This window comes from Larimichthys crocea, chromosome XXIV (assembly GCF_000972845.2).
Source record: "Larimichthys crocea isolate SSNF chromosome XXIV, L_crocea_2.0, whole genome shotgun sequence".
NCBI classification, from domain to species: Eukaryota; Metazoa; Chordata; class Actinopteri; family Sciaenidae; genus Larimichthys; species Larimichthys crocea.
This window is the reverse complement of record NC_040034.1, coordinates 16,368,416-16,423,060: the sequence shown is the minus strand read 5'-3', so window position 1 is coordinate 16,423,060 and position 54,645 is coordinate 16,368,416. Positions and strand designations below refer to the sequence as shown.

General features: G+C 39.7%; 1 protein-coding gene across 3 annotated transcripts; it reads left to right on the top strand.

The window, feature by feature from the left end:
- Positions 1-3,084: 3,084 nt before the first annotated feature.
- lingo2b (leucine rich repeat and Ig domain containing 2b) lies at positions 3,085-38,389 on the top strand. 3 transcript variants are annotated; one of them, XM_010744160.3, is made up of 2 exons: positions 3,085-3,434; positions 35,018-38,389. In XM_010744160.3, exon 2 carries the CDS (start codon positions 35,091-35,093, stop codon positions 36,927-36,929), a length of 1,839 nt encoding a protein of 612 aa, XP_010742462.1. In that variant the 5' UTR covers positions 3,085-3,434; positions 35,018-35,090; the 3' UTR covers positions 36,930-38,389. The 3 variants fall into 3 exon arrangements, with proteins under 3 accessions (XP_010742462.1, XP_027130496.1, XP_019118241.1); XM_027274695.1 differs by lacking the exon at positions 3,085-3,434 and adding an exon at positions 32,932-33,164; XM_019262696.2 differs by lacking the exon at positions 3,085-3,434 and adding an exon at positions 32,932-33,207.
- Positions 38,390-54,645: the final 16,256 nt, after the last annotated feature.

Sequence of the window (54,645 nt, the reverse complement as noted above, 5' to 3'; positions counted from 1 at the left end):
CAAGGCTGAATTTTTATATAGCTTACTTGCTCAAAATATATTAATGTTCAAAGTTATGCATAATTAAGAGTGTGGCTGCTTTGATTGACAGGTGAGCAGGCTTCATTCAGCCCACCTTTGCTCCACCCATGCTCTACGAATTTGCCTATTTTGGATTATGTGGGAGGTGGCAGAGGCAGAGCGCTTTGGGCTTCACAACAGCTCTTCAGAAACATATGAATGACATCCTGGGTACTACGCCCATTTTTAAATCCCATCTATGGTTATCTTGTGTCATAAAAGCACCATGTACTGTTTTTCTTTCGTCTGTTTTTGTACAGTTTAAACAAACCAATACTTAACATCTTGTGGCTGCATTGGATTCTGGTCCGTTGAGAATACTATCAGTGAATAAATTTGTAACTCTGTCTTTGTTGTTATTGATTTCACCTCGTTTGATTGCTGAATATTGGAACAAATTTTAACTAGTAGTAGATCCTGCTCTTGTTCTGAAGACAAACCGACTTACCGTTACCCAAGTTAACCTAAGTCTTGTTTTGGATATCAAATAAACAAATAAAATAAGAAAAAAGAAAAATATCACACCGGTTTTGCTGGCATTTAGCCAGAAAGCAACACAAATTTCCAATTTTTTGTGCAAATTGGACCATTGATTTTTTTTCTCTTTTTTTTGTGTAGTCTGTGAACTTGCCGCAAAAAGCAAATAACAACTTTAGTTGAAACGTCTACTTTGCCTCACCCTCACCCTTCTAGCCTTAAAGGACCTCAAAGGTGTGTAGGCTTTTGTGGCATCCAGTGATTTAATTGCTGATTACAACTTGGCTCTTTCCGAGCATAAAGGAGAAGCTACAGTAGATGCACATCAAGTAAAAAAAACAAACACAAAAGTCCCTACCGAGAGCCAGTGTTTAGTCCGTTCATTCTGGGCTACTGTAGACAACACGGCAGTTCAACATGGCAGACTCTTTTTGTAAGAGGCATCTGTAGATATAAAAGGCTCATTCTTAGGTAACAAAATCTTCTTATTTTCAGGCATTTTCACGAATGAAAATATCGGTATATTGATAATATTGTATTTTACTCTGTATATATAGCCCCCTAAATGTGACACACTTGACCTTTAACCTAATCTTAACCTAATTTTAAATGAAATATTCAATCACATTCTAAAACCCTTTTCTCACTCTTTGCTGTCTTTGTGAGAACATTCGGTCCTCATAAGAATAGAATGTAAGAGCCTGACATGCATCTTCATTATGCCACATGTGAGTCGGGGGGGTCTCATGTGACTTAGTTACAGGGGAGAGTATGTCACAGAAGATTAAAATGAGGAAAAGATAAGGGGAGGTGTGGTGTGGTGTAGTGTGTATGAGGAGGACAGGGTAAGAATGGATGAAAGCTGATCCCAGATTGAAAATTGCACAGAAAGACGGTAAGAAATAAAGAAAGCAGAGGTTGAAACAAAATAGACCCCACAGCTGCTCCTCTTTTTTCACCCCACACTGTGAGCTGCTGCTTGCTGGTAATAGCAGACTGATTAACTTGGAACACTGGATTCCCACCATCCCAGTGACAAGCCAGCCAGAATATTACATAGGACTTCCAGCGAAAAACTTTCAAAATAAAACATTAACTGCAAGTGCATTTTACAAAAAACATTCCAGACTTGAATGGGTAAAAAAAAAAAAATTGATCACAGTTATAAAAAAAGCTTCTTTTTTTTGTTGTTGTACGTGTTTTCCCTGGACACTCACTGTAAATAGTTGCTGCTCTCTATATCGATGTGTGAAATCAAATCCTGCTTCTAGTAGGAAAGATTTGATCAGGGTTTGGGTGATATGAGAGCCAGATATCGATCTGTTTTTAAAACCTGGATAAGCTTATCGTGGAATCAGTGTTGTCCACCTCTGATGTAATGATGCATTTCTTTCAGCAGGAATTGATTGGAGAATTGATCAGTGCTGGTCATCTCTAAGAAGCCTTTGAGTTGACGCTAATGTGACATTTTGATCTGGTTCCACACACACAAGAATGAGCGTTCATCATTATTGTCATGTCTTTTTCTGTCTTGGGGCTGACACAAGAGGATTTAGCGTCACATGGGCGATTTTTAGCACAAAAAAGGTCATTGTAGTAAGTCTATAGTTTTAATTCTTGTTATAGAAGGGCAACGTGTTGTTCATTTGTCTCACCTTAGTCAAATGTCCAACTGTATGGAGGACCAATACTGACATAACTGAAAATAATTTGGTCAAATATACAAATAAATGGTAATAAATAACTTAACACATGGATAAAACAACTAAATCAAGAAATAGATCTCTAAAATACCCAGAGAAATAAATAAATAAATTGACATACCATGTGATCAGAGCTGATAATAAGATCCACTTGGGTTTTAGACACGATGGCAAAGTGATCCAAGACAAGCAGCAAAACAACAAGACCCGACGTGGACCCAAATTTGCCACCAAAACTAGAAAACATTAAACATTGCGACAACATTCCTTATGACTTTTGGTTTCACACAAGACACGAAAAGCAGTCTCAGACAGTGCTGTGTTTGTTTCTCATCCATCCATCCATCCCGACCATCTCCATTTGCAGACTCACCTGACTTGACTGTGTGCAATGATAGGCCGTCTCGCCAAATTAACTCAGTAGACTAGCGTGAAATTGCACACGAAAAGCAAAAAAAAAAAAGAAGCGTTGAGATAACACTTTAGCAGGCTGTTATGAGACATGTTTTCATGATATATTTGTGCATTTTACTTATCTTTGATGTTCCCATTGTATCATTTTCCTTCCGTATTACAGCAGCTGGAACTTGAATTGCCTGAAATGCAACCACAGTTAAAGATTACTGTTCAAGTTCTTTCCTGTGATCCTCCATCCTAACATTTGCAGAACATACAAGTGATGTCAGCCACCTTGTCTGTCATTAACTTATGTTTTTATTTATTGGGCTCTTATATTTTCTTTCAGGCTTTTATTCTGAAGGCAGAAACCACCTCAGCCTATCTGTAGCTGCAGCTGCTGGCTTGACTCATCTCTCTCTCTCTCTCTCTCTCTCTCTCTCTCTCTCTCTGTCTCTCCTCTCCGTCATCCAGCATCCAGCGCTGATGCCTCGTTAAACCTGGAGTCGCCGTCAGGAGGGATGAGCTGCCTGGTTACCGGAGAGAAAATCAGATTTAAAATAAATTTAAAAAAGAAAGAAAAAAAAAAGATTTTTTATTTGTTTAAATGAAGGTAGTTTTCTATGGAAGACAGATTGAAAGGAAGGAAGACCAACTCAGTGAGAGGATTGCATCCACAGTCTGTGCAAGTGTGTGAGTGTGTGTCAGTCAGAGTGTGTGCCTTCCCTCGGACTCCCTCCACTCAGTGATGTAAAAACGTGAAGGTGGATTTTTGGCATGTGGAGGAGCAGGTAAAAGGTAAGACTCGTGACACTTTATTTCAGCATTTAACACCTTTGATCAGTTTGTCCAGTTTGTTTGGAGAGCTGTCAGTGCTTCCCCTCGCACTACTCACTATTAACTGTTAACTCGCAGGGAGAAAAAAAACAACAGAAAACAGACATTGACACATGGTTTCATCAGCACAGACTATAGGCGTAGTCCCTATCTGGGGTGTGAGGATTTTTTTGGGGGGGGTGGGGGTGGTGGGGTGGGGGTGGTGAATAATGATAAATAAATAAATAAATAAACACAAGAAGAGGGAAGTGATGAGCTCCACATGACGTCTGTGCTGATGAATGGAGATAAAAGCCTCAGTTTGATAGTGATGTAGGTGTAGGTGAAAGAGAAAATGTGGTGCATTCACTGTGTGAGTTTGGGTGGATGACGACACGTCCCCCCCACCACCACCACCACCACCCCTCACCACTGAGAGAAGGGGGTGGGGGTGGGGGGGGGATCACTTGTGGATGTGACTGTAGTTTGACTAAAGATAGACGCAGCAAAGAGATTGAATCTGTACACTGGATGACACGATGACACCAACACACTTCACAAGGTGGATAAAAACCCTCCCCGGGCTTCACAGTAGGGGATGACACATGCACTGTATGAAGTTGGCGGCTGGTGCTTTGCTGTGAGTCAGCGTGGCCCTGCAGCACAGGGACACATTCCCTTTTTTTTTTTTTGTACCCCATGCACCTTTAGAGTGGACCAGGATCTCTAAAAGCCTGCCGGGTTAAGGTATAGTGTGGATATACCCTTTCATGTGGATGAATGCTTCCAACAAAAAAAGAAAGAAAGAAAGAAAGAAAAACCTTCACTTTACACACTTCTATCCTGAGCTTAAGTATGAGAAATAGGACTGAATTATAAATGAGTTATGCTCCAGCCAAGGGACTCAGCTCCAGTCTCTTGTCTGACTTCCGTGGGCATTAATTGAGTATGGCATGGCTACGGTAATTGTGGGCAAATTGAATCTTATCTTTCTAATAGAGAGCAAAGTTCAGGGGAAAATTGCCAGAAATAAATCTGCATGGCGTTCGTCTTAAAAATAAAAAGAAGAGGGCGTTCAGGAACAACAGTTTGGAGAGGTGTGTCAAATAATTTATCACTCTGACCAAATTCCTACATCTTCTGGCCGTATATATCTTGAATATAAAAGCAGTTTTTTTTTTAATACATATAAATAAGTTTTTTTTTTCTTCTGACAAATGAATTCAGGCGCATGGACTTTGCCGTACGCCCCTGCTGTCTCCAAGCAAGAGGGATGCTAATGGAGGAGAGAGAGGATACAGGCGTTACCGCTGCAAGATAGAGAGGGAGAGAGAGGGAGAGAGTGTGTGTGAGGCGTTTCCATGGCAACCTGTCAGGGGTGTGTTTGGTCCCCAGAGACGGTGAGGAACGGAGGAGAGGAGAGAGATGAGAGGCGAGGAGAAAACTATCCCTCGTTAAGGGTGAGAGGGGGATGGGAAAAGGAGATAATGGAGGGAAGAGAGTAAGGTGGGACTGAACACCCACCCACCACCACCATCACCACACACACACAGACACACACACACACACCCCACCCTCCGGATACATAAACACACACACACACCTTCCATTGTGTGTTTTCCTCCTTCCCCGTGCTGTGATCTCTTCGCAGACGTCCTTTCCTCTCTCCTCACACCACCTCCTCTGCTCATTTGGAAGTAACTGGCAGGTCTCGTCATGCCTGTGCTCCTGTCACGCGGGAGGCTTTCACGCTTATTAATGAGTGTGTGAAAGCGTTGGCGCATATGAAACTCGTTTCAGGGCATTTTCCTGTTGACTTTTGTCACCGTTATTCCTCTTTTTTAGCACTTTCCTGATGTGTCTTTAGTTAGTCATAGTCGCCGTGACCGCAGTCTTGACCTCCGCGGTCTCGCTGGTCAAGTTCAAACCCTGTGCATTTATCACTCCTCTTGATGATAAAAGTAACAAGCTGGCACTTTTGTTTCCCTCAGATGGTGCCAATAATGTGAAAAAAGGCGCTGGCAGTGTTTGGATTTTATCTGCTGAGTGCTGAGCTCTGTTTACTTCCACTGATTACCTTTATTGGTATTGTTAGGACCTCCATTCTCTCTAGTTTCGACTCAAAAGCCACCCCGGAGCTCACTTCAATACGGGATGACACACCCTTAGCAGGCTGTGAACACATCCAAGTCTTCTGCAACATCCAACGAAATCTGCTCTTCAATCCACAATGTAAAATATGTCCTCGCTGTGAAAGGACAAATGGCACATACTGCAGCAACAAGTGTGAGCCAAAGAAGATTTGACATGAATAAATGTCTCCTCCTGGCTCACCAGACTGCAGGTATTTTCTCGGCGGTGACAGCTGTTTAAAAAATGGCAGAAATAAGGGTTCAGCATATTAATACATAGTGAATTGAAGTAGTTCGGAATTTATGTTTTTCAAACGTTTCTCGTGAATTTTATGAATGACTTTTACCACTTGAAAGTTTGCATCTATTGCATCTATCTATTGTCTTTCTCATATGGTATGCATATTTGTTTATTTATGGGGGATGTCGGGGGGGGTCTCTGACACTCTTATTCTTCGGTTAATAGTGCATTCATTGAAGTCATTGTTCAGCAATCAGCTGTTCCAACAACAATAGAACAACAGCTGGCTGCTGAACAGCGCTATTATTAATGCACGGACTTGACAAATGCACTCACACACAAAACTTTAATTACTTCAATAATTATCTTCTGAGTACATTTTTTTTTTAAACTAATGAATGAAATGCTGTTCACCAGCAGTCACCTTTCATGTCCCAGATGTTTGCGGTTCCTAACAGCACCGTAAATCTGCAAAAAAAAACAAGTGTATTTCCTACATACCATGTGTGTGTGTAATGGATTACCAAGGCCATAGTGCACTGCAATAACTGCAAAACTAGTGGCCGCCTGGATGGTGGTAAAACACATTGAACTGTCTCCAACACACCCCTGTGCTTTGGAAAATGTTCTGCAGTAATGTCAGAAATATCTGATATATGGGACTGAAACAGTTTAGTTTTGAAAGAAGAACAAAAATGATTGTCAGGAGACGATAGCTGTGTTTTCCGCTCAGGCTTCAACAAACACTTGTAGACTGTCCAATCCTTGTGCTTTGTGGTGTGTTGGATTCAGTAACGTTCCTTGAGCGCGTCTCATTAATTCGGTTATTCCTGCAGGTTCCTGTGTAGATTGTGACAAATAAGTCAACTTTGGATCATGCAGCACCCTCACTGTGTGTACTTTTTATAACGAGAATAGGCTCAAAGTTCAGTTTTTGTTCTCTTTTTTAAATTAGTATTATTCTTTTTTTGAGCAGAGTTGAATCTGGGGCACCTAGACTTGGCTGTAGATCTGTAAAAGATGTTTTCACCTCCAATCCAAGAGTCAGATTTAACTCTCTTCAAAGAAAGACGACCTAGACGACTGAAAAACGACTTACAAATTACTTACTTACTGCTAGTCATCAAGAGCAGTTAAGTGTATAACCGTGGACAAGAATTGCTAAAACTGCAGAAAACAAAATTATTTTGTACCTGGCCCCTCTGGTGGCGTCTTCTAAGATATTTTCTCTGAAAGAATTGAATCATAGTAAAAAAAAAAAAAGCTATCCAGGATGCATAAATCTCACCAGGATGGATTTTGATATAGTTTGTGGCATCTCTTAAGCAAGGGAGAATGTTGCTGCAACAAGTGGAGACAAGAAAAAAGTTCTCCAAATGCTGAATAACAAATACATGATAAAGCGCTACAAGTTGCAGGGATGAAATTGCTCTTTAACCAGAACTGCTTTTTAGGGGCTGATCTCAAAATAGTCACAAGCACAGGGTGCCTCTCTCAGGTTTCTGATACTAGGTGCTCTGCCAAAACGGCTAAAAAGCTAAAAGACAACTCTCCATTAAATGTTGAATTTTAAATTTAAATTATGTAAAAGAGTGGGCAGAGAAGGGGATCCACAGATACTCACATTACACACAACAAACATCACAGAGCAGCGTAGATGTGCCAACACTCATCATGCATCACCATGGTAAAAAACATACAGTCTGTATAGCAGCAGTCAGTATGCTCACTCTCTTAATCTATGCGCTCTTATTGTAAATGCAGATTTGTCCAAACAGGACAGTGACGGCTCTCTATAGATGTAACCACGCAACCTATTAGCGATGCAGTGAGTTATGGAGCGGATGTTATTGGGGAGCAATTTTTTTGTTTGACAGGGAAGACGAGTCTAGTCTATGGGGCTCTTTGCTGGAGTGTGATTAGCATTGCAGATGCTGGTTTCTGTAGGCGTCACTTTCAACAAACTCAAGGTTCCCCCTCGGTCTCCAGTGCATGATTAAAATGGAACAGTTGTGCGTGGGAAATTTCAGGATTGCAGAATGATGCTCCGACACTTGAAAAAGCCTATTTTTTGCACAGGTATGTTGCACCTCCTCCTGCACACGCTCCCTTGCTCTTTCTCTGCCACGTAAATATACACAAAGGCTCAACCCACATGGGCTTTGTCTTTTTTTCTTTTTTTTTCCAACAGTGGAGTCGAAAAATCATCTCAAAGCTGCCAGCTGCTATTATTTTCTGCATGGTATTCGATATCAAAAATTAATGTGTGAACATGAAGAAAGACCTTGCTGAGATTGAGAGTTACGTGAATTTCCTAGAGACACAAAGGACATTTATTGTTGGGAACAAACAGCACTTTTGAAACCCCTAACCATCATAATCACAAACATCTCCATAGTCATAATTATAATAATAAACATAACAATCATAATAATAGACATACCCATTGGCATAATAATAATAAAAAAAACATAATATTCACGATTATGTAATCCAGCTATAAAAAAAATCAATTGAGGTTACATTCACTCCCACAGACACCCAGTGTAGTATTGATTCATTTTTAAAATAAATATGTGATCAATCAAACTCCATCGTATCCATTACTGTAGACAATAGTTAGAAGCTGATTCCTAATGGCAGCCTGTAGTATTGGGGCAATTCATCAGGGAATCAATACACTATTGGTTTAACCTGGACACACACACTCACATCAATCTTACACACATGCGGGAACATGAACCCAGATCAGTGTTGGAGCTGGCTGATGTACAGATGTGATGCTATTTTGCTTATCTAGAGGGAGCTACGTCATTTCTTTTTATAAATCTGCAAAGATTGATACATTTTTGTGATTTACTGAGATGTTTTCACATTCAAATAGCACTAACACTGCTTGTACACCCATTGCAGCTGTGGCATTGATAACAAATAAGGTTATTTGTTGCCTTAATGTAAGTCAATGTAGACCCTGTGCCTCTATATTTTGTTTTGTAGCACAGCGTATACTAGAGGAAACAGCTTCTGGTTGCTCTGACGACCAAAACTCAAAAACACCTTTGAGGTGCTAAAAGTCAAAATGTTTATAAGTGCCTGCCAATCTTGCTGCTATATATAAAGATGCTCAGCTCTCAGCAATGTCAAGAGCACATAATAGCGCACATCTTTCCCATTGAGAAAAGAGAAAACGAAGCAACAGGCAGGTCTCTGGAGGACACACTCTTGTAAGAGAAGCCTGTAAAATGGGAGAAAAAAAAGAAAAGGCTTTCAGCACATTGGTCGTCGTACTCGGGATAGTGTGTGTTTCCCTACCTCTGGCATTATCACATATCCAAAGGAAGGTTGACATTAGTTCTTCCTCAGAAGCCTATTTCTAGATTATTCAGGGGCACAGTCTGTAAAAACGAGCTGGGTGCCCTTTTTAAAGAAGAAGTGAGGAAGATAACGCCCCCCCAAAACCCTCTGAATTTAATTTTTTAGAGCTCTGTCAGGCAGAGTTAGCTAATGAGGAGTTTAGTGTCTTAAATTTCATAGCATATTTTAAATTTCACCTTTGACAATCTAAAGAAAATCTTTTAATTTTTTTTTTGTATCTCAACTTCACAGTAGTTGATTTCGCGTTAGCTAGAAAGCTACATTAGCAGTGGCTTTGTAACAGCCTATTAACTGTGATTGCTAATTTACCCAACCTGCTAGCTGCAAGCTAACAGCAAATTAGCAGAAATGTATAGTCGTGACATAATAAGTTATATCACTTTTCAATACAGATTAAAGGTCCAGTGTATAAAATTTAAGGGACGCTTACAGAATATGGCCACAAGGAATGTAATATGCATAACAATGTTTTCATTACTGATTATTTAATCAAGTTTTCGTTACGTTAGGGGTAGCCTTTTGTATCTACAGATGCAGCATGTTCTCCATGAGAGCCCACCATGTTGAACCACAATGTTTCTACAGTAATAATAATTAAATTCAGGGGTCAGTTCAACCAAATCACATAAAAAATAAAACATATTTTTAGAATTCTTTTTTAAATTTAAAAAATGGTATTTGGAAATGTCTCCCATGAAACAACATTGAACAATGATGAACAAACATGAACAATAATATCTGAGCTGAGACAGATATTGTTGCTGACTGCGTGCTCTTTAACATCAGAAAGTACCTGTTTCAAGAGTTGTAAGCATATATCAATTTTTTTTATATCACTAGGAAAAATGATATTCTGCATGCTATTTTTTCTTTTTTTAGCAGACAGACTATTGTGGAAAAGGAGAAGAGAGGAGAGGAACTAAATGTGACATAAACCAAGAGCCAGATTTGATATCAGAATGTCAAAATACCTGCCGACCCTCATCTCTTTCCATTTTGCTATTTATTTTCAACAGTGAGGCCCGTAACCCTGCATCTGCAGGAGTTCTGCTTGCATCTGGCCCATATTCTATGATTAGCTCCCCTCGACCTCTCTTCTGCTGCCTCTCTCCATCTTTGCTAATACAAATTTACTTTAGTCAAATATACAGTAAAAATGATAGAAACAAACAGGGGGAAATAGATTATACATTGTGCGGGTGATAGAAATGAAAGCCCAGAGGGGTTTGTGAAACTAACAGGAGACAGAAATACGCATGGAAAGGTTATAAAGACCTTACTGAATTGGATAACAGAGCAGAAATGATGCCAAAAGTCAACAGGGAGGCATTTGGGAATGTCATTTGAGTGCATGAGAGGCACGGTGTGAAATAAAATAAACCTGATACAGAAAATGAATGTGAGAGCGGTACTAGACGAGTGGGACGAGTGTGATCTAAATGAGATGTTTTGATTTAAAAGCATAATATAAAGACATATCAGATATTCTGCTGTCCTAAATTAAGAACCTCACCATCTTTCACTGCAACCTGAAAAGTAAATGTGCAGTAACTACAAGGCTAACGTTGCTTTCAAGCATGTTAAACATGTATTTGGTCTGTTGGATTCTGTTTGCAGCAGCAAGTAATCTAAATTAAACACCACTCACTTTACGCTTAAGCAATTCATTGCCTGCTGTAAAGTAAAGATAAAGCTACATACATTATTATGCAACATAACATTTTTACTAGCAAAATAAACTCCGGTATAAATAGATACGATACATGTTAGACCTCCTGTCGCGACCAGAGTGTAATAAATGACACCGGGAGACACACACAAGCACAAATCATACCGATTTCCTGACATCATATGCGCGGTAATAAAAACAACCGCTGATTGCCTGTCATATATGATAGAGGGAACGAGACTGCCTTTTGTTGCGCATTTCTCGAGCAAATATTGTTCCAATCTAAAAATGGTCAATATGGTTTTAGTCACCTCTGTGACAGGATGCGGGATGGCTTTGCAGGAGCGCTCAGCAATAGCACAAATAAAAACAGTGAGCGCAGATACAAACAGGTTATTTGTCCAGGCTGGAAATAGAGCAGCGCTCCCAGGGAACACCTTCTATACTGTAGTAAGCGCCATGTCAATACGATTGGCCCCGGCGAGCTGTAGTCTTAATGTACTCACCCCCCTCATCATTATAAAGCACTTCAAAGAACACAAAGGCCATTAAACCTGATAGTGTAGTGTCAAGCCTACGTGTTTCCAGTTGTGAAGCCTGTGGCCCCTCAGCTGTCCTGTTGTGTGGACGCCAGCGCTCTGGCTGATCCTCTGTCTGAGAGCACACTCCTTGCTGTGGGGTCCATGAGGCTGGTTGATGGCCAAAAGCCGCAGCTTCAGTGGCTGATGACAGCATCAGTGCCACATGTCCCGCAACAGCTGCATCCTTCTGTGCTGCACATCTGTAGGCTGGTGTGCAGAGCTGCCGCTCAGTCAGGGTATTTATAAGTTTAGTTTTTAATTAGTTTTGGTGGCATTCTGCATGGGGATGTATGCAACAGCTCAGATGCACTAAATGACCTTTAGTGCTGTCTGTATTGTCACTGATTGCACAATGTGGATGCACCACATGTGCAACGGACTCCAGGCGAGAGCCAGCAACAAATTATCCTCAGCATCTGGCATTGTTTTGATTCCCCGTGGAAACGAGTAAGTGACCCAAGAGTTAATTTAACTCCGTTATGTTTTATATGATTATGTAGGTAGATTGTCTGCGACTTTCTCCAGAGACAAAGTCGCATGAGAGGAGTGTTTTTGTGTCATCTTTCCTGATGTGTCTCCCATTGTGTGACCTGTAAGGACAGAAAAGTTAGCACTGATGTGGGTCGTTCGCCTGAATACATCGACGATGCTGATGACGGCCACAGATGACTTTTCATCAATACTCTTCTCTTCATGAGACTATGCAGAAAACATATAAACGGTATAAGACAAGCAGACAGGCAGGGTGACAAAGGAGTAGTAGAAGTAATTTCATTCAAATTCAATTCACCTCCATCAACACAACCAGTGTTTTTTGTTAGGTTGGAAAATTTAGGTGAACTGACCCGTAACACGAGGATGAAAAGTGTTTCACTACCCTCTTTGATTGAAAGTCTTAAGCCTGCTTCACCTCTAATCACGGCAGGAGTGATGCCATCTACAATACTGCAGCAAGGAAAAAAAGCACACAGCAGGTCGGCAAATACTGAATTGTCAACACACTGCTAGACATGCTAAATGTAAAAACCAAAGATAAATAAAAGAAATATACTAAATACAAACTTGAATTTGTCACAATGCCCAAAATGAAACTTAAATAAAGACGATCTCCAATAAACTACGTAAAAATAAAGAGCATTCATTTGAGAGTAAATAAGAAGAATCTGAGTTTTGCAAATAGGATGTTGCAGAGAAGAGTTGAGAGTTCATACATAAACATCTTGCTGAGGGCAACGTTAATGCAAGCTCTGCGAATTTTTAATAATTTGATGTTTATGCTTGTTTGCCAAAATACATGCACTTGCTGTAATGCTGCAAGACTCGTGCAATCCAGCTGGACGAAACACACTTGGAAGTGTCTGACTGTAGAAAAGTGTTTGTTGAGAGTCTTTTCTTTTTTTTGAGAGTCAGAACAAATATTTCAGAGCAATCCGACTTGTCACACTTTAGAAGTGCACGGAGAACCGCGACTGGGACAGTGACAATTTGACGAGAGAACATCCTGGATGTGTTGCATTTACCCTAATCTTGCAAAATGTGCAAGTCGTCCTCCTCACTGTTTGTCAGCTGCTTTGGGGGATTAATTAGAATAGAAGTGTTGGAAATGGATCCACTGCAGAAGAAGACTCCCTTATTTTACACTATGTTAGCAGGCCAGCATCACTCTTTTGCAGGAACAGACAGCTCGTACTTCATGAAATTCTGAGAGGTGGTAGAGGTGTTGTTTGTCTCAAAATGTCACTTGGTAATACTGCAGAAGCCTTTCTAAAAATAATCATATGACCTCTCCTTACTGCTTACATACTTGTCGGGCTGCAGTGAAACAAAGCAATGACAACTGCAATGCTTTTGTTTCTCCGTGCTTTTGTGAGGAAAAATTAAATCTTTAACGTCACATGTGAAGGTGGTCCAATCTCTTTGGTACACCTTGAAGAAATTCCTTCATATTTGGCACAACTTTGGTACACCTTGAAGAAATTCCTTCATATTTGGCACAAACATCCAAGGTTTAACTGGTCAAAGATTAACAGGCATTTTAACTTAATAATTCATGTGCTAATTCTGAAAATAATAATATGATAAAATGATGAAGCGATGACATTTTATATTCAAAAAGTCAACTTCACTGTGATCATAATCTTCATTGTGACCATATTTCACATTTGATCGGATACTGAATTGATGACTCTCTGTCTTGGGTGTCCGTGTTGAAACTGTGGTGTTTGGGTGGATCATCTGTGCTTCCAGGATGAAAATGTGCATCTGCATTTTATAATTTGTAGTTTCCTTACACCAATCAATACACCAATATTTGAAGCACTGTCGACTGTCAGGGCTACATCTTTGTGTTCTATCATAATCAACTTCATTGGCCAAGCATGTGAACACATACAAGAGATTTAACTCCAAAACCCCACCGCATTCGTCTCTGGCACGTCGTATATGTGCTGCGGTTTTGGTCCGTCCTCTACGGGACTTCAAACCCCACCGGGAACATGCTTCTACATGTGTAATATGCTACGTAGTTCATTAGTTTCGCTTTTGTCTGTTTTTACGACCGACAGTTTGCACAGGGTATTTTATTTTGAAAATATACCAGATTCTCTGTGCTTTTTCTGTGTCTGGCATCCGCACGCTCAAGGTGGTCTGTGTAAATTAACGCGGGCTGCTCGTGTCAAGCGTCAAAAATAGAACAAACGCATGTTTAACGCAGAGCCGAGCGGAGAGCTGCTTCCGAAATGGACCAACGGACGGTGGGGTTTGATACCTTGAGTAGAATGGCTGCGTATTGCTCGCACGTGCCCGTTGGGGTTTGGGTGTAACTCTGTTTTTTGCTTCTCGCAATGAACTTACACATTAATAGACAACAGCAGAACATGAATAACATCAGTTCAGTCAATGGAGAGGAAGTGCACAGGAGTTTTCTTGAAGATTGATCAAGGAGAAAGAAGAACGTTTTGGAGATTTTTAATTTTGAAGAAGCTGTCCTTTCTGAATAATAATGACGCAACTACGGTCCATAAATGGTTTTTAGTCTACAAACATTACATTTTTTTTGGTCCGATATTGTTTTCTGACTCTGTAGAGGCTTCTATGTTATGTACCTATCCGTTGTGTCGAGGGAGTGAGACAGCCCTATCCTCTGACCTCAGAATGGTTCCTGCTTTACTAAACACAAAGAGCTGCTCTGTATGTTAAGAAGAGAAGACAGATTTAACATTATCCCTTCAGTGACCGTAAAAACATATGCTTTACCCTGTGCAACCCCCATATGTGGCATGGTAGAATAAAAAATTCCCTCACACCTAATATCACAAATCAAAACATTTGTCTCAAGGGGTTTCGCAATCTGTACAGCAAATGACATTCTCTATCTTCAGTCCCTTGACTCGGATGAGGAACAATTCCCATTAATGGACAAAATAGAAGACACCTCAGGAAAGAGGGTTTCCTTTCCCAGGACAGACAGATGTACAGAATGGAACAACAGTCTGGTATACATTTGTTCACCACAAGCTAATTGGTTTTGCTGGTATTTTTACTGGACTGTTGTTGTAAAAAGTGACGAAACTCTCTGTCAGTCTTCTGTAAATAAAAATAAAATAAAAAGGAAAGAAAATAAATAAAGCAGTGTGTTTCTCCCTGGAAATTATTCACCATCAGACAGAATCTGACAAAAACAACATTTGTCCAAGGGCCAGAATTTTTAACTTTCAGACACTATCAGGGCCAGACGCTCTCGTAAAATTTAATTAATATTGTATCCTAAGTAATATATTATTATTATTTCATATATCAGTTTGTCTTTGAAATGTGTGTTTTTTTTAGCCTTTGTCAGTTAGGCTTCATAGGTTTAGGCTTCATATTCATGAGGCTGTCAACTGCTAACGTGGGGAAGGTGATGCCGCTGGACGAGGCGGCTAATCACAGTGAACTGATTGACATCCAGGCCGCTGGTGACATGAAGCCTGCTCTGCTGAACGCTTGAGCGCCTTTTGGATGGCTCGTTCCCAAAAGTATGTCACACTGAGGACATTGGCCATGTATGTGTTCACGATGTTCGGATTAACATACACCTGTGAAGTTAAAAAGTGAAAAATTAACTAGGACTGCAGGTGCATAAGGCAGGCATAACGGCCGTCAAGCCCGACGTTAAAAAGATAGTGTCGGAGGGGGAATGTCACTTCTCCCATGAATCAAACGTGAGTATTTCAGTCTTGTGATTTTCTTGGTTTTATTTTGTATTTATTTGTTGAATCACAGGCTACTTTAATTTGATGTCAAAAGTAACATTTCTCATTTCTCGGCCTGTCGCTTTTATTTGTCATTTGTATCTACTTGCTGATGTGCAAAGCTGGCACTTAACAATGTTCTTCTGTGATGTTGACGGTTGTTATTGAGACACTGCAATAGTGAAATGAAGCCCAAGAAATGACAAATTTGAAAAAAATAAAACTATTTTTTGATTGGAGGCGGGCTTTGGCACAAGCTACTTTTCTGAGGGTGTTTGTTTCATTTCACCTAAAGAAAAATGTAGAAACATACTTTGTCCTCTTTACTAGGCTATTCCCGAATCCAATAATATTCTGGGGGCCAGATGGAAAGTTCTGGCGGGCCGGATGTGGCCCGTGGGCCACCAGTTGATGTTCACTAGTCTAGGCAGACACGCAGGTAAGCTGCGTGAGGTGGTAATTTTAGTTTCTAGTTTGACACATTTTAATTAGAGCACTATAAAAGTGTTAACTGTCTCAGTTCCAGCACTAAATATGAGGTGACACAAGAGTGTTAACTGTTAATTATTTACAGGCAGTGCTGATATGCTAATCTAAAAATCTTATTGCTCGTAACTATTATTGCTTTTTACCCCTATTAATCCTCTCATATATCTTAAGATAATAAGATGCTCACGGCTGTGTGTTTCATTTTAGAATGATTTGGGGTGTTTTAGTGATTTTTTTAAGATTTCAGTTCACCTGTGGTTACTGTTGGATAGATGGAAAGAAATGATTAGGGGTGTGCATTGGCATTAGCTGCCATTCCTCCACAGTATCCGAAAGTCGCCTCGCCAAATGAGCACCAGTGTGGCTCTCATAAACTGCTCTCGTCTGCAGCACATGTGATACAATCTGCCAATCCTTGGTAATATAATGTGTAGGACTCTGTTGCGACTGAAGTCCAGGCGTCACTTGTAATGGCTACACGACTGGCTTTACACATTGATTCCATTACCTTTGCTATGGTTTCTTTGCACAATGCGGGAAGCGCAGAATCAGTGAAGGTAGAACTATAACTTTAAAAATCCCAAACCTTCAGCAGTGTATTCGTAAATAGAGCAGGTTACAGAATGTAGTAAGGCCCAAAACTTTATAAACTGAGAGGATTATAATGGATGTTGTGGGACTCTCCTCCACATTCTCTCCTCTATTTGGACACAGTTTATTCAGTAACTCACCATGGGATTCATTATAAGAAGAATGATTGCTGGAGTATTTTACTTAAATCTGTTCCTTCACTTAAATTTTTCCCGAAGTCAGAGTTTTCATGAGAGAATTGCTTTCTATTTCCACCCTCAGACATTTGCAGTGTGCCATTAATCCATTGTTAAGTGCATTACGGGAGTTCTGTCCAGACACAGCGCTGCAGTTTACCTTTTTGTTGTACCCTCTTTCCTTTAAACTGCCTCATCTAGTTCATACGTGTAACAGTTTTGTTATATGGTCATTTCACAGAATGTCCTCTGAGATTTTCATCCCAAAGATAGGATGGTAACAGGTTTTGTAGAACACAGAACACACAGCAAAATAACCCTGCATAGGAAAAAGTCAGTGTCATGTATTAAAAATATCTTGAGGCTGCATTTCATTGTGATCTATTGAGGCTACTGTTTGTGACTGAGCTATTTCCCAATGTAAAAAAAGAAATAACCTACCAAACAGGACATGGGTTGTTGAGCTACAAACGCTTGACGGAAATTAATTAGGCAATTAGTTGCTGATCGCCCTCTGAAAAGTAAGAATACTATTTCTGTGAGTGACTAAGTGGCTGTAATGTTTCCGGCCGTTTATCAGTTTTAATGGGTCATTAAATGAGAGGGAACTAGCCGGGTGCACTTCGGTTGCCAAGATATTTGCTAAGTGCACTCAGCATTTCCACATGGACAGGACCTCAATCACTAAGCTTTTGGCGCGTTTGGACAATAATTGCAAAGCCACTCATCTCTCTAAAAATCAATATCTCTTTATGTTATTTACACACTCTTCTTTCAAAAAATGGTACTTACATTTCTCTAACAATCCATAGTAACTTGAAAATCGACACAGTCTATTCTTAATTCATCTCTATCCCGCAGCTTTCTAATAATTCCTTACTGTAGTGCTGTCAAACCAGAATTAAAGTTGCATTTCAGTCAATTTAGTTTTATTTATATAGCACCAAATCATGACAGAAGTTGTCTTACTGACACTTCACATAGAGCAGGTCTAGATTGTAGTCTTCATAATATTATTTACATAGACCCAACAATTCTCACCAGCAAGCACTTGGCAATGGTGGCAAGAAAAGAACAGGCAGAAACCTTGAAGGCAATCAGTTTTCCATTAAGGCATGCCTGTGCAACAAAAAGAAGACTAATGGAGCAAAGGTTCATGGTCAGACTTTAAAGAAGAAAGGCACACAGAGAATTAATCAGCAAAGCACATCTTCATCTTGTCTATAATTACCTGTACAGTGATCTGAATTTGGCCCTGCAATAAAACATACAAGAAAAAATGAAACAATACAAGAAAAAGGTGGCATCTATTGCTTAGAAACATCTCTGGTAGCGAGAGCAGCTGCCACTATTTACTCTGCTCCTCTGTATTTCATTGATAGAAAATAGATGAGGTGCTAATGGATGCGTGCCACCAGTAGTTCTCCATCCTGTGTAAGACACGGGCTTTGCTACACAGCCTCCTTTGTCCTCAGCTTCTCTGTATTGATTTTCTGGCATATGCTTGGTTTTCATGAATGGTACAGATTCATAATGTTAGGACAGCTTAGCGACTGCACACAGACGGAGTCTGTATGGCTTCTGTTTGCCTAAAAGGAGTCGAGCTGAAATGAATTTCTGTGCTACTTTTTGTCGCAGCTGGATGGTCTTTAAACTAGCTTCCCCGGGAGATTTGATTTTTTAGGAGACCAGTTGTTTAAATGACTACATGAGAGAAACACTGTTTAAACATATATTAGAAGCTCTATCCAAACCACACTTCCAGCAGAGACAGAAACTCTAGCCTGTGTGCAAAGGTAAAAATGTTTCTTCTCATTTAGTCAAAAGGCTTTCAATTGGATATCAGACATGTGCATAATCTTTTGGAATATTTATGCATGTATGTGAATATGAGTTAACCTGGGATTTCAGTAAATTTACCTCCATTCCCACAAGGGATCACAAGTGCCAATCTCCAGCTATGTTTGCAGGCAGCCAATTATGCAGCCAGTGTTAAAAGCAAGTAATATCCTGTGAAAGCATCCAGTTTGTACACACACACAGACACACAAGTACAAACACATGCACTAATTTGAAGCCGTTACATTAAGTCTAAAGGTTCACATTCTGCCATAAACAAATTACAGCTTCTGTCTCAGTCACAGTGAGCCTCAGGTTTCTGTCACAATAGTAGTTAGAAATCCACAAAGAGTGTATTGCGGTCAGAGCTTTTGTTGCAACAGTTTCACCTAAAGAACAGATACACAACATTAGGGAATTAAGTAATTATTGACTTTACTTGTGCCCAGTACACGTTCCAAAAACACCGGTCGAAATGAATTCTAGTGAAGATTCAACTGAGGAACCTAAAAGGAGAAGTTGTGGTTTGTACTATTAGAAGTAATGCTCAAAGAATACGACAAGAAAACTCATTTATCCAGCAAAAATGTGAAACACTCACAGGTTCCAACTTCTTTTCTCTGTGTTAAATCATTATGAATGGAGTGGCTTTGGTCTTTGAACTGTCAGTTGGATAAAAGACGCCATTTTAAGATGTCACATCGGTCTTTGGAGAGCTTTTATAGATGTGACTATCAGACTATAAGACTATTACCCTAAAGGTGAGGCTATGTTCATATGATGTGTCTTCCAACGTGTCTAAAGTATAGACAGAATAAAACATGGACTGATGCTGTATTTGTGACTTCACCCCTAGGTTCTGAAGAGTTGTTGTGAACCTCAGAGAGCGGTGGCTCTGGCCGTCACCATCTTAGCCTCTAATCTAAAAATGGGGCGGCCATGCTTTTATTTCTGTACAACTATAAGCCTTATTATAATTGAATTCAGTAATATAATAATTTGTTGTCATGAACAGGGAAATTAGCTATAGAGACCAAAACTGTTTCTTTGTAACAGGCTGTGAATGTGTTTATTTCTGCTGTGAAGTTTGACATTTTAATATGAAAGCTTTTTATTTCTGCTGTGAAGTTTGACATTTTAATATGAAAGCTTACAGAGACCGACTCATTCTGTAGCCAGGCTCAAGTGGCTGTTCAAAGACAGGATAAACATAAGGATATATATAGATAAAGGTATACACTTTCAGTCACTGTATGAAGCTATTTATGGTTTTGCACTTGTTTGTACTCGCAATAAATGACTCTCACTTCTGCACAGATGGACAACTGCTGGGAAATTTGAACAACGTCAAAAAGGTTTTGAATTAAAAACTTAAGCAAACAGGTGTCTGAGTAAAGTGAGGAAACAAAATATATTTATTTATCTTAAAAAAAGATATCCGGAGATCGCATCGAAAAAAGAAAATGACAAGACACTCACAAACTCCCACACTTCTACAGCCTGTGTTAGAAATATCCAGTTCTTTTATTAGAAGTTGGTACAAGCTTGTGTGCATACAAACTTGTAATCATCAAGAATGCCGCCAATGGCTCAGATGACTACAGTTGATTTTATTAACTGCATATTAGATCAGTTCATTTTTATCTTCTGAGTCAGGTTTGGGTGGTGTTAGAGTTAATTTGTTTGGTAACAACGGCAATGACGAATGATGAAGTGTTGCTCCTCTTTTATTGATTTCCATCAATGCCTGTGAAGCAAATAATTATTTAAATAATTAAAACTGGTGGCCATTACACAAACCTATAGAACTGACATCATCCTTATCCATCCCTGTTAGAGTATGACTCAAAAATTTTTTATCACCTAAGTTCCCACCAAGTGTAGTACAAGAAATACTCCTATGATGGAGTACTAAATGGCCTTACCTTGTTTGTGTGCGCCATTTAGTTTGAGGCACTGTAAGTTAACAAAATTGTTTTTTAGAAATATGCACCACGTGAGAACCAAATAAAATAAGGATTTTACACATGGCACTTCTAAAAGAAATTATGGAAAATTGGTTCTTTTGAATGAATCAAATTATGTACAACCAAGTTGGAATTGGGGTTGTACGGACTGCTGAGGGTCTTGGGCCACCGAGGCAGTTACTTACCTGTTGGTAATGCAGTAAGGCTCCTAAAAATAAAGTAATTTAGGGGGCTTGGAGAACAATGAAACTCTGCTGAGGAAGGAGCATTTGTGCCACAATGAATGGCTTCAGGAAACTCACATACAGACAGAGATGCCATTATTTATTCAGATCCAAACCATAGTATCTATTTGTCCAGCTGACAAAAGCGGGCCATTGATTTATTCATTCAACAGTATGTAAGCCCACCTGACTGCTGTGCTCATGCATGTCGATTAGCTCCCCCTAAATGTCTGTCACGCTAACATTGGCCATGCTGAGCGGTTGATGAAAATGCCTCTTTTTTCCCTTTCACTCCAATGTCACCTTGGCTGTCGCACCAACTTGAATTCGTTCGGCGCCGGAGTGAATTCTCAGGAGTGACAGCGGAGATTGCTAATCCGTCAGAATGATTTGGTGACAGGCGAAAGTGCTAATCCTCCCATGTTATTCAGTGCCAGTGAGGACTGGCTAATCCCTCGCTGAGGGTCTGATGTAAAAAGAGATGACGCAAACTAAACGGCCCTCTAGGAAAATGATAGGAGAAAGTTCAGACTTCCAGGACACACTGGCATTAACACAGCCAATATTGACTGCTGCTTTGTGTGCTTTGTCTTAAACATCTTTTGATTAAAAGCCAATTTTGTATTTGTGTGATGACTGATAGCAGAACGGACATGTTTTGTTTCTCAGGCGAATAGAAATCATGAATGTGCATGGACTACTGTGGGACTTTCAAGTTTTCTGAAAGCTGTTTAAGGGTTAAGTTTGTATCTTAGCAGCTGCTGCTGCTCACTGTCTAAATACAAAGTGATCTGAAACCCAACGTGAACATGTTGGCACAAAACGTCCACACAAGTTTAAAACATCTGTCTGAGAAACTGTCTGCTCCAGAGGTCCACCCAACATTCAGGCTTTCATCAGATTCTTGTTATTAATAATTGCTAACAGGAAAAATTACTTCCTAGCAATGTGGAGCTGAATACAGAGAAAATATCAGGTCCTAGGCTGACATAGTTTGTAAGTGGATGAGACTTTCCAGGGAATGAGCTGGGGTTAAGTTCTAAAAGAAAGAAATTAGGAATGAGAGAATATTATAATCACAAATCCTTTGGCAGCTAATAGGAAATGACTCATTCTCAAGCTAGGATTAATTATAGAGCTGTCAGAAGCATCTTGCCTTGGTTTCCGATATGTAACTACATAAAATGTTTACTATCAGTTGAAATAATTTCTTTTTTTTCAGAGAAATGCAGGGACTCAGTAGGAAGTAGCGTACAGAAAACAGAACTAAGATGTCCCCACGTACGATTTTTGAATCTGCAGATGGATTGTAAACTTGGTTTCAAATTGCAGGATAATCACCCAATTATTGGAACTCCGCAATTACAGTATTGTTAACTGTGTGAGACTCTCATTCACAGATAGGAGTAATGTTTTCTGACTGAATGAGGCCTGAAGGTGGGAGAGAATCAGCCCGAGAAATTTGACAATAAAGGCCTATAAATATTTGATTGTGCAATGTAGAGCGTTCAGGTGAAAAAGCACAATTCAAAGTTGAATATTTTGTGGAATAAGCTTGTTAACTTTCTTTCCAAAATTTAGATTAGAAGATTAATGCCGCTCTCTTGAGTCTGTTAGTAAAATATAAAGCCTGCAGCCGGTTAGCTTAGCATAAACCCTGAAAACAGGGGTAAACATAGCCTGGGTCTTGTCCAAGCTAACAAAATCCACCTACAGCCACCTCTAAATGTCAGTAATTATCACATCTCGTTTAATCCATGCAAAGACTGAAGCGTAAAAATAACTATTTGACTATAGGCGGGACTATTTCTTGGCTGGGAGCAGTGACTCTTGAGTATGATTGTCGGGAGAATCTCTCCGCGATGTCAAGACTCCCGAAACCACATACTAAAATAGTCCAGCACATGACCTTGTCAGATTGCTAAAAAAACAAACAAGATATAGATGTTAATTAACATGACTTTAGATTTTAAGGACTTAATAGGCTTTACTTTTGGACAGAACCAGGCTAATGATTTCCACTCTTAAATAGTAGAGCGGTATTGATGTACTCAAAACTCTGTATCAGTAAAAAGTATATTTAAACAAAATGTTGAGCTCTTCATTTAATTACTGTGGAAAATAATTACTGTCTTGGACATTGGAAACTGACAGTACCAATACCTGAATACAGAGAGCAAGTTGTTACTCCCTCTATTCATTAGTGCTACATTGGATTAAATTTGATTTTCAATATACCATCGGTGCTATAAAAGTTAATTGATAAAGGTTATAACATTATACTTGCCTGTTAACTTCATCTAATTGAATCCAGCTGACTTTTATCAAAACACAACAGCAGACACAATATGCAGTTAGTCATTTGTTTCACTGCTTAAAGTAAGTAAAAATGCCATATTTATGAGGTTGCTTGCTGTTTTCAAATGAGAGTACTTTCCATTGTTCCTGTGAAATCCAGAGAAGCGTCTGTTGAATCTTAAAATCAAGGACGGACTTTAATCAATACTTGCGATCAATATGGGCACCATATAATTGCAACAGGCCCCTACTAGGACAGTACAAATGCTTCCCCTGAGTTTTGTGGCATACATAAAAATGTTGACAACAAGACACCGTCTAACACTAGTGGGTTCCTTTTCCCCTTTTATTTTTAGACGTTAGGAATAGATGTAAGTTAAAACTTGACCTTTTTAAAGTGGCTATCCCTCTTTGCCGTTGTGGTCTGGCGTCATCTGATTTTGAAAGAGACAAAGTTTTGAAGGTAGTAGCCACAAGAGTTCCTTCACCCACCGAATAAAATCATGGGTTGATGCATTGTGTGGAGATTTTCTCCGGTGAAGTAAAAACTATGTGGGCTATTTTGGTGTTTTTAATATGGTTGTTAGGATTTCACACAAGCTAAGAAGATAATCCTAACCCCTACCACAGCTCCAATAAGCCTTGGATGGCACTCCTACAAACTGCTGAAACTTGGAACTAAACGATAAAGCAGTTTTGTAGCCCATTATGTGGAACTTGTTTGCAGAAGATAACACTATTACAACAGGGTGTAGGAAGAACTGGTGTAATATGCTAAGACAAATCTCATTTTGGTGAATGCGAAGGGGGCCTATGAGTCAGTGGTGGTATGCATATACCATGAAAAATGGATGAGTTCCACCTCCGGAGAGTAAAATTAGACTGAAACGTAATATGGCGAGTGTCCTTCAAGTAACACTCCGATTTATAAGCAACAACAAGAGACAGAGGGTGAGAAAAATCATCTGCTATTCTTCAAAACACTTGTAAAGATGAGTGCGGATACGTAACGCTAGTCGACACACCATGGAAAATCAGATTATTCCTTTTGCAGGAAACCTAAGCAGCCATTGAAATGAAGGAATATGGCGTCTTTTCAAGCGGTCATTTCACACAATATGATTACTGTGTGACTGTTCTCCAATGACAACGGGGCTAAGGTAGAATGCAAAGTAGCATGAAGGAAAATGTAGAATGTTGCATGAATATTTATAAACGTTTGTGCATGTTAACATTTTAACAAGCCATCATCAAGGGATGAGCGATGTAACTAGTTCATTAATTTATGACTTTTTCTTTGTTCCTTCAGCCTTCTGAAGAAGGGCATCTGTAGCAAAAGCCAGTTATTGATGAGTAACCACTAAGTCATTTAGACCTTTTCTTTTAACTTTGCAGTGTAATATCTTTGTTTAAATAAATCCAACTATAGGACATATTTTATTCAAATTACAAAACACAAAGCAGTTTTGAGTATTTCTACCTAGAATGGCCATATTTCATTGCGTGTGCGCCACGTCAGTGCGAGCAATGCGCGGCCATTACAGTCAATGTATCAAACCCCACCGGCTTCGCTGCGGTCCGTTTCAGAAGCGTCTTGCCAAGTGTCACTTAGGGAGGGGGTTGGGGCTTCGGGAAAGGACCCAAATGCAGGCAGGTGTGGATACACAAAAGCTAACTTTAATAACAAAACAAAACAGAGAGGGATGAACACAATGAACACAGGAGCAGGCAAATAATCGAAACGAAAGACTCAAAAAAACGGGAACCATGAAATACTGAAAAGTCGGAAGGCAGGGTCAAAAAACAGAAAAGATACAAAAAGTGGGAACCATGAAACACTAGGAAAAACGCTAGGGAGTCGGAGACAAAGGGGACATACTGAGGAACAAGAGTAATCCAGAAATAACAAAGACCAGGAGCAGGAACACGGGGACGAACACAGGCAAGATACAAACATACAGAGAACGGACAGACGAGGAAACACAGGAACTATATAGACATGCAGGACTAATCAGGGACAGGTGAAACAAATCAGTGGCAGGTGCAAAATCAAAAAAGGCAAGAAACAAGACGGGAAGTAGAGTAAGACAAGTCAGACAGGGTGGAACTACAAAATAAAACTCAAAACTGTAACACATGGTCCCCATGAAAGTTCATTCGACACTGGCTCTGACAGGGATTGAGAAAGTGAGATAATCCCCCTTCTTGGTCCTTTCTAGTGTTATAGTATAATCATAATAATAAACATAGAAATATAAAAATATAAAGCGTATTTTCAATTCACCATTAATGTTTGTGAAACTGACAATATTCCACATCTACACTGTTGATTTTTTCGACTTTGATATTCTGATAAATAAATTTTGTGATTATTGGCTATGAAAATTGTTAAGAAAAAAAAACTGCATGGGAAATTATTACTAGTCTCTCACCAAACGACTTTTCAAACGATTTCCCTCTCACAGGCAATTTTGGATTTCAGTATAAATCCTGTAAGTTTTGCTCAAGTTGCAGTACACTCCTGTCATCTCAATCGTTTGATGTAGGTGGTCGTAAAACTTAGTCCAAGCTGTCTGGATCTTTTTCTTGTCTTGACATTCCAATAAAATTAAACATATTTAATGTTATTGGAGGTTTTAAGTCTTGGCACATCCAAATAGTGACATTCAATTATGTGAACAGTGTCAACAACCAATAAGTGCACTTTCTCTAGCACCATAAGGAAGCAGGCAACTGGTGACACATTAGTACATCAGTGAACTTGAAGAGGATTGCGGGGAGGCTCAAGAATGTTAAGTTGTCTTGGACTGTAGAAAAAACTCAAGAGTTTCAGGCTCTCGTCTTTCTTTTCAAAGTCTTTTCAAAGTTTTCAAGGGTCGGCATTAAATGCAACTCAAGTCCCTGTGTCTTATGTAGTCCATGTATATGTTACAAACTAGAGCTCTAATTTGTACCTCAGCAACGAGCCCGAACCTTTTTTAACCTTTTTCTTGTCAGCAACAGCTGAAGGTAATTGCTTTTTGTCATCCAGACGCAGGTGTCTGCCACATAAATGTTCATTATGACTTCATTCAGACTTGACAGGCTTGTTAAGGAAAGAGCCGCACTGCTTGTGTGACGTTTGGTGCTCGATTTCTGTTCTCTCAAAGTCTTAGCGATGGCTTTTATAACACAGCATTTTCCTGCTGAAGCCTTAATTAACAATCATCTCGGGCATAAAATGATAACAGATAAAACCTACTTTAATTGACTGGTTAGGGCTGAGAGAGTAGCTGTAAAGACAACACTATAATATTATCACCTTATAAATCGGTGCTCATTTACACAAAGAGCGCTGCAATATTAGCATTCATCAGCCGTCATTGCATCTGCTTGTAAAGTTGCAGTAGTACGACACAACTGTCCGTATTCTCTCTCCCTCTCTGCTGCGAATTGGCATCCGTTCTGTTCACAGAAGATATAAAACTACAACACTGCAGTCTTCTTTAGTGACAAAACACTCACAAGAATTATTGTTATTATTATTATTATTCAGGGCCGCAGATACCCGGACAACGTCCATGCTCAGCCCCTGCCGTCACTCTAGAGCTCCCCCGGGCTGTCTGTCGTAAAACAGCAGTTTATTGTTTCGTTTTATGGCCTGCAACTTTACTGTTTTGATTCAGTTTCATCTTTCTCTCTCTCCAGCTTTGTTTAGGAAGTAGTTTCCAGCAAAAAAACTACAAAAAAACTTTCAAAACCTGCTGGACACTACCTGCCCAGCCCCAAATGTTAGATGTTAGCGACTAGACAAAAACTGAGTTAAAAAGAGGTACTGCTGGACTAAACCTGATCCTGCATCAGCAGACTTTTCTTCAAATTTGCAATTTATGAAGTCACTTTGTGTTGTTAGTCGTTAACTATAATTGCCATTGTATTCTGGTTGTTGGTTGATGTTTTAAATTATGTAGGCCTAGTTATAATGGTAGCAATTATCTGATATGACACCCATTTTAGTTTGAGGCGTTAGAGGCTCAGTCAAATCCTTCTCCACTTCTTGTAATCTTCACATGGAAGAAAAAACATGAGGGTTACACATATATACATATTTATTTGGATGGAGAAGAATATATAATCTAGTATATAATGCAGATCTGTCTGTCTCTTTGCCACAGTTAACAGTGAGACCCCAGTCAGAAGTGTAGTTAACACACTTCATTAATAAACCACAGAGCTGAAGAATAACATTATGCTTCACGATCAAAGGCGGTCTTCGTCCACATCTCTCTGTCTCTGCTGAGAGTCTGTCTCTGTTCTGTCCACTGAAGATGTAGAAATAACACTGCCCTCCTCTTTAGTAACCCACCGCTCACTATTCACTATACATTTCTGAGGACATTCAAAGGTTTATTACAAATATATATAGTTACCATTATTATTTTATCTCTCTCTCTCTGTCTATCTTCCCCCACTCTCCTTCTAAAACTCAACATGATCCAGGTTTTGCACAAGGTTTCTGCCTCTTAAAGGTTTTTTCTTTGCCACTATTGCCAAGTGTTTCTTTATGGTCAGAATTGTTGGGTCTCTGTTCATTATTAAGAGTTTGGTCTTAACCTGCTCCATGTGGAAAGTGTTAGGGAGATAACCCATAGATAGAAATTCAAACATGCAGTAGCAGCATGAGACACAGTACACCATACATTAAAATGAACCGATATGATAAATTTAAACAAACCTGTGTTAAGTAATCAAACATTTGCAGGGAAATTAAACCTGTATATAAAACTATACTATATAAAAAGTAAAAAACAGAAACAATGTTTCTATAGAAATAAGAAATAGAACTACAAATAGAGCTGAAAAAAATATGTGCAATCAAGCTATAGTCAAAGAATATTAAAGAATTAGTACACAATTTAATTGAATGTAGCATTGCCATTATATTTATGTAACAAGGAGCTGATCTGAGAGAGGCTTAAATTTGGATTTCAAAGTTTTATTGTGACATAATTCAGCTGGTGGAGCTCACATTATTCATGTCCACACTACAGCACGGATCCTCTCTTCCAGTGTTCGTGCTCTTTGTTTTTATTTCTGAAGGCTGTAGCTTAGAAGCACTATGCCGTCCCTCCCTCTGTCTATCAGTATGAGTAAACACTGACTAAGTATTAACTGGACTTTTCTAAATCCAGAGACTGCAGGGTAAAACAACATCCCTTGTGAGCCCACAGCACAGCAGACGTACAACAAGCCACATGGCGGAAGACAGGATACGCTGGTGATGGCTCAACAAGGCAACGCTTCAGAGGAAACATGGCCAGTGGTGCAGAAAGGAGCTGTTTAATTGGCAGACTTTGAATGCACAAGCACTAATTAGCCGAGAAGAACACGGTTCAACTTCCGAATCCCAACAGCATCCTGAAAACTCTGCTGACATTTTGCACTCTGCGGGGTGGTCAGTGGGTGTGCAGAGTGCCACAATTCCCAGAATAGAAAATGCATTTGGCTTGTTAGTATTTGTGGCGAATACACAGTGAATTATCAGCAAACTGAGCTTGGGCTACACTGGCAGTACAAAGTATTAGAGATGCTTCCCGGGTGCTTTTACACAATCCACATCTCATTTGTCTCAAAGCTTTTAAGTCCTGCACCTCCCTTCTATTTACATCTCCATTGTATGGATGTAAAACGGGGCAATCAACAGGGATTTTGTGTTGTTCTATCAAGCGACTTGATGAATAAAATACATGCAGGTTTCCTTCATTTGCCACTAATTCAGTACATTGCGACAAGGTCCCTCTTTGAATCATCATCAGCTCTATGTAAAACAAAGCCGGTGTGTTGTGAGAAGCAGTTTGCAAGCACTTGTGTTTGTGCATCAACACGAAGACGCAAAAACCATGATGGGTTCAACAATATGTCGCTTCGGGTCAATTATCATGCAGAGTGTGTTATGTTATATGCTCACACTGCAGCAATAATCGCCTACATGTGAACTCTCTCATGTGAAATAATTCCATTATTCATGCCACTATTATATCTGGAAATAAGCAAAGCAGAACAGTCAGGCCTATATTTAATATTTCATGGGAAAACAATAGGATGAATGAATTTTTTTCACTTTTTACGACTCCAGTGATCCAAAGTGACAAATGGAAACTTAAAAGAAATGCACGTTTTTTTTAAATGAGCAAACAAGTATAAAATGTGAGTTTCTTTGCAGAGGTTGTAATGGGAGTAAACCTGAATGAGATTTATGTTGAGGAAAATAATAATGGCTTCTTTCCAAAGAGCTGGGTGCAAAATAATTACAGCCATGCAAATTAATTCAAAGCCTCATGTTTGCAAGGCTGTGGGACGAGAAAAGAGGATTCATAGTTGAGATTATTACCCACTGTCACCATAAAAACCACACATATTGGGGTAACTGTGCTTGGTACTTCTCGCAAAGATAAAACACAATGCATTGATTTAATAGACACCTAAAGGCAAAAAGAAAAGTGTCTGGCACACATTCTGCCAATAAAATTCATCATTAATTCAAACATAATTCTGTGCCGCTCAATACTGTAATTTAGAGTCATTTTAAAAATTCATTGGTACAGTCCAATTAAGTCCTTCTCGACCTGAAATGCATTTGCTCCGCTCCTGTCAAAGGCTGCACATTTGGGAAGTGGTGTGATAATGAACAGGGATTTAATGCTGCTCATCTTGACAGATAGGCCCGTAGATTAAAATCAACATGTGGACCGAGCGTTGCTCGAGTATTACGACGATCTCCTGGAAGAGCTGTAATCAGTTTCTCAAGCGTTACTCGGTTAAAATCACATTAGAAATCACAGTCAACTCAAGCAAACAAGGGTTTCATCTAATCTCATGAGCGTTGCTTTCCTCTTTTCTTCATGTGTTTCTGCTTCATCTTATACTCGGCTCTCGTTATTTCCCCCCTCTCTTCTCTCTTTCGCTTTGGCTCTCATAGTGACTCATGCATCACCCTACAGCTCCTTTTCGGCTGTCAGATTTTCTACACTTTCACTGACTCTAATCCAATTCAGAACCAAATCCCAAAATGCTCAACCCTGTAGGCTGCCCTTCTCAATGACCCCCCCGCCCCCCCAGCATTACCATTTACCCAGAATTCTGTGAGATCTTGTATGTATTAAATCCTGCACATGACACGGTTGAGTCCAAGTGTTTCTAAAAATATGGCTAGGCTCAAAGGGAGTCAAGAAATGGCCACATACAGTACTGTATGTGTGCCTTGTAGGTCAGCTTGGGTCAGGCTATTTGCTGTACACAAATAGGCCACTGAGAGTATAGAGTCATATGCCAGTCATATGCCCTCATAACACATCACTGACATATGTCTGCCATAGATATCTTAAAGCCTGTAACCTCCTGATTTGAACGAGTATTATTAATTCCTTGATGACTTCAAATGTAATTAAATTACATTATAAAGTCCACACTGCAACATTATTTGGAGTTCTTAAATCCCATATTCACTCTATTTTCTGTCCTCCATTATGCTCACCAGCTAACATTAGTCTCTAGCTTTTCTGGGTAGGTAGTGTACGATGTTCATCATTAGCTGAAAACAGCTGTGACTGAATATAGTGAGAAGGAGCCAAAAGAGGAAAGCTTTGGTACATCCAACAAAAACAACAAGCTGAAAGACGCTAAAATGCTCCATAGAATGGCAAGCCCTTTTAAATCAGTAAGGGCTGACTAGCGATTTAGTTTTCACAAGATGAAATTACACTTTGCTATAATATAAATATTTAATTTAATGATTGTCAGTATTTCATGTTTTTTATATATTTTATATATCTGTAATGTAAGTTAAATCGATATCTCTAAAATAGTTTGAATATAAGTCAACTCAATTAAGATACAGATATCAAAAATTTAACATTTCTAGTTGTAAGAAATTATTGTTGATATCAAGAATTTACATTTTGACTAGTGAGAAATTCATTTTTAATTAGTCTAAATTTCATGAGGGTGTTAAATGTTAAAAGGGCTTGCCATACTTTAGTGCTGAGGGGAACTATAGAGCAGTAATTATCTGTGGATTTATCACTACAAACGACACCATCCGTTTATCATTACATTTATTACCTACTTTGTGAATATATAAATATACCGGCGCAGCTTTAAAAGGTCATAAATGTTTAAATACGTGTAAATGTGGACTTTATGTTATGTGTTCCTTAAATTTAGGAGTCCATATCCCATGAACCCAGCAGCTTCCTGTTTTTACTCTTTAACATGTTGGAAGTGATTTTGTCTCCCATCTGCGATTCACTCCTTCTGCCATCTGCCTTTGCTCGAAAATTTTTGCTGGAAAAATGAAGGGCCTCATGAAGACAAGCTTCTAAATCTCCAGCTAATTCTGAACAGGAGCAGCATGATACAAAAGAAAACAGAAGCCATGACGTCACTTATCCCTACTATACTTTTATTCCTTCGTATGTTTGAAAAAGAGATTTTTTGTGATGCTAAAGTTTGAGGATTGTGACTGCCATCGTAAAACCATAGTTTTTCTCCTGGTTTCTCTATAATTTTGTATTCTTTGTAACCTCGTTCTGCCACATAAACAGATACTTCAAGGCTTACATAATGTTGTATTATATTGCATACTGTCAACCCTTGTAAACTCTCCATTCAGTCATTCTGTGATGGGAGAAACATGTCTTCAAGGCAAAAGAACCTGAAAACAAAAAAAAAAAACAGTTGGAGGACAGGGTGCTCCATATGCCAGATATGGATTGGGACATCAAACAGACTGCTGGTCTTGAGCAGAATCAAAGCTACATCATTTTTCAAGGTTATGCACTTGCACAAGTGCTGAAATTGTATTTTAATTCAAGGACATGATTATAGTCTTTGGGGAATCATCTTTATTTAAACACTCAGCTCTATGAAACTTGGATCTGCACATATTTTGATTCATTTACTGTAAATGTGTAATTTATTTTTTATTTTTTAGGTGGTTTACAGCTTTAAAAAAATTCTCTTTAAAATCTAATAATTCACAGTTTAGGATTTAGCCCTGTCAGAAAAGCTGAACTTGTTTTTTTCTTTTAAGGTTCAACTCTGGTGAAAGCTTTAGAAAAAAAAAAAAGGTCCAGCCTAATAATACCCATTCTATCATAAGATGTTTCTCACATAAGGCTGCTGTGTTTACGTGCACGCATTAACTCTCTGAGCAGAGCCGCGGCAAGATGTGCGTGCTGCCTGACACACAACTCTCCGACAGATCACCACACCAGTTCCCTCACTGCAGCAACAGACAACTGGACTGTAATTATTAAACAGAGAGGCAGGGAGGAACAGAGGCAGACGGGTAAAGGCAGACTGATAAATACACAAAGACAGAAGCGGGCTTGTGGACGGATAATAAGGTAGACTGACAGAGATAGTTACTAGAGCACCAGATGGATGGGCAACAAGACAGGTCGACAAATAGCAAAGCGTCCAGAATGACAGATTGGAAACACCTTAAACTAGGCTTCGCTATACCAATGAAACTGAATTTCCAGGAATGTATTCAATTTGTGTGTTCTCTAAATGCGAGGACTAAAGGAATATGAAAAAAAATGTCACCCTCCTTACTCTATTTCTTGCTTCTTCTTTTTTTTTTTTTCATTAATTTGATTGGCAGACTACACAGAGCGGATGGGAGTAAGGGTTTGTAGTTGCTGTGGCAACGGCCTGCTCTTTGTTAAAGGCTACATTCCTGGCATCTGATGTTCCTGCGCTGCGATCGATAAAAACCCCAGCCTGCAGGGACTGGTGAACGGACTGGGGCTTTTTGCCAGGCCAGGGGAGAGAAAAGGAGTTAGTCGGAAGATGTGTGAACAGGAGCACAGCGAGATAAAACAGCGATAGAAAGAAGAAGAGGGAAAGAGGAGAGGTATGGAGATGTGAGCAGTGCAGCTGCTGAGCCAGGCGGAGGGGTGAGTGCTGTGGGAAAGAGAGAGAGAGAGAAAAAAAAAGAGTGTGTGTGTGTGCTCTGGCATCTTCTGCCTCATCGCAGCTATTTTCTGAATGCCACTCACTTCACTATCAAAGTAAGGTATGTGTCTGTCTGTGTGCTCATCATCTGCTTACCTTGGCAGGATTTTGCTTTGCTGTGACTGACAAGAGCACTGCAAGCAGTCAAAAAGCTTTCTTAAAGGCACCTTTTCTTATTTCAAGCATTTTTTTCTTTGCCATTATGATAGCGCATTCAAATTTCCGCCGGTCATAGATGTATCTTACATTTCGCACACCTAATTGGCAAAGATAGCCATGAGCTGAATGCAGATACTACTTGTAATGAGGCAATTACGGTCAGCTACTCTTGTCTACTTACCCATCTGTCAATTCAACAACCTGTGGCTGCTAGAAGGTGTTTTTTTTATTCTTCTGTCAAGGTCTGTGCCTTTCCTAGCTGCGAAGTGAAGAGGTACGGCTCTCAGAGAACATAATGTTTTACAGTTGAACTCTGCGTCCTTCCTCTCGTTACACTGTTGTTATCTTCTCTTCCCGTAAACCTCCCCTGTGGTTTGAATGGGAAATGAACAAAACAGAAAACAACACTATCAAACCAAATCACAAAAAAACAATGCAAATTTCACTGATATTTTTTTACAATCTAAAAAAAAAAAAAAAGTTACTCTCCCCATTGTATTTATTATAAAGTGCACTTACCCTGTTAGAAAGTGGTCATGCCAGCGTGCTTCTTATTATCATGAGCTGTGAGAGTGCCTTCGGTAATTTTCCTCTGTCATACTGTATAAACCTGGATTTGGCATGCAAGTAACGTGCATACATTAAAGTGGCTTCTTTATAAGATAAAAATTTACTGATGGCTTTGGAAAAGCCGGGTCATTTCAGGACCAAAGGTAACACAGCAGAATACAAAGTACAGAATGTAAAGAAGCAGTAGTTTAGCAGTAACTGGCAGTAAACCGAAATCAACAGAGCAATAAAGCAATGAAGCAAACAGAAACTGATTATTAAATATGAGATGCGTCCTTTATAAAACTGCCATGTGTTTTAAACAGTTTGTATAGAAACTCAATGTATTCAGTGCAAAATGAAACAATGCGCCAGTGAGATGACTCAGTATGTTCATGACTTATTAAGCGGCCGTATACATTTGTTTACATTCATCCAACTGGGGTTATGTGTGGCTGGCAAACACTGCTGCATTTTAAAAAGCAAACACGAGCTATCGTATCATTTCATATTTAGCTGTGTCCCATTTGTATTTTACTTTGAACACGTGCCACATAGTCCACTCAACACCCCACACACCCTCAGACACGCACATAGACACATCATTATCGCAGATGCAGAAGACAGAGTCACACACATGCAGCAACAACACATCCACATGGGCATTTAGCCTCTCTGCACTCTAACGAGGGTCATTTCTCGCCATTGGGCTGAGAAATCTTCCATCCTCATGAACCGTCTCCAGTTAGCCTGCAACCTTTTGTGCTAACAGTGATGAACGTTCACATTTTTCTGCTGCTGATATTCCTCTTGCCTGTGTCTTGCCCCCACTGTGAGTTTAATTCCATTATATCCACCTTGCCAGGAAAAGGGACAGTTCATTAAGGGAAGAAAAGACTTGGCAGTTAAAGGAGACATAAAGTGTAAGAGGTTGAAAATGTAAAAAGGCGGGGGGCAAAGAGGTGAAAACCGAGTTGCATTGACTGAATGTGTATGTAGTTGAGTATTCTAATACATTTCTTGTTTGTGTTTTGTGTCTTTCAGGACTTGTTCGTGATGGTGCTCTGTATGGACAAGAAGCTGTGCCATAACAGAGGGCAACGTGGGTAAAAGAGACATGCGACACCCAGCCCTGCTCCACTGCCACCTCTTCCTGGGCGGGGCCCTGCTGCTTCTCCTGGTCAGCCCGGCCCTGAGCTGCCCCGCCCGATGTGAGTGCTCTGCCCAAAGCAAGTCAGTTAGTTGCCACCGCAAGCGCCTACCCACCATCCCTGAAGGCATCCCCATTGAGACGCGTGTCCTGGACCTTAGTAAGAACAAGCTACGCATCATCACGCCAGACAACTTCTCTTCATTCCAGCAGCTGGAGGACCTGGACCTTAGCGACAATCTCATCAGTGTGGTAGAGCCAGGCTCGTTTCGTTCACAGCTTGCTCTACGCTCGCTCAACTTTCGCAGTAACTTGCTTCAGCTGGTTCCTGCCGGCGTGCTGTCAGGCCTTACCAATCTCACTCGCCTCGACCTCAGCCACAACCGACTGGTGGTTCTCCTGGACCATGCCTTCCAAGATCTGCGTAGGTTGACATCCCTAGAGGTGGGTGACAACGAACTGGTATTCATCTCTCAGCGGGCCTTTACAGGATTACTTGGACTGCAAAGTCTGACCCTAGAACGTTCCAATCTGACTGTGGTTCCTACTGATGCTCTGGGACATCTGCACAGCCTGGTTGAACTACGCATGCGCTACTTAAGCATTGGTTTTCTAAAGCCTTTCTCCTTTAAGAGGTTATCGCGTCTCCGCCGACTAGAAATTGATTACTGGCCCTGGCTGGACACACTGCCTCCCCTCTCACTGCATGGCCTCAACCTCACAACATTATTCATAACCAACACTAACCTGTCTGCCTTCCCCGGCGCAGCATTGCGCAATCTGGCCTACCTCACACATCTTAACCTGTCCTATTGCCGCATCCAGCACATCCATCAGGGAGACCTAGGCCAGCTCCCACATCTGCTGGAGCTTCGCCTCGAAGGGGCTCAACTGGTTTCTATCGAGCCCTTTGCATTTGCAGGCCTCAAATCTTTGCAACTACTGGATGTGTCACAGAACCGCCTGGACTCTCTGGAGAGGGGAGTGTTTGCATCACCAGACAGCCTCCAGAGGCTTTGTCTGGGTGGAAATCCATTAGTGTGTGACTGCAGATTGCTTTGGCTGCTCAATAGCCACAAACCCCCTTCTCTGCAGGTTCTGGATGTCCAGCCTGAATGCAGCGCCCCTGAGCACCTCCTGGGCAAAACTCTCCGTGATCTCAAGGAGCCTTTGGTCTCTAGGTACATGACCTGCACCAAACCACGGATTGGACCCAACACGACCCAGCTGCTGATGGCTGATGAGGGTCAACCCGCCCATCTGAGCTGCATGGCAGAGGGAGCACCTCGACCCTCAGTTGTCTGGATTACACCTCACAGACGCTACATCACAGCCAAGAGCAGCGGTAGAGTGGAAGTCCAACCAGATGGTACCCTGGAGATCAAGGCAGCAGAGCTGCATGACAGCGGGGTGTATTTGTGTATTGCGAGTAACCCTGCTGGCAACGCTAGCCTGTCAGCCTCTTTAGCTGTGAAGAGTCTGGGCATTGGGGACAGATCTCACTACATCAACAGGAGCTCAAACTATCTGACAGACTCTAACAGCACATGGGGGAATGGGACAGTATTGTACAACATGACAGTCCCTATTGACATTAAGACTATCATTATTTCTACAGCTATGGGCTGCCTGTCTTTCCTAGGTGTGGTCATCTTCTGCTTCCTGCTTTTGTTCGCCTGGAGCCGAGGGAAAGGACGCCATAAGAGCAACTTTGATATCGAGTATGTCCCTCGCAAATCCAACGGAGCAGCAGCAGAAGTGACGGAAACAAGCGGCCCACGACGGGTCAACATGAAAATGATTTGAAAACTGACACATATGACAGTCAAAACAAGAAAAATGTCCACATATCAACTGGAAAAAAAAAAGGTTTTTTTTTTTCTATGACACAGTGGATTTGTGACCAACGAAAGTGATGTACTATTATAGTGGGTGTCAATATGACGGTGATCTAGTGATAAAGTGGGCATGTGAATATAAAAGTGAAACCGTGGACGTGTTTATATGAAATAATGTTCTCATACAGTACATTGAATATAATACTATAACCAACATATCAATATGGGAGTGATATAGTGCTGCACTAGGCATGTGTTTCAGTGGTGATGTGATGAGTAATGATGTTTTCGACCCACCGTGACATCAATGTGATGGAGGGAGCCGGTGGGAGTGAAAGGGAACATCTTCGCGTGGCAGTAGAGCTATCATCGCTGCGACATGTATGTCAGGACTAAATTGTCTATTACCCATATTAGCTGCAGTATGAAAGGTGTGTTCATGTGTGCGTGTATGTGTGAGTGCATTGGTGTGCGCATGTCGCATTTGTGCATTTCTTTGTGCATGTGCACGCATTGCCTTTCTTGTTGGACAGAACAATTAAAATTAATGATAGGGTCCAAAGCAGTTCTCCAGGCCTTTGTTCTTGTTGGGTCATTGTAACGACAGTATTGTCACTGTTGAGTGAAACAGAGGATTATCTATGTTTGTATGCAAAATCACAGTTATTATATTCAAGAGAAATGCTGCATACATTTTCAAATAGTCATTGTCCCCTAAAATTGGAATGACTCCAATATTAGATGGGGGATTTTTGTAAACTCAAGGAAATGTTTAACACACACATAGTAGTTACAATGTGTGGTCTGAGCTTTTTCTTTACCATCAAGCTCACTTTCCAGAAAAACTAGACACTTCTCCTGAGAAATAGCAGTGGTCAGTGGTGTTATTACTCTGGAAAAACTCTTAGCTATAGAAATGGCATGTTAAACCCATTTTATAACATAATAAATCATGGACAGATTTTCCTGCCAGACAAATCCCTTGATATAATATAAAAGGTTGGTGGCCAGACACAATGGCAAAGATTTACTGGCCGGTGTCATCTTTGGGGCAAGACAAAGTTGAGCTTCACAGATTTATGGGTTGAATTTCCCCCCTCTCTCATTTTTCTTTGATCGCACCACTTCAAGCTAGTGTGTTTGGATTCTTTCCTTGGGGTACTGGTTATTTAATGGATGGCAATTTGAAAGTTGTAGTGGACTCTTGTATTGTTCAGTTTTTTTGTTGATAATGTTTTAAATGTTTAGAAAAAAAAAAAAGGTAAAACAATTAAGGGCAATTCTTTGTAATGCAGGGACGTGGGTGTTAACTTGTGTGATCCTGTTGTGATAAAAATGTTCAAGGTTGTAAAATTGTTTTCATATGACAAATTTATGGGTATATTTTCAAAAGGAAATAAATCTTAATCATACCCCTAAAATTGGACTTCCAGCAGTTTAAATTTTGTTTACTGACTTGATGTTAACATATTTCCTTTGTAATCATTTCCTATTAATTATTTTGTCTAAATTATAATAACTAACATTTAAAAATATTCCCATAACTCCCATGTTATTTTCCTGTCACTCAGTATTAATCTGAAGTCGTAACTTTATTCAACTTGTTTTCCTATTCATGTCATACAGTGTGTTGTAACTACAAGAGAAATAAGACTGATGTAAAACTGTATCTTCTTTGCATTTTTCAAGCTATCTGGAAAGCTTAGTCTGTGTTTCCTGACAAGTAGGTGTCTACCAATTAGCTGTGACAGGTGTTAATGCATTCGTCAAGCTTTATCACTTTAGTCATTACACACTCACATCAGGAACGGCATACAGTACCCTTCATGACAGATAACGTACAGTGGCACAACAGTAAAAACACAGCGCTTGGGCATTATTGACTGATGCCTTTAAAGTAGCCATTTAATCAGAATTACTGACTGACTTTCAGCCACTGTCGGGACTGCAATGTTGGCTGGATGGTCAATTAGTCCATCGCTTTGGTTTAGATGGTTAAATATGATATAAATATTGACAGTGAATATAAAATAAATTGGACTTGGGTGAACTGTTTTCCCTTACTACAACCATAATCTTGAATGAATGGCAACAACTTTGATGGTCCCTTAACTCAACAGTTTAAAATTTGAAATTCTTAGGTTTGGCTAAATGTTTGCAAAAATATGACTCAGGCCTCATCAGCCTCAACGGTACTTTGTGTTTTGTGCTAATTAGCAAACCCAAACACACTAAAATAGTGTACATGGCACCTGCTTATATATACACATGCTTAACATTGTGAACCTTTGGCATTGTGTGCACCACTGTGCCTAAATAACAGGGCAGGTGTCTGCTCATTCCTGTCCATTTCCTTTCCATTCCAATGGAAGCTGCTCAGTGGCACATGAAGCCAAAATGTTTAATTTTCATAAAATTACCTGGATCTTCCACTCATGCTTCTGTATCATGTAGCCCATAGAGCTTTTATTGTACCAAATGGATGAAAAAAACTTTATCCACGCTTTAGCCAAACTGTTTTCACAATATAGGCTCATGGGAAAAAGTATTTTTTACCAGTAAATCACGTGACATTGCCATTGTTGTCATCACACAGTTTTGTTTTTTAAGCCTAACCTCTCCTGTTTGGAAAGCACAGTCCTTTAGTTTGGCTGTACTGCCAAATTCTGGATTGTGTATTCACAATCCATGCACATATTCAAGCTGCTGGAGATTGCACACTCTGGCATCTGATTCCACATCCATGTGGTCCAGATGGAAACTGATTGGAAAACTGCAACTCCATGCAGCTTTTTGCTGTCCACGCTGATCAGAAAATATCAAATCTGGGACACATGAAGGAAAAACATCAGAACTAGGACACTTTGAGTTGCAGTAAGTATGGCCTATAGCCTAAATAGCAAAACATACTACATTACATGACCTGACACCTTTTTGAGAAAGTTAAGGAACCTGTGTGACCTACCTGTGGTCGTATATTTTCTTCTTCACTGAAGGAGTTCTTAACAGCTGCCTTCTTCACCTGACAATCAGATAAAAAAGAAATGCTAATTTGGCATCCTGCTCTCACTGAAAGCGTCTTTTTCAGACAGCAATTGATGCTATCATGCTAAAGACTTTATGTCTTTTGTGTGAAAGCTCACAGGGAATATTCAGGCTGCTGCTGAGGCAAGACAAGATCAAAGTCTCTGCAATAGGCTTTTATTATTTCTGGTGCAGTTTCCATTTTACAGAGAGAGGGCTGTAAACAATTGAGCGGAAATGAATGAATCTAGTTTCCATACATTGTATGATAAAAGATAAAAGATTTCCGAAACAGTTCTTTAATGATTTGAGCTTATAACAAGCTGTTAGCAGTGTGTAATTTATATTAAAATGTGAAAGATTACCCCGCTGAGTGATCTGGCAAAGAAACACCATGTTAATAGCTTCATTTTATGCCCGTGATTAAAACCTCAACCATTATCTATTGTAGTAAATATATGATGCCAGCCCTATAAGTGACTTAAGGGGTATTTGGTGGCACTTAAGTGGTTCATGCTCAAGACTCCTAAATGAATAATTTCACACATCATAAAGGATTTTCATAAAGAACCTGTCATAACCTCGCAGCCTCATTATAAAGTGTGAATCAAATTGAATCAGACTTCATAAGCCAGAGTGCTGCACTGGTGTGAATTTAGCTTGTTATTATAGAGAGATCCACAGATGGTTGGGGCATCTTAACGTGGGATCTTTGACCTGACCTGTAACAGAAATTAAAATAATGTATCCCATGTTTTGCAGTTAGGGCTGTAAGTTCATCCTCCCTCTAGAGATCGTCTTCCACAGACAACTTTACTTCAGTATTTTTTACCCCACAAAAAGTGAGCTGATGGAAACAGACTGATGATATGCTGCCCTCAGGTTCCTGTTTGATATTCCAGAACCACCACAAATAGACAATACAACTAAGGGGGTATCTAAATTTGGTTTTTTTTTTTGATAAACAAGCACACGAGATCTTTTAAAGGACAGAACTAGCAGAAACAGAATATAGTATTCATAACTAAGTTTTAATTAGTGAAACTAAGAATTGTTCAGCTTTTATTGGCTCTAAATGAACTCCCCATATCTACTGTGCAAAGTCTTTGCAGCCCACCACGTTGCACTACAGTACAGTAGCCCAGAATGGACAAACCAAAAACTAGAAAGGGATGAGTGATGGCAGGGGTATTCAGATTGTTTCTGCAAACTCAACATTAGACGCCAATGAATTCTATGTCCTGGACCTTTAAAGGTCCCGAAAACATTTTTTCACTCAGCTTCTTACAGTATAATTAGCAATTGGGTACTATAAGAACAGACTGGTCACTGGTTTGAAGTGTCTACGTGGAGTATTGTATTTATCAATGGTCAGTTCAGTTAGTAGAGAAAAGGTGCACAGAAGTCCAACATGTCTTCTGTTGAAAGATTTATTGAAGCTTGGCCAAGGAGAACCAGAGGCTTTAACAATACACTTCACATGATGCCACCCCAATTCTGATGAAGCTGTTATCTCTGACTCATCAAAATACCCTCATCACAGTGAGACAACTACTCTATGCCCATACTGCAAATGGTCATAACCAGTTAATTTGCCAAATTGTCATTAGTCAACAAACAAGGACATATGTTAACGCTTAGTGCTCCAGCATTGTTATCTGACTCTGTAGAGGCTTCTACATTATGTACACATCTGTTCTGAAACAGCTCTATCCTCTGATCTGCCTTGTATCTCAAGAAGAGAAGTCAGGGTTTGTATTACAGTCTAGACTTATGCTTAACCCTATGTGGTATGCTAGAATATAAAATTTCCCTCACTTCACAGGTGGGGTATGGTTGGAAAAGGTGATGTCATGTACTCTGTGCATCACTCAGGATTCACTTTTATCAAATGCTATTACAGCCCTGATGCTTCTGAGTGTGACAGCTGACAAATTATACCCACAGATGTTTTAACTTTTGATTGTTGTCATTTATTTTCTCATATTTTATTTCAGGGTTAGATAATTTACCACCGGGCCTGTTAGAACTTTTTAGAACTATTAATCTCCTTATTATATCCTTGTAACCAAACCTGTTAAGATCTTTTCCCAAACTGCACTTGTCTTACTTGTGTTACCAATCATTATCTCTGCTACATTTCACTGTCTGGTTGTTCCAGACGTCTGTGCAGTTTTGATGCTTGCCTCATAGTTACCTGAATCAATAAAAAATATTGGAGTTTGCCGCAGTGGCTCGTCCTAGTGCCCTGGGGCTCGCTGATAATGTACAGACGATAATGAAAGGTCAGTCGCTAACCGAGCTGTCCTGCAGAAATGGCAGGTTCATGCCACACAGGACCCCAGCAGGCCCTCAGTATTAAAGGAGCTTTAAAAGTGTAATGTTATAGCCTGTTGGGTTTGATGGTGCTATATTAGAAGCTGCTGCTCTGTGCCATGTTGTTGAACTAATTCTCCTCAGATCATCAACAAAGGAGTACAACCTTTTTACAGTACATTACTGTAGATACGTTGAATACATAAATCACTCTTCTCATCACTGTTAACAAAAGCTACAAGAGATTAAAAAGGCTGCTCCAGTTATTGACCTATAGCTTCACATACAACTAAGAAATAAAAAGTAAGTAAAGACTTTTTGAAACTTACTTCATTCACAGTTTTCAATGCCATATGTTAAAAAATGGTCCATATTCAGACCAGAAGTAATCATACACTTAATGGTGTAAAAACTTAGACAAGCGAAACAGATGGAGCTCCAGATTTATAATTGTGTTGACAGTTCCTGAAGTTGCATATGGCATATTTCGCAGTGTTGGGAATATCTTCATCTGAAGCATCCACAGTTATATATCTGCAGCACTAAACAGATGGGAGTAAGTATCCAATAATTATATGAAGAAATTGGAAACATTCAGGCTTTATGTGACTTTTGAAAGAAGACATTCCTTTTATAAATGAAAAGCAATATAACACACACTGGCTCAGTTGAATACACTCAAGGACTTTGCTAGTACAGCTATTTGGTCTGGTGTGACCATTAACTTGATGCCTGTGGTTGGATAATTTTAGCTAACTTCACGGAGATAGTGCTGTATAACTCAGTCTTTTTGCTCACTTTTGACTTTTTCCTACTTGTGTGAGCAAGTCTGTTCAATCTGAATCTAAAGTGAATGTCAGCCATGCGTTTTTCAAAGAACCCATGTACCGACTGTACAGACATCAGCTGTAAGCTAGCTAGCGGTTCCTATGGTTATCAAGAAAAAGAATCATCTTTGCATTAAGCACATATTTTTGTTAAAAGTGAATTAATGTGCATTTCCATTCACTGCAGTTGATGTGCAAATATAGGAGCTGGCGGCATTAACATAAACAGCTGCTCCAGTCGAGTGCCATAAAACCATTCCAGAAGAGAGTGCAACAAGATGAAGTCATCAAAGAGTTTCAGTTAAACCTCAGACAGTGGAAAACTATGTAGAAAAGATAAATGTAGAAAAGATGGTGGAACTTGAGGGAACAATTGTAGATTGGCAGCTTGAGGTAGTAGTAGTAGCTTAGTTCCTGGTTCAAGTTCAACATGGATCTAGATTGTGGATCGGGCACTGCTGAGGTGCCTAAGGGTACCGTGCTTTCATTTTCTCATAGACACCAGTGTTATGATTGACATATATTGCTTTATTAATGAAGTAAAAAAAAATATTTGTGGTTCCAACTCACCCCCTCCAAAATTTAATGGGGTTTTTCCTTGGCCCATGTTACACCCTTCCACCAAGTTTCATGAAAATCAGGCCAGTAGTTCTTCCATAATCCTGTTGACAGCCAAACAAACAAATGGCACTGAAAACATAACATCCTTGCTGGAGGTAAATATGGTATTTATGTTTTTTTTTTCATGTATTAATTTAAGGAACGTTACAGTCTTTTCATCAGTCCAAACATACCTGATGTTTCCTCTGCTTAACTCTTCAATGGAGCAAAATGAGTCACATGCTTTATCTACATCATAGTTTATTCACTAAGTCTGTTTCCATTGCACTTTGTTTTTATCGATACAACAACTTTTCTACCTCAGTTAAGCCTAAAAACGTTTCTTTCTTTCTTTTTTTTTTTGTTGTTATTTTGATTTTTTCCCAGAATTTGCACTCTGACACATAAAAACATGTGGAGGGAAACATGCTTTGTAAATGTAATAACACCTCATGCTGGAGAGTGGCGAATTTTATTCTCATTTGCCGGTAACGGCGAACCCGCACCATCTACCCATTTAACCCAGCTCTGGTCAAAGTTGAGCATTGCTCACCTCAGCTTGGTGGAACTTCCCCATTAAAACACAGCTTGTGGCAAGTGTCAGCGAGAGGTGCTGTGTGAAAGATGAGAGCAATAACAGAAAAGAAGCACATCGCATTGCGTCAGTGGTCGACCCCCAGGGTGTGGATTGAATTGATCCGTCGTCCAAAACTCTTGTGGTGTAAAAAGGTTCAGTGTGACGTCATTTTACAGACTTCTCCCCTGAGTTGTAATAGCCTGGGCTGGGAGCTTATGAAAACACTCTTCCTGCAGAGTGTTACATGTGTATGAAAGATTACAGCTGGGTGCCTGAAGGCGTGTGGTGTGATTTGTACTGAGGCCATGGAGAATTACAGTCATATTAGAGATACCCTCCAGGCTTCACTTGCAACATGTGTGAACACTACAGCCCTACAGACAGCTAAGTGTTCTTATATTCAGCAGCAGTGTGGTGGCGTGATAACTTTATTTTGAAGGATAAAGGATGGAATGGAAACATGTCGTTTACATATCGGTATATCCCATCATCTTATCATTCCTTACTGTTGCACTGCAGTTGGCCAGCAAGTGAGATGAATGATTATAAATGATTAATTTATGAGTTATGACTCCCTGCCCCGTTTCCTGCCGCAGATGCTAAATCACAGAGGAAGAAAAGCAAAGCTAGGTGCTGATTAATTCAAACATTAATTCTCCGTACAACAAGCCTCCCAGTCAGCTTTAAATAGGCCCATTGTTCAACTGAAATTTGCTCTCGCAAGACACAGTCCTCTTTTCATGGCAGTGAGTCACCAATTAATTTGGTGCATTCTGGAGGGCTGGCCAATGGCAGTTAGTTTTACACCAGTCATACAAGTCTGTTTGAACACAAAGATGTGACCTATGTAGAGACTGCTTGCACATGACATCAGACACCTACAACGAATTCAATAGTTGCTTTCTATTCATTGATATAAGAACAATTAAAACACAACAAATATTGCACGTATTGGCCCAAGAACCCGCCCTCTGTTTAGCACCGGTCACATGTCAGCGGGCAGTCAAAGTGAGGCAGAAGTCAGCGCCTTTACTGGATGAAGAGGTCACAGCCATGCTTAGCAGGTCAGGGGAGCTAATTAGGCAGAATGAATGACGGGGACCTGAGGGGGTAAATGCAATTACCAACAGAATGAAAGGCATAAGTAGAGGAGATAAACCCATGAGATATCCACTGATGAAAGTTTAATTTTTTTTTCTCTAACCCCTGAAATACTTGAAGTTAAAATCAAATATATGCAGCGCTGTTAGACGAGTAGAGCTCTGAGATAGCAGAAAGCTTGCCGCACAAACAGCTTTTGGCTCATTACCACAGAGCACACACACTGAGCATCGCAGTTAGTTTCAGGGATGAATATACCTCCCTTCTGTCTGGGAATTTATGGACAATATGACAACTACGATCATTATGTAAAAATTTGCCTGCCTGCCGAATTAAATGATGAGCTAAAACTCTGCAGTGTAGCGTGAGTAACAAGGATCACCAGTTCCTAAATATATACATCCCTGTCTTAGCAGGTGTTGAGAGATGAGTTGGACTGAGCCTGCAGACAGCACAATGTCACTTCAAGCACGTCTGGAGAGAGAAGCAGCCTGAACAATCATTATAGCCTGTTCAGCTCTTTCCCATAAAGGAAGCAATAAGCAGAAGAAGTACCTGTGCTGCATGTTTTATGTTGTTTTTTTCTCATTGTTTGATCCAGGATAAAAAGATGCACAGAAAACCCAGACTGCTGTGTCTGCTTGGCTTCCTTCCAGAGCTTGTCACTGTAAGGAATTGACTGGGAGTCCCTTAATGTCTTAGTGGTATAGGAAGGTTGTCTAGAGGAATTTAAATCTGCAGAAGTGAGACTCAGGGTTGAGTGTCTGACGGCACAATGCTAAAAAGAGCAACAGGCCCTAAATGAACCCCACAAAAAAGTCCCAACACATGAATCAGCTTTGTTAGCCAAAAACATTTCTGCTTGATGAGTTTGTCATGTAAATATCATGTAAATGTAGATACTGGAAGCCATTCTGGAAACCCAGAATATGTTAAATGACAAACACTGAATTAAAATTATTGCTTTCTACAACACCTGCTAGGGATGCACTGAAAATTCGGCCACTGAAAATTTCCGGCGTTCGGCGTTCAGTGACCGTCGGAATGACTATGATGCGTTCATGAACATGGGAAAAATGGAAATTAATATAAACTAAATAGTATTTCTTTCAAGAACAAATTAACCGTGATTAAAACAACATGGGCTTTCTAACAGTATAAATGAAATAATAATTATACTAACTGGAAATTCTACTGGAATATTTGAAGGATATTAAATAAACATTTACTTTCTTTGAAAAAACATGTCTAAAAATTTATTCTAGGCTATTTATGCAATAGTAAAAAAATAGTGAAAAATTTAACAACCGCATTTCATATTCGGCCAACCATTTAATTTTTATTCGGTTTCGGCCGAAAAATTTCATTTCGGTGCATCCCTAATACCTGCATATAGCAACTAATGTTTAGGCAAATGAAACATTTGGTAATGTTGGTGAAATATCATAATGTTATTGCCATCTCAAATAAACAGACACCCTCCTCAGGATCTGGGAGCAGTTTACAAAGGGTTAAAGCCCAAATGGGCCAGTGCCCTCCTGTAAGGGTCTGGGTCGACCCAAAGTGGGACCGCAACATCTAATGTGATAAATTAAAATTTCCAGTGGAAACATAAAAACGACACAGAAATAATATTCATGGTAATAATCTAAAAAAGTAAAAATAAAATATGGTTGAGCCCTGCCAGTCTGCCCAGGAGGCACCTTGCTTCACTGCTGGCGGCTGTGGCAGTTATGGCATTATTATGGCATTATTATTGCATATTATGGTTACTATTGTTGATGGTAGTACTAACAATAGAAATGTATTTATTTACTTATTTCATTTTTTTGTTTGTTTTTTTCTTTGTTCATTTATTCATTGAGTACACCAAGATGTGTGCCTAGACAACAAAAAAAAGAATTTTCTGAATGAATTCTGTGAGCCTGACTGCTTAGGTTTGAGTGCTGAGTAAAGCAGTCCCACCGTGTGCCACTGGCACTTAGACACAGGGAATTGGAAAACAAGTTCAAAGGGATTGTGGAAGCTTTGGTCTTGACCCAAGAAAACCTGCGAGGGACAAAGCAACACCCTTAGAAAACAGCAGGTTTCTAGTGGAGGCGGTATAATGCAAGAGGGATGCGGCAAGGTGTGTTAAAATAGATTCTCAAACAGAGACTGGGAAAACTTGCAGAGAGGAGCTTTGTTTGTAAAGCTCTGTGCTCAGATATCATACGATGAGCTACTGCAACAGCTGTTGCTTGAAGACTGTATAGACAGGATGTGTCCCATTGAATTTAATTTTTGGTTATATGAATTTGCAGCCTCATCCATTTCCAGCTTACCATTGAGTCTGTGCAGAGTGTGGGATTCATGACCACAGTAGGGAGTTATGAAATCGGCTGAAAAAGACCATGTGCGTTGCCATTTTATCATGCATCACCACATCCAGTGAGATAGAATAAGCAAATGTTGGCCACAGATAGTCAACTTAGCGTGCAAATGCATATTTGCATATGAGGGCGAGCAGAAAACACCACTGTAAACAAATGATATAATCACAGCAAAAGGGTAGAGCAGAGGCAGGTGTTCAAAGGGCTTGCAGCTTACAGCACTGGACAAATAAAGCATGATGAGCATATGCAAGGCATGAAATCCCAACACAAACACAGACAGCAGGTCTGGACTGGACAATTACTGGTGCCTTTGAGACAGAGATGTATAGTTCATGACTTCTGCTACAACGGCAGACACAATAGCAGCTAAGATAGAAAGACAGACGGGTGTGTGTCACATCATGGAAGCTCATAAAAAAATCACTTCCTCTCAATGTGAATGCATTCGAAGCGGAATTTGATCAAACCTGAAGCGATGCATCAAGAATCATTCTGACGAATGCTTGTTCAAAGTGTTAACTATTCATATTGTCAAGACAGAATAAAGACTTTTAAATGTTGCAATCAAAACCTTCCTGGAATGGTCTTTGGGCTTTTAATACATTCAGGTAGTCTCCATTTAGAAGGGCAGTTATTGATTTGTTTTTGCTGAGGACATTCCTGGTGCTGGCGCCCCGAAATCCTTACTAAAACCTCAGGTAATTTGTATTGATCCAGTCCAGTTTAGAGAAACACAGCAAGGGGATGTTTTTTAATGGAAACTATAATTAATAGTCTGATATTATTAGACTGCAGAATTATTTATATCATTTACACACTGTATGTTATATTCTGTTATACAACAGTTAGATCTGACAATTTGATTGAGCCGTTCCATGAGTGCTAATATGGAGCATAACAGCACTGGGACGTTTAACTACATGCTACTCTACTGCACTCTGTTCTAATATTCACGTTACATGAATGCTCCTCATCTATTATACATTATAACAAATTTTGCACCACAAAGGTGAACAAGGTTTCTACAGGTAATTTAAAAACACACACAAGGAGCAACAATGTATACTGGTGTCAGAAACTGGATATGATTAGCTGACAATTAATTTAATTCCTTATGTGTCCATAAGCACATAACTCTAGAAATACATATTATAGTCATATGTCAACAGTCTTCTTGTCAGTTCAGTATCAATATAATCCATAAAGATAAAGTGTTATTTCCATACAAACATACGCACGCCTACTTTTTTTATATGATACAAAGTATCTGGTCTGGGATCATAATTAGCTCGGAAGCTAGTATTGCTAGGCAACAGTGCAGTCCCAGTCCAGTTATGAAACAATGTGACTGATTATCCTCAGCCAAATGACCAAATCACATATGTGCTGATATTAAGCACACTCTCATGTGATATTGCTTTAATATTTATATTCGTAATACTTGGGTAAGCGTAAGTGCTTCCATTACTTCACTGATTACTTTCACTGATTTCAATTTAATTTGTTACAGTCACCATTAAATGACAATTTCCTCAACCTCCACTGTTCACAATTTACTCTGCAACTGTTTCCATTGCTTATGTGTTAGCAGACACTTCATATAACAGTTTATATAGTGTTATAAATTACTTATTACTTATTTATCTCCGCCACTGCAACTGACACCTTTCAGATTCTGAACTTAAATCTCTTTCTCTTCAACAAACATTGAATTTCATTTCAGTTGTCACTTCAAATCCTTTCAAATCTCAGTTCTTAAATTACATTTTTTTTTCTCAAATTGATTCTTCAACATTAGGCTACTTTTACAATTAACTGACACCTCATCTTCTTACACTTGTGTAAAAGCAATTCCGAGATTAAACATGATGGAAAATATTTGGTGAAAACGTGAAAAGACTACAGTCCAGGATTTTGTGGGCGGTCCTAAAGTTTGGCTCGATGACACACTGAGGCCACCCTGGGCATACCCCTGCACCCCTAGCAGGGAGATAGAGATTGATCCATCTCGCTCAGAGTGTTTCAAAGTAACCACTCTCTATTCTGTTCTCAGCTCCAGGACTGTGGGGGCGTGTTATTTTATTTTAATTAAATTTAATTATATTATTGCTTCTATTAAAGGCCATCATATCCCAGTTTTAAATTGTCTAATAATCGTTTGACCAATATGCATATATGAGATCTAGATGTTGCTGCTTAGACAGCAAGTACATAAACTCCCATTGAACTCCTGTTCTTAAACACCCGAGCACATCGTAATGAGCCTTTGAGGCAGTATTTGAGAATTTCTGTACAGTAGCTTGCAGTGTTAGTCTGTTTAGTCTATTCCAAAGTACCTTTTTTTCACTCATTCTAATGATTGTCCCATGGCAGTGAGCCACCATGCAGCTGGGCAAGAGAAAATGAGGCTCTTTGAAGTTCCCTCTTGAATGGCAACACAGATCCTTGTTGTTGTGCCATGTTTCAAACCTGGAGACTGCTTTGAAACCATAGAAAGGGATCAGGCTTATTATGGGCTAGTAGCCTGTCCATACTTTGCCCTTTTTAAAAAATGAGGAGTAATTGGAATTGGCAGGATCAGCCTTTACTGAGCGTCAGCATGAGCATGACAGCTTTGGATCTTCGTGATCATACTTATGATTCATATTTTTGGGTTCTTTTTTGTTCTTCCCACACTATTTGCACTGTGTATTTATGTCAGTGTTTAATGTTGTCTAATTTGATATGTCATCATGTCCAACAAGGCATGCACTGTCTTCAATATGCATGATATTTTCAGATCTTACCCAGGGTGCAATGGAAAATAGCACGTTGTTTCACAAAGAGAGAGGAGCCGGATGGCAGAATGAGGAAAGTAAGGATTCATGGAGGCCCTGGAGGCTGCTCTGAGGGCAGTTTTGCCCCATTTCTCGTGGCCATGTAGGTTAGTGGGGAAAGGACTGATGTTAAACCGATCCTAATGGATGTTGGCGGTGGGCATCAGGCTGTTGGCCTGGGCGGAAACAGGAGCCCGTCTGTCTGTCTCATGTCAGATGAAAAGAGATGCTGTGCTGTCACTACTCTCAATCCTGTCTCCCTGAGCAAAAACACTGACGCTAATGAAGTGAACCACAGAGGCACAGCCACAGACTCCATAACCTCAGAGCTTTTAGCACAGATCACAGCGTAGTCATCCAATTTATCTCTTTGTACTTAAAATTCTAAATAAAATTGTGTTAAATCCAAATTAAATTAGCAATTCATGAGGTATTTAGTGTGCCAAACACATAACAGATCCATTTGAAATTACTTCCAAGACACTATTAAGTGACTGACTGTCTTCATCTAAACTAGAAAATTAGCACTCTTACTTTAAAGCTCAGTTGGGAATAATGAGATGTAATTTATTTGAACTTAAAATTATTAATGAAAATTAACTCAGATAATTACCACTACTGCCTTTTCTTATTTTCCTGAGAAATGTCTATTGCACAATTCAACAAGACTAAGAGTCTATAGCAACATTAATTGCTCTGCAACATTGTACTTTTTGGCACATCTTTGAGCTATATGCGAATGTCAGCATACTAACCTGTGCATAACATGATGTTTAGCACGTATAACGATGACCTTGTTGACCATTTTTAACATGATTTAGCATGCTAACTAACATTTGTTTATTGGCACTGAACATAAATGCTCTATCTCAATTCGTATACTGCTGTTAGTGCACGTTTATGTACGCTGTTTATGTACTGGTGTCATGCGCTAATTTCAGCAGGGTAGCGTCGTCTCAATTCGAGTATGGCACTTGTGCACTTAGCGGAAATAACGATCACAACATTTTACTTCTTTTTTTTCTTCTTTGCCAAATTTCAACCTGGTGTAACACTAACGCTAACATTTGACTGCCAAAATATAAATATAAAACATATGTCATTTGTATACTGTGGTTTAATTATTAACCACTTCAGCTCTAGCAGCCTCCTCGGCCACCATTTTCACAATGCTGATGGTCCATACCCTTGAGCTAGCCAAAATAACAAGAATTGAGCATCCAGTATACCATACTCAACTATTGACAAATGCACCATCTGGGCATTCACACTACAATATGAAAGCATATATGTACCCAAATTAGCAAGTCTAAGTATGGAAGTTGAATTCTGTTTTTTGTTTTTTTGGTCATAAACAAAATGTTTCACAAGAAAAGTTAGGAGATCACCAAATTGATTAGACTTCATTCACTGTCTGTACACAATTTCATTGCAATCCAGCCTATACAGTAGTTGCAGAGATATTTCAGTCTATGCTACTGAAATGGCTAACGAATAGAGATCCGTCGGATAGCCAGTTGCTATATTTGTTTATAATGAGTAATGCAGTAGTTTCATCTTTAAATAAATTAATAATGCTGCACACTTGCTATTCATTAGGTCAGTCATAGGCATGTACAGACAGTGCTAAAACAAGCTTCTTAATCATTAGCAAGCAAGTCAGAGCATTTGGTGGATTCACAAGTATACAGCTAATTATGTGTGAATGTGTGAAAGAGAAGGTTTCGTTTAGTGAGTGACAAAAAATAATAATTTTGAGCCAAGGCTACATAAATTTATGTAGCCTTTTTGCTGATTGTTAATGGGTTGTGAATGGAAAATAGGCAGTACAGACAGGTTTGACTCCCACTCATGAGGGCAGATATAGATATAAATGACAGCTGAAGATAGGACTTCTGCATAAAAAGTCTGCTCAGCAAGTTGAATGACGACTGGGATGAAAGTGGAGTCATGCAAATTTAAAATAAAGCATTTCCACTGTCAAAGGGAACCGAGTCTACACTGGCAAAGGCACATTTCTAATGAACCCTTCCTTTAAACCTGATGGTATGAGAAACTACAGTTTTTAGAGAGAAAGGCTAACTTAAGAAATGGCTATACCCCAACATTTTCTAGAAAGATCTTGTGTAGGCAGAGAGTTCTTGTTGTACATCTTTAGTGTAATAATAAAGATTTAAATGTGTGAATATAAAACTGCAGTTAGCACTTACTGAAACTGGTGGGAAAACCTCCAAAAGTGCTACTGAGAGACACAGTGGGCGGCATACTCTACATGATTGTCTAAGCCTTGGTCCTGGTGCAAGAAAACCTGCAAGGAACAAAGTAACCCCATTACAGTGTGCTAACGCTGCCACTAAGTTGGTTATTGGTCGGATCTGTTCTGACTGCGGGTGGTTAGAGAGGGTGATTGCATTTTTGTGGTGGTCTGCAGCCGCAAAGTGGCTGAAAAGGTAAATCTAATACTGTATGTAATGTATTTTCACCGCCCTATCATCATGTTACATTGTTATAGCAACATAGTAGGTTTCTGGCAAGTGGTAAAAAAGGTTGGTTTAGCCTAAAATTAACAGGAAGAAAATTGTCCTTGACCCAAACAATGGAGATAAGTGTTCTCAAAAATGGCATTTGTGAGAATTCAAAAGATGAAAAAATGCAAGTGCTCAATCAATTAATCATGAATTGAGATCTAGGACCCTTAAGGTGCTTTTGAAGATGAAAAGAATTATAACGGCAAGGGAAAAGATCTTGAGGCACTTTTATGTAAAGCGAGGTGATTAAAACCTTTTAAATCGGGCACGATTATGGTTAAAAATGAAGACTGCTTTTGACCTCACAGGGGCTTCATCAGAGCACAGATAATAATAGAAGGTGCCTTCTATTTTTAGACATCCACCAAGTGTAAATTACCGCAAGAAATAACTTGCATTCATGTTAAAAATGGTTATACTAATATACCATAGGTCATTTGTGATCATTTCTGCCCCTTTGGAAAAGAGATGTGGGAAATTCACCTCTGTTAATTAAGGCTGCATTTCAGCTGATGGAGTGCAATCACATCAGTAGGATGGCCAGACACAATGTGGAATAGCTGTTGATGGGCAATGACCTTGAAAACTTGAAAACTGGAGCCCACTTTCTTCAGCTGACTTGCTGGCTGACTGTCGACACATTGTCCTAATGTGCTGTGGCTGAGCTCTTCAGAAAAAAGAAAAGAAAAGAAAAGAAAAAAGACTTTCAGTGCCTTGTTCTCCTGTGACTCATGAAGGTTCAGTCATAGAGAGGAAGACTGGCAATGAAAGAACTTGATAAGATACAAGAAGTGTTGGGCAAAGAATATGAATGTGTCAAATAATGTCACCTCCTGTGTGGACGCAATTAGTTCAGTCCATTTGCTACACAATCATGTGTTTACACTCCACCAATATCATTTAAATGATAAAACATATTAAAGGAATACTTTGAAATTTGTGGAAATGCACATATTATTTCACCTGCAGAGAGATATATGGGAATATTGTATGATAAACCACTCTCAACAGCTGGCTAGACTATGTGCTTGAGTATTTCTAGGCCAGGAGTAGTGACTTCTTACAATTGTGAGTTTGCCGGGTAAAAGCCATAGAAGATATAAAACACAGATGATGTCAACTACAGGTTTCTGAAGAGACGTTGTGAAGCTCAAAGTGTGATGTCTCTGGCCATCTGCAGCCTTCAGGCTAATCTAATCCACCTGGGTGCTCAAACAAGCCACCTGTGACTGTACCCACCTGTCAATCAAAGCAGCCACACTGTTAATTATGCATAACTTTAAGCCTTAATCAAATTTGAAAGGGTGAGTTATATAAAAACAAAATCACCCCTACTGAAGTTGTCATGGACGGGGACATTTAAACATGGGGGCTTATGGAGATTGACTCAGCCTCAAGTGGCACTGCCGTTTTTGGCACTTCCACCTTGGCTTCATTTCACAGCCATGGAGGATGTCACTTGGTAAAAGGGTATAAACATATTTCCTAAAATGGAGTGGACACCACACATGTCTTTGATG

Excerpts from the sequence above, each read along its gene's own strand:
- lingo2b (XM_010744160.3), top strand. The coding sequence starts at position 35,091 with ATGCGACACCCAGCCCTGCTCCACTGCCACCTCTTCCTGGGCGGGGCC.